The sequence below is a fragment of the Phacochoerus africanus genome, chromosome 8, assembly GCF_016906955.1.
Source record: "Phacochoerus africanus isolate WHEZ1 chromosome 8, ROS_Pafr_v1, whole genome shotgun sequence".
NCBI lineage: Eukaryota > Metazoa > Chordata > Mammalia > Artiodactyla > Suidae > Phacochoerus > Phacochoerus africanus.
The window spans coordinates 2,978,693-3,048,229 of NC_062551.1; the positions used below are offsets into that span (position 1 = coordinate 2,978,693).

Below are 69,537 nucleotides of genomic sequence, written 5' to 3' on the forward strand. Positions count from 1 at the left end.
CCGTGTGGGTACCAATGCTGTGCCCCTCTCCCCACCCCGCGCTCAGGGCATCACAGCAGTACTGAAAGCAGCCCAAGGGGGCGTATTTACACCACGGCAATTAGCGAGCACCATTTTGTTTCTCTGCAGAGCCAGTTAGACTTCTCCCAGCTTGTATTCCCTTTAAAAGGCCCGACTTTCTCTGAAGCATCTGATCTTTCAAATTCCTTATTTTTTCACTTTATTAAGTGATTTTTTAACAACCCATTGCATTACTTTATCCCCCCACCCCAAGTAGTTCACTCACACGTGTGCTGCCATGTGCATCCTGAGCCTTGATTCATCTGCCAGGGACTGGCTTTTCCAGTTTACAAAGCAGACGACTGAGAGGGAGAGATGAGGGGTGGAGGGGAAGGGGGTTTTGACCACTCTGTGTGACCCTCCACTGGCGGCGACATGTCATTCAGCGTTGGACCAAAGCTGCAGCGTGTGTAAGGCCAGGACGGTGACTCTGGGTGATGATGGCGTGGTCCGCATAGGTTCACCTAAGGCGTGTGCCACCTGTGGGCCATGGGGGTGGCTGGGGCACCCTGGGGGGAGCCGACGGGGGCAAGGGGTATGGGGCAACTCTCACCACTTTCCACTCAGTCTTGCTCTGAACTGAAAGCTGCTCGAAAATTGCACTCAGTTTTCTCAAAAGTGCAATTTTTTCCCCCATCATGCAATGATGGGGGAAAAAAGCCCCATCATTGCATGATGTCTGGAGGTCCTCCCAGACCTAAGGGTCCACGGGTTCTGTCTCCTGACTTTAACAAGCACCAGTGAAAGCAGGATTTCCTCGCACTGGTTGTGGCGGAGGCTGCGGCTTGCACAGGTGCCGGCCCCTCGCCGTCAGATGCTTCCCTGTGTGGTCAGGGTTTGGGGAAGATGAGCGAGGGGTGGCTCGGCTCCCCCCAGGGCCGTGGTTTCTCCGTGTCTTTAGCCACCTGCCCCGGGATCACCAGCCGAGTTGACTGAATGCAGATGCCCAGGCCCGGCTGAGCCCTCTGTCTGGGGCGAGCCCCAGGAATAAGTGCCTGACCAAGATCTCTGCTCGCCGTGGACATAGCACGGCCCGGTGGGCCAGGTGGGGCCGGCCGGAGAGCAGCAGGACAGTGGCACTTGGGCTGTTTCCCTGCCAACTGGAGTGAAAACGCCGGCTCCTGGCTCAGGCAGCCCTGGGGCCGAATCCCCACGGCGCCCCCGTCTTGGAGCCCCGAGTCCTCAGCTCTCAGATGGCGCTCTTCCCCCTCCCCAGGACACCCCACTTTCCACGTGAGCCCTCAGAGTGGGGTGCGCTCCTGGGAGCACCCCCACCTGCCCTCCTGAGGTCCTCTCACAGTCACCTTGAGTCTCATGTGGCCTGAACATGACTTAGGGTGGGCGTTTCACCGACCCCTGCGACAGAGGTGGCGCCCGGGGCCCGGAGGCTGTCCCAGACCAGACTGGCTGCTGGCCAGGAGGGAACGGCTTCCCTTTTCCAAGGGGCCCGAGAGTGACCCCGGCCCCCCGGGCCCCTCGCCCCACCCGGCTGCCTCCCATGGGAACCAAATGCGGCGCCCTCTGGAGCCACCTCTCCGGCTCTCACAGTGTCCGTCGTGCCCAGGCACCGGACACAGCCCGCAGGCTTCTCCATTCATCTCTCTCTTTAACCTCGACGGCCCTGGGACAGCTCCCCAACCCCTGTGCCCATGATGGAAGTGAGAACACGCATCCTGGGGTGTAGACGCCACGTTCCCAGGGCCCCCCAGGCCTGAAAGCCAAGGTCAGGCCCTTCACCGTCCCCCGTGGTGGTTTAGCTCCCAGGTCCTGGGGGGGCCAAGTCCATCAACAGGCTCGTGAAAGTAAGCCCCAAGACACGGCTTCCCAAGGGAAACTCCAGGGAACGAGCAACCAGCAGGCTCCAGGGGTCCCGGGCGTGAAGGGTGGCCCCGGTTTTCACCCATCAGCGGGAAGCTGAGGTGGTGCTGAGAAGCCATCAGCCCCCCGCAGCACCCTCAGCTCCGTGAAACCTCTGTCCCGCCTGGAAAGTCCACACGACAACGCCCAGACTCAGAGGGGGGCCGCCCGGCTCACACACACAGCGAGGTGGTGACACAGTCAGTCTGGGGACACAGGCTCGCGTTGTCCTCTGCTCACCCCTGAGTCACCAGCAGCAGGGGCCGTCCGGCCAGACCCCTGTGACGGGAGGAAGGTTCTGTCCTGAGAAATTGTCTTCAAACATGCAGGCACACACGCCGATTCTCTTCGCGTGGGTCACCGTGGGATGGAGGCCCAGAGCTGTGATGCCTGAGTCAGGGTGGGGGGAGAGTGGGCAGGCCACCGGGCCGCAGGGCTCCGGCATCTGGGGTGGGCTCGTCGTCTGTGGGGAGGGAGTGGCTCCGTCCGTGCTTGGTGCCTGAAATCCCTAGGACCCAGGGGTCACACGGGGCCTAAAGTGTCCCTTCTAAGGGTAGAGGCCCTTTCTGCCATCAGACCTACCCCAGCCCCTACCACACTGACACCCAGAACGGGACCCCCACAGCCCACGCTGCCTCTGGAGCCGGGCACCTTCACAGGGGCCCTTAACGGGGGCTGGGAAATGGCCACACCGTCTGTAAACAAACCGGAAATCCGTGTCAGAAGACCTGGAACATTCGTTCGGCGAGCTGTCCTGTGCACCAGGCCCCTGCAGGACGCTGGAGACAGGATATGCTGCAGCAGACATGGTCCACCCGGCACGAACGGTCTAGACTGAGGCGCCACTGGCATTCGGGGTCGTGGTGACAAACGCCCCCAAGAACAGTAAGGCCAGACCCCGGCAGAGAAGGTGAGGCCAGCCCTGTCTGAGGAGGCGACATTTGGGCAGAGCCCTGGATGGAGCACAGGAGCCGCGGGAACGGCGGGCACAAGTGTGTTCTAGGAGCGGCAGTGCCCAAGCCCTGAGGTAGGACCACGAGGGACACGCTTGTGGACAGCAGGGAGCCCGTGTGGCTGCAGAGGGATGAGGGGTGCACGGGGCGTGGCCTGGAGAAGTGACCGGGGACCGGATCATCGTGGCCACCCCGCAGTGCCACTCCCAGACATTATCCTAAGAGAACAATCAGAAAGAAGCACAGACACACCCGCAGGCATTTGCAGCATCGTCCCGGAGGATCAGAAGTTTCCAAACCACCCTCGCGGGGCGAGTGTAACAGAGCACGGCCCGGCCGCCCCAGGGGTGCCCACAAACTCTTCAGACAGTGGGCAAGGTGTGGCAGCAGTGAGGAGGGCATGCATGATATAATATGCTTTTTTAAAAAAAAATCACAGTTCCAAATATATTCTGGCACCAGAAAGACGACCAGGAGTTGTTGGGTTAGTGGGGGCCTGGGGGAGGGGATGGGGGAACAGTTCTTTTTTCAAATTTTATATAATGCGGTTGCTGTATTATTTTTATAATTTAAAAAAAAAAATAAGAGGGAAAACGTGTCCCAACCAAACCAAGGCTGGGGCGGGAGCAGGGGTTGGGGGGGGCAACAAAAAGCCTGGTTTCCCTTCCTCCTGATACCAACCCCCCCACAGACATTTCGGGTTTTCTCACCACGGCCGCCTGGAGCCCAGCCAGCCTGGGGACGCTGCGCTCAGCCCCACGGGGCCACCTGGAGCCTTGGGAATGGGGAACCTGGCCCCGAGGAGCCGCCGTGCCCAGAGTGTCCGTGGGTGTTCTGTCTGGATCGGGCGTGGGGGTGTTCTAACAGGAAAGCTGGGGAGACCGCACCCCCAGATACCTCCCTGGCTCCTCCTGAAGCCCCAGCACTTGCGCCTCGGGTGAGTCGCGGGGCTCTTCTCCCAACCTAATGGAGGCCGTGTCCTCTCCCTCATGACGTGTTCTCAGTCCCAGGCAAGGCCAGGCCCGGGGTTAACCAGACCCCAGCCCACTCTTGTGGTTGCCGCCCAGGCCTGCAAGCCAGTCAGAGGCTGGCTGGCCCCGGGTGGCCGCCCGCTGCCCTGGGCAAGGGGGCACGAGGCCCTGAGGGACCACAGAGAGCCTGGCTCCCACCTGCTTCACCCACTGTCCCCTCTCCCAACCTGCTCCCTGCCCCAGTGTCAGACAGCCCACCAGTCCTGTTGCTGAAAGGCTGCTGCTGCTCCCTGGACTCGAAGCGTCCCGCCCGCCCAGCTCTGGGCCTGGCTGAGCCCTTGACACTCAGCTCTGATGTCCCCTCCTCCAAGCAGCCCTCCGAGACCTCACCACCTCCCAGGGTGGATCAGGGCCCTGGCCTGGCCTCCCCTGTCCCTCCAGCCTCTCTACCTGCCCCCTCCCCACCCCCACCTGTGCGAGTGCCCAGGGCCCCTGCTGAGAAAGCCGTGGAGTCAGGGACCAGGGCTCCATGAGCCCTGCCCTGCCCAGGTCCCCCCTGGGGCCTGCAGAAAAGACAGGGCTTCCTCTGCCAGCTTCACGCACTGACTTCCACGTGGCGGGAGTCCGGCTTCTTTTTTGGCCAATGGAAATAGGATATAAATTGTATCCTCCTGATACTAAAAAACAAACCCAAAAAAATGCTCATTGCAAAAATAAATTCAGAGCACATGAAAAATACAAAGACAAAACCCAGAATGGGACTCATTTTTACACCCACCCATAGAAGGATCTGGAAACATCAAAGAGAACTTTAAATAGGGGTGCTCAGCCATGCTGCCCATTTGAATCCCCTTGCCAGCTGTTCGTGTGGGTTTTTGAGGGCCACACCCATGGCATGTGGAGGTTCCCAGGCTAGGGGTCCAATCGGAGCCACGGCCACAGCAACACAGGATCCAAGGCGTGTCTGCGACCTACACCACAGCTCACGGCCATGCCAGATCCTTAACCCACTAAGCGAGGTCAGGGATCAAACCTGCATCCTCATGGATGCTAGCCGGATTCGCTTCTGCTGCACCACAGCAGGAACTCCTCGGCCAGCTTTTTAAAGCACAGATGCCCAGGCCCCCTGCAGATGAGGGGAGCACCGGGTGAGGCTGAGCCTGGGGGGACTTCGCAGCCTCCGATTCCAGGGGTCCAGGGAGGCAGCGGGGGCCTTGCCAACAGGGTCCCAGGTGCATGGTCCCAAACAGAAGTGCCCGGGAGCCTGAGCTGCCACCGAAAGGGTTTGCTTTCCAGCTCCTGCAGAGCCTCTCCACGTGGCCTGGGCAGGCAGGCCCGTGTCCCAGCCAACCCACGGAGGTCCGCCTGGCTCTGAGGGGCCTTCGGGCCCTGAGATTCTGCCTCAGTGACCATGTCTCTGGTCCCTCCCATGTCAGGGGCACAGAGAGGCCACCTCCCTCAAGATCTAGTTCTCTGATTTCAGCTGCTCCCTTCAGATCTTACACGGCCCCCTGATGCTGTGAATATTGACTCTGTACCCTTCACCCCCAAACCCGCCCCATCTCTCCAGACCCACAGATGGAGAAGCGGCCGTCAGAGAGGCCAGGGCTTCTAATGAGCGAATCTCCAAAACTACAACCAAGGGGCCTCAGGAACCATTCCGCTTGGGGCTCCCGAGTCTGAACGGTTTCTCATTTTCGCCTTCCTCCTCGCTCCCAGCTGGTGTCACCTCCACAGGCAGTGGGCCCATGAGCAGGGTCTGGGTGGGGAGGGTGTGCTGAGGTTTTGGGTCAAAGCCCATCTGTGACTCGAGGGGCTGAGAAGGCGACGGGGTGGGGAGCGAGGGGGCCCCCTCCCGCCTTGTGTGTGGTTTCCGCATCTGCTCAGGCACGGGAATCGGGGTGGGGGGCGGGGGGTGGCTGCGTCCTGGAGCATCAGGATGCAGAACTCCGGAGCCCCGAAGAGGGGCAGAGGAGAGGGCCAGGCCCCTGGCTCTGGGACCTCGCCGGGGCCCTCGTGTGCGCCGAGGCCACAGGCCGGTGGCCATTCTGAGCCCCGTGTCTGCACCTCTGCAGTGGGGGTCGTGAGAAGAGCCGGGGTGGTAGGCCGTGGTCTCCTAGATGTCCCACCCCGCTCCCAGGTCCTGCGGGTGTCCGATTACTTGGCAGAGGGGATTTGCCCTGGAAGACGAGTCCAGCTCACTCATCAGCTGACTTAGAGATGGAGAACAAAGCCCGGGGCAGGATCCACGTGGGGCCCGCGGGAGTCACTGAGCTTGAAGAGAGGGAGGGGCAGTGAAGCCGAGGGTTCAGGCTGGCGCAGGGGATGGAGGAGGAGCGTGAGCCGAGGCCCTCAGCGCCTCCAGGACCAGGAAGGGCGGGCAGGGGGTTCTTCCTGGCACCTTCAGGAGGCACACGGCCCCGCCAGCACCTTGCCCCGGCCCAGAGAAGCCCCTGTCGGGCATCAGATCTCCGCAACTGTAAGATCGCATGTTTGCAGCCGCCCAGCTGGTGCCCACTGGCTCTGGCAGCCAGAGGAAACGATTTCACGCGCCGTGCGGGGCTGCAGGCGGTAAAGGGATGTTTGTACACACACCCTCAGCGAACGCGAGCCATTCTCATCCCGCAGGACAGGGAGCCCGCGCTTGGGGCCGACCGACTCCCCCGTGCCCCCCACCCCCGGGACCCCTGCCCCCCAGGACCCCCACCGCCCCCCAGGCTGCAGGAGCCCTGGGCACAGCCGGCGAGTGCACCTTCTAGAGGGCCCCCGGCCGCCTCGGACAGACCATCAGAACAGCCTGTTCTTGCTCGCTGGGCAGAGCCGTGGGTTTAAGGGGAGGGAGGTCACGTCAGACTTTCCTCGAGCACCGGTCTGCTGCCCTCCCGGGCGGCGCGGGAGCCACATCTGCCCAGGTGGCTCGCAGGCTGCCCCGCAGACCCCACCTGCCCGGTTAAGAACAGTGACAACGGTGCCAGTCACAGTGGGTGGGGCGCTGGGCCAACCCCCCACCCGTGGCGTCTACTAGGTCCTCAAACACGTGGGCGTTGGGGGTGCTGATATTCGCCCACTTTACAGATGAGCAAACAGGGGTTCAGGAGCAGGGACCCACGGTCAGGCACCCACGGTCAGGCACCCACGGTCTCGCAGCTATGGAGGGAGGGACCCCGGACTGGACGTCGTAACTGACCCACATCGCCAACTTCCAACTTCCTCCTCGCCCAGCACCCCCGTGGCAGGGGTGGGCTGCAGTGGAAAGCTCACAGTGCTTTATTGGGTTTTTGGTGGGTTTTTGTCTTTTGGCTGTGCCTACGGCATGTGCAGGGATCACACCTGTGCCGCGGCAATGACGACGCCAAGTCCTTCATTGCTAGACCACCAGGGAACTCCCTCATGCCGATGTATAGACCTGGGGCGGGGGGAGAAAACTGTCTTCCATCACTGATTATAGAACACGTCTTGGTCTACGGCTTGCTTTGAAGACACACAAAGCCTAATCACAATGAGTATCTCCGCAAATAAATGCCACATGTTTTCATAAGGATGCTTCGTGTACAATGCAGTGGAGGTGTGTTTAGCTGGAGGACTAGGTGTTTCGGAGCATGCCAAGGCCCCTCTCCCAAGCCCCCTGGAGCACCTGCCATGGAAGAACTGGGTTTATCCCTTGCTACATCCGGGGGGGGGGGACCTCCCCGTGGGGAACCGCGGGGTGGAAGGGTGTTCGCGAGAGGCTGCCGTGGGTCTGGGCTTCGGGCGGAGGTTTGGGGAGGATCTGAGGAAGTGGGGTTCACTCTGTATTGGGTGCTGTCGGAAACGGGGGCAGTTCTGTGACAGGGATCTGACACACAGGGCCCGGGGCGGGGGGGGGGCAGCACCAGCGCGAGGCTGCGGTGGGTGTAAAGCAGGAACCCCTCACTGGGAACAAGCGGAGGCACGGTTTGCTGTTGTGTGGGTGCCCTCCTCAGTTGCCCATGACCTTGTCTGAGGTCAGCGTGTGGGGGGTGGTTTATGTCCATCAGGAGGACAGCATGGTCCAGCTGGGAGCCAGGCCAGTGCCTGGGTGTCGGGCAGGGGGCGGGGGGCTTCTGCTTCCTCACAACTAGTAAGAGGGAACCCTTCTTCAAATATGCCCCCAATTCCTGCTTTTCACATCGGCCTCCCCTCTGTGCAGGCTCTGGGTTGTCGGGGGGTGGTCTTAGACACTTTTCGGCTCGATACCTCAGCTGGCTTGTTCACGGAGTTAAGCCATGTTTCCCAAAGCGTGTCCCATGTGACACTAGGTTCAGGGGAGTCATGGAATAAAAAGCATCCCTGGATGATGGGGTTTGGAATGCATTGGGCTCTTTGCTGCAGGACTTATCAGAGCTTTGAATATGCTCCCGCGCGGTGTGAAATGCCCAGAAAGAACTAGGGTGCTCTGAAACTTTGATTGACTGTGAAAACTCTTGGGGTTTTGTTTTGTTTTATTTCCCCAGAGCCATGACCTATAGAACAGGGATTACAAAATGCTGAAAAAAAGGGGGGGTTCTAAAAGAATGGAGTCCAAGTGCAAGGACACGGGCTTCTCGGGAGATGGGGGGCTCACAAGGACTTCCCACCCTGCTCTTTCTCACACACGTATACATGACTGCCATTCAGAAGGACCAGAAGCTGATGTGATTAACAGAGCACAAATCTGTTGGCCGAGCATCTAACAGAATTCAGCGTGGCGTCAGATCATTTGGGAGGTTCTGTGTGGGGAGAAGCAATGTTAAACCCTCTGCGAGCCCCGCGAGGTCTGCTCTCCCCCAACCCGCCCCGGTGGCCTCAGGTGACCCTCCTGCTAAAACCGGACTTGGCCAGTCCATCGCGGAGCCCGGCTCCTCACGGGCGGCTCCATCTCCACCTCCCCCACGGCGGTCGGGGCACGGTCCCTGCTCAGCCTCACGGCCCCTTTCCTTGTTCTTTTCTGGCACCTTCCACGCTGTGATTTTCGTGGGTTCCTCTCTGCATCTGATCGTGTCCGTTCCATCCCCAGAGAAGGGGCCATGTCCGTTTTGCTCACTGCTGCAGCCACGAGGCCTTGTACCAGGCTGGGCACACATGAGGTGCGCGACACTCTCGCGTTGAGGGACCACAGGATGTGAGGCCTCCGCAGTGTACTGTCACACGGAAAAGGGTCTCTGAGGCTCGAAAACGTTGGAAGCCGCAGCTCAGAAGGATGCACAAAAGGATGAAGGGTTAAAAAAACACCCCAACCGTAGGTGAGGGTGGCGGGCAGGGGTGTGGGTTTCCTGGAGGAGGGAGCGCCGAGGACGCTCTAAAACTGACTGTGGTGAGGGTTACACAACCTGTGAGGACACCCAAGGCCCCTGAAGGGTGCCCTTCAGCAGAGCGGGTCGAAGCCCATGTGAGCTGCGTCTCAAAGCTGGTCCCCCCAAAATGGGTGCCTCGCGGTGGAAAAGCGGGACAGCGTTCTCGGCCCTCGTATGAAAACGTTTCCGTCCGTTTACAAACTGTCCCGCACGGTCGCGTCGGGTCCCTGTGTCTCGAGCGGGCAAGGTTTGAGGGACCCTGTCCCCCGCACGCTCATTCAGTGGACGCTGCACTTGCTCTCCTCCCGAGCCATCCCCATCTCTATGACAAGCCCCTGAGGACTGCTCGGTCCTGCCAGCCTCCCTGGGAAACAGGCCCATTACCTGAGCCACTGTACAGATGGGGAAACAGAGGCCCATTCGGGGGAGCAGCTCCAGGACCCCACCAAAGAGTGGGGACGCCGGGCTCCTGGTCCCTGAATGCAGGCGTGCATGTTGGCACAGGGCACGGGTCCAGAGACCAGCCTGGGGCACAACGGGGCAGGGCGGTGTTCTTTTCCAGGGGCTCTAATTCCGTCTCTGGCACATGTTTTGCCCACAGCACCTGGGCTGCCTCCTGCCCAGAGGGGCCGCAGAAACCTCAGCAGCCGTGTCGCAACTGTGTGGCCCCGCCACCCGGCCATGCCAGCAGCTGCCCAGGAAGAGGCAGGTGTTGCCAAGGGTCGGGCTGCCCCGGCAATGCCCGGAGGGAATGCCAGGGCCCCGGGACCCCTCCCAACACGGGCAAGGAGGTGAGATCCTGAAACCAAACGTCCCCCAGCAGTTCCCCTTCCCCCGCAGCGAAACGAGGGACTTCCACCAAGGACGCGCTCCGGGGGGCGTCGCTTGTTCCCTCGGGCGGGACGCGGAGCCCTGGATTCAGGAAGTTGCAGGGCGTCTTCAGTTTGCAACTTCGCGTTTTCGCTTTTCTTATCAGAAAGGTGCCTGACTAATCCCGCGAGCCGGGCACCTTGTCACTATGGAACTACCTTGGTCTTCACGGCCTCGAAACTTCGCTCGTTTCTCCTGTGAGCGCGTCAAGGTAGGGGCCTGAGCCGAAACGAAATTCAGAATGAGAAGAGCTGAAATAGAAAGGAGAAGAGTGGGAGCCAGAGCGGGAGCCGGTCACGCACTCCAGAGCCCAGGCCATCCCCCACCCCATCTCTGCCAACAGGCGGGGGTCCCACTCCCAGCAGCCGGCGGGGGACGCAGAGACCTGGCTCCACCACGGGCCACGGCCCCACGCAGCATCACGCCTCTCCCCGAAGCCTCATTTTCCACGTCGGAAAGACAGGCGACAGTAACACCCGCCCACCAGGTGTGGCCCACAGCCACACGTGGGTCCTGTGAATTCTATAGCCATGACTAGGGTTTTATTCCATCCATCGAACAGTATGAGCCAGCATTTCCCTGTTCCACCCCGTCATGCCCCAGGATCATGCTGAACATTGCCCGGTTTCCTTACAGAATCTTTCCACCCCCCAGTGACAAGGGCTGACGACTCCTGATTTTAAAAAGTGAGCAGCCCAGCATGGATCTCGGTTTATGGGCCTTAAACAACTCGGGGTCCTCATTCAGATGAAGAAAACAAAAATAAATTGAATTTTTAAAATTAAGTAAGAGAATACAGAATTTGGCACACGGCCTAGTAAAGGACCCACACGAGAAAACAGGGCTAGAATGTCAGCGGTGTGAGCCCCGTGGTAGCCCTGCTGCTGAGCCAGGAGCCCCCTCCACCCCCATGCCCCCACCCCGGGGGGGAGCCCCGCGCCTGGACCTTGGCCTCTTCACACAGAGAAAGCGCGTGTCACCCTGGCACAGCTGCGAGGGGGGAGAAGAAGGGCAGGCGTGGAGCACGGAGATGCCAAGGGAAGCCGAGGGCAGGGAGGGGGCTGGGGGGGACAGGTGGGAGGGAGGCAGGGAGGAGGAGGCCGTGTGGGTGGGGGCAGCAGGGGCCTCGGAAGGTACCACCACTGATGGTTATGTAGAGATGGGAGGTGGCCAGTGACCCCTTAAGAGCCAGGCTTGGCTCTTGTGTGGATGATGGAGCAGGAGCAGGCAGCCTGGAGACCCGCTGGGGGGCTGTCACGACCTAATTTGTTTAGGGCAAATGTAAACAGCCATGTGGGCCAGTGGCTGCCCTATTGAACAGCACGGCACTAAGTCCTCATGGGCTTCAGGCTGGGGGTGGTGATGTGACCAGATCCGTGTGGCTCGTGGCCAGCTGTCCGCCGGAAACTAGTTACCCCACCAGGGTGATAATCCAGGCAGGAGATGGTGGGGCCCTGGAGGGAGCCAGGGGGCAAGGGAGACCCAGGTTTCTACTCAGCAGCTGTCCTTGGAGGAGACACAGAAGCCAAGAGGGGGGTGGCTTTGGGAGCGAGTGCAGTGGCCCAAATAACAAATTCGAGGGGAGATAATCTGGTTTTCATTAGACGGTTCGGGAATCTATCGTGTCGGTGCTAAAAATATGGATCTGGACACCAGTCAATGGTGGAGGCTGCGTCACCCTCGGAGATGGCAGATGAAGTGGCAGTTTTCTACCTGGCCACCCCGGTGATGACACCAGCAAGAGGCTCACATGGCCTTGACATATGACCGTCAGGAGAGCAACAGCCACAGGTGTCCCGCTCTATGTCTGCCAGGCCTGCCCCAGGCTCGCTGCCTGCCTCTCGTCCTTGCTGCCCCCCTGCAGGTCCAGGGCTGAAGCTGCCACTTTGCTAGAGGAAGCTTCTCTCTTTGCACAGTAGGCTCAGGATTTAAAAATAAAGAAAAATAAAGCTGGGTTCAAAATTAGCACAAGACTCGCTACAAAGAACACAAGACACACGGCTTCCTGTGTGTTTTTTCTCTTCAGCTTTTTTTAAGACTTCCAGAAAAGTTTCCTCTGCGAAGCTGAGACCAAAAGGGTAAAAAATGCAAATGTGACGGTCTAGCCTTGAACCATCAGCTGTATGTGCCCAGCCTGGGGCACCACGCAGGGGCTGAGGACAGAGGAATCCAGGCCTAAAGTCTCAGAAGCTCCAAACAGCAGTGGCCTGAAATAATGCGAGGTCACCAAGACTGTGGGCGCCTCTCGGGGAAGGGGCAACGCCTCTGACTCCGTGTCCCAAGCCTGGCACCATGCCTGGCTCAGGGATGGAAAAGGGATGATGGATGGACAGAAGCTGGGTGACGGATGAGGGCGGGTGACGAATGAGGGAGTGAACAAACCGTAGCGCTGAAAACACCGTAACCTGATGGCTAACAGAGCCGATCTAAGACGAAATGCAGCCCAGCGCCTCCGAGAGCAGACTTAGGATTCCCACGGACCCCGATGAGAGCCCACGCTCCACCCTCGCTGGCCCTCCCTGCTCTTTGGACCACTTATTCCTGTTATTGTGAGGCTTTTACTCTTTTAGGGGACGGGTCCGATTCCAGCGTACCAAGACCTTCCTGCCGAGAGGCCCTGGTCGGAGTCCCTTTGTGACCTCTCCTCTCCCAGACACGAGTCAGCAAGGCCGCTGAACAAAGACATCTTGGAGGCAAACCATCCTTCCCTCTCGTGCACCAGTCAACACGGATGGTTTATTCGGAAGGGACACCTGCTCCTCCAGCTGAAGAGGATATTCCCTGACTTGGGCCTCCTCGCCTTCAGAGCCCTGCCGCTGCCTGGGCACCCACCTATCCTAGACGGTGAGGAGAAAATGCTCAGCCATGTGACCCAAGCTCACCAATCAGCTGATAAATCCTCACCTCCCAGCCTCCCTTGCAGCATGGGGCAGGGTGTAAATGCAGCCATGTGACACAGGGTCACCAGTCAGATGTTAGGCCTCACTTCCCAGCCTCCCTTGCAGTGTGTGTGTGTGGAGGGGGGGAAAGGGAATGAAGCCATGTGACTCAGGCTCACAAATCAGATGCTAATCCTCACCTCCCAGCCTCCCTTTGGTGAGGTGGGGGAGAGGAAATGTAGCCATGTGACCCAGGCTCACCAATCAGATGTTAGGCCTCACTTCCCAGCCTCCCTTGCAGCATGGAGGTGAGGGGATGCAAACATGTGACCCAGGCTCACCAATCGGATGCTAGGCCTCACTTCCCAGCCTCCCTTTGGTGTGGTGGGGGGGAATGAAGCCATGTGACCCAGGCTCACCAATCAGATATTTGCCTCACTTCCCAGCCTCCCTTGCAGCATGGGGGGGGGGGGAATGCAGCCATGTGACCCAGGCTCACCAATCAGATGTTAGGCCTCACTTCCCAGCCTCCCTTTGGTGTGGTGGGGGGGGGGGGAATGAAGCCATGTGACCCATGCTCACCAATCAGATATTTGCCTCACTTCCCAGCCTTCCTTGCAGCTCAGAGGGTAGGGTGGAAGCATGCAGCCATGTGACCTAGACTCACCAACCAGATGCTAGTCCTCACTTCCCAGCTGCCCTTTAGAGGGGCGGGATAATGCAGCCCATTGACCTAGGCTCACCAATCAGATGCTAGGCCTCACTTCCCAGCCTCCTTTGCAAAGGTCATAGCCATGTGACCCTGGCTCACCAACCAGATGTTAGGCCTCACTTCCCAGCCTCCCTTGCAGCATGGGGGGTTGTGTAAATGCAGACATGTGACACAGGGTGACCAATCAGATGTTAGGCCTCACTTCCCAGCCTCCCTCTGGAGGGGAGGAGGCATGCAGCCCAGTGACCTAGGTTCACCAATCAGATGCTAATCTTCACTTCCCAGCCTCCTTTGCAAAGGTCATAGCCATGTGACCCAGGCTCACCAATCAGATGTTAGGCCTCACTTCCCAGCCTCCCTTGCAGCAAGGGGGGGGGGGTGTAAATGCAGCCATGTGACACAGGGTGACCAATCAGATGTTAGGCCTCACTTCCCAGCCTCCCTTGCAGCATGGGGGGGTGGGGGGGGGTAAATGCAGCCATGTGACACAGGGTGACCAATCAGATGTTAGGCCTCACTTCCCAGCCTCCCTTGCAGCATTGGGGGGGGTGGGGGGGGGGTAAATGCAGCCATGTGACACAGGGTGACCAATCAGATGTTAGGCCTCACTTCCCAGCCTCCCTCTGGAGGGGAGGGGCATGCAGCCCAGTGACCTAGGTTCACCAATCAGATGCTAGTCTTCACTTCCCAGCCTCCTTTGCAAAGGTCATAGCCATGTGACCCAGGCTCACCAATCAGATGTTAGGCCTCACTTCCCAGCCTCCCTTGCAGCAAGGGGGGGGGGTGTAAATGCAGCCATGTGACACAGGGTGACCAATCAGATGTTAGGCCTCACTTCCCAGCCTCCCTTGCAGCATGGGGGGGGTGGGGGGGGTGTAAATGCAGCCATGTGACACAGGGTGACCAATCAGATGTTAGGCCTCACTTCCCAGCCTCCCTTGCAGCATGGGGGGGGGGGGTAAATGCAGCCATGTGACACAGGGTGACCAATCAGATGTTAGGCCTCACTTCCCAGCCTTCCTTGCAGCATGGGGGGGGTGTGTAAATGCAGACATGTGACACAGGGTGACCAATCAGATGTTAGGCCTCACTTCCCAGCCTCCCTTGCAGCATGGGGGGGTGGGGGGGTAAATGCAGCCATGTGACACAGGGTGACCAATCAGATGTTAGGCCTCACTTCCCAGCCTCCCTCTGGATGGGAGGGGCATGCAGCCCAGTGACCTAGGTTCACCAATCAAATGCTAGTCTTCACTTCCCAGCCTCCTTTGCAAAGGTCATAGCCATGTGACCCAGGCTCACCAATCAGATGCTGCCACATGTGGGTCTGATTAAAGAACAGGAGACATTAAGGAGGCGCCGCGGCTTCCTGGCGTCCTCTCCACAAGCTCTTTTTTTGGCGTAACTGAAGGGCTGACGCTTCTGCCTGCTTCCCGCGTATAGGGACCTGCTGTGTCTCCCACGGGGGACATGCACGCGGGGGCCCTGCTCTTGGAGAGCGCGGGGCTGCGGCCGTGCAGGGCTGTGACGCCGTCCTCGGAGGACCCGCGGCCCCCACGCCGGCTGCTCAGGGAGGGCTGGGGAAGGCGAGGCCCAGCTGTCGCTGCTCCTGGTCATCCGCCGCCATGGGAACCACGCAGCCCGCCAGCGCGGACTGGGGTACGACGCCCATCGCAGAGGTGCAGCTTCCAGGCACATGAACTTTGGAGCATCCGCGGCAGAGACGGCGCTCCGGGTAAGTGGCATGACGCTCCGGACGTTTTCTAGCTCGTGACACTTCGAGGGCGCCTGCTTTTGCGTGCGATTCGATTCTTCGCTTACACGCCCGCTGCGCTGGGGCGTGGGCCGCGCAGGAGGGGCCCGTTGTACCGCTGAGCGCAGAGGCCGCAGGGCCCTCCTGCTTTTCCAGCGGGTAAAGAAGGGAGGTTGAGGCCAGGAGGAGGAGAAGCCAGAGACGCCCTCTAGGATGCTCTGAGCAGCGAGGAGCAGAAAACCCCGGGCTCAAGGGAGCATCTGGCCTTGAAAGTCAAAAGTACTAAACTGAGGCGGCCTGGGACTGGTGCTCCTCACCGCCCCCTCCCAAGGTGTCAGCGTCACCCACAGGCTGGCAGCCGTTGGGGCAGCAATTCCAGCCCCTGCCCAGACACAGCCACATGCCGAGGAAGGGGGGACCGTGTCCCCCCCTTAAGAGCAAAGAGACTCCCCCAGAAAGTCTTTTCTTGGCACCCATCACCATTATTCAGTTCCAGGTCCTCCCCGGCACCCTCACTGCCAAGGGCAGTGGGTGACACCCGTGTCTTGGAGACGGGGGTTTACAGCTGAGTCGGAGGAGGGGCCCCGCTCCCTGAATCCCCTGGAGGAGGAGATGCTTGAACAAAATCCGGTCTCCGTGAGCGAGGAGGACGTGCAGAGTTGGATGTCACCCCCACACAGCAGTGCCCCCATCACCTGCCCGCCTCAGGCGAATTCTGGTCTGTCCCTCACCCCTGGGCAATTTCCCTCCTTATACGTCACTGAGGCGCAGTTTCCTCATCTGGTTAATGGGACTTGAGGTCTTGTGAGGCTGTCGAGGTTCTCAGCACCCGTGGGTCCCTTTCCTGATCTGGAAGCTGCCCTGTTTCACTGGTTCCCACACACTCTCGGCCTTTGTGCCCCCGGGGTACGTAGTGAGCCACGGCCGGCTGTCTGTCCCCGCCAGGCTCAGAGAGCTGGCTCCCATCTGGCCCTCTGGTCCGTGAAATGCCCCTTAGTCCCCATCGAGCAAGACTCTCAGGGTTGTTGGCTCTGCCGGATAAACTGTTCAGGGAGAAAGCCGGCAAGTCAGAGGACGAGCTTGAGGGGACCTGGAGCGGGTTGTGGCTTCGGCGTCACGGCTCCCCGGCTCCCGCGTTCACTCGTCACTGGCAGAATGGACTTTTTGGAAGTCCACAGGCCATCTTTTCGTTTGACCGACGGTTTCCTTTGCTGTGCAAAAGCTTATTAAGTGTGGCTGGCTCCCATTTGTTCATTTTTGCCTTTATTGCTGTTGTCTTGGGAGAGTGATCTAGAAAGCGTCGGTCTGACTCCTGTCAGGGACTGTCTTAGGCCCTTTCTAGGAGTTTGTGGTGTCTTGTTTTTAAGTCCTTGTGCCATTTTGAATGTAGTTTTCTGTGCGGGGCAAGGAGGTGTTCAGACGTCACTGATTTACACGTGGTTGCTCAGCTGTCCCAGCACCGCTTGCTGAAGAGACCACTCACTTGGCTGGTTGTTCAGCCAACCTCCCTTAAGCACCCACCGTGTGCCAGGGAGTAAACGGGACCCCTTCCTGGCTGCTGTTAGGTCGAGTCTGTATGGGAAGCACAGACTTTTTTTTGGTTGTAGTTATTTTAACACCTTTGGCATTTTTGAAGCATTCCTACCTGAAATGAAACAGAAATTGTAAGCCTCATTTAGAAAATAATTCCTTTCCTCCCACACAAGCTGAGACGCGGCGTCAGATGATACTGTTCAGATTTTCCAATTGCAAATCACCTTTCGGTCAAGCGCGAGAACTCGCTGGAATAGAGGAAAATGTGTTAGGGCTGCGCCATCGGTGGTTTTGAGTGGAAATATCATCTTGCCTGTCGTATCATCATGGTTGAATTTCACACTAGAGAAAGGAAGCACCGACTTTAACCTCAAAACGAGGAAGGCCGTAATAGTCACACCTCAAAAGAAAAACAGCGCCTCTCTGCAGCCAGGAGCCCCAGGTCGCCGCGGGCCAGCCTGGAAACACAGCAGAAATCTGTCCCCAAGCACAGAGTCTCCCAGACCGGTGGACAGCCTGACCCAGCATGCCTGAGGGCCTGGCTTTCGGGGAACTGAGCTGAGGAGCTGGGAGTGCGGGCAGATGCCAGTGAAGCCGGGCTGGCAGGAGCGAGTCAGGAGGAAGTGGCTTTGCGAGTTGTCGACCTCACAGCAGGCTGAGCAGCAGAAACTGAACCACACCGGGTACAGAGCTATTTTCAACCTTGGGGTTTTCACCCCCTGTCCCCAGTGTGCTGGGCAGTGTGGCTCACGTATGTCACTGTCAGGGCCCTGGACTCGGGACCGAGGGGCAGGGCGGGTCTGAGAAGCAGAGGTTGGGGCTGCGGCGGCGCAGCCCCTCCCAGAGCCTTGGCCGCGGGACGCCCGCTCTCCGGGCCTCAGTCTCCTGCTCGCTAAGGTTCTGGATTAGTTTCCCCTGTCGCAGATGACCCCGAACTTAGTGGCTTGAAACAGCACACGCCTGTGCTCCCCAGTTCTGCAGGTCAGTAGGGGCTGAAGTCAGGTGAGGGCCAGGCTGTGTCCTTCTGGAGGCTCCGGGGGAGAATTTGATCCCCAGCTTCTGGAGGCGCTGTTCTCCTTGGCTCGTCTTCACAGCGGACAGGTCGCACCGTTCCATCTCTGACGCTGGCCGTCCTGCTTCCCCTTGTGAGGAGCCTTGTGACGCCACGGGGCCCACCCAGGCCATCCAGGCCGTCTCCCCATCTCGGGGTCTCTCACGTCTTCCCACCTGCCAGGTCCCTTTTGCTGAGGGTCACCAGGATATGGACCTGTTGGGGACATTAGCCAAAGCTTCGCACAAGCTCCTTCCAAGCTGCCACTTACAAGGTGGCTGATGTTCAGAGAGCACCCCCTCCCCGGGTTACCCCAGCGCCCCATCTATTCCACCAGCAGCCCCCCGACGATGAGCCCACCCGCATCTCCCGTCCACAGAGCAGGAAAGTGAGGCCTGGCGTCGGGGATGGTCTTTGATCTGCCGCCTTCCTGGGGGAAGTCAGCAGCAGAGCCTGAGCCATTGACCGCGTCCACAAGCGCTGTCCTGGTGTCCCACAGAACTGCGCTCGCGTGGTTGAATCAGCAGGGATCCGAGGGTTAAAAAGCAAACGGAGCCACGGCCCCCTGCTCACTGGTTCACTGCTGCTGGGGCTGCGGGGCGCACGGCCACATTGGAGGGCAGTTTTGTCACAAGCAGACGTGTCTTCAGCCTGTGCCCCAAGCATTCACACGGAGGAGCTGAGAAGGGACTTCCACGCACACTCGGCCCGGGCGTCATGGCTGCTTTATTGACAGTAGCTGGGCGGGACAGGAACCCGAGTGGCTAGGGGGCACGGAGGTCGTGAGACACCACCAGCTTCACCACAGTGAGACGTGAGCTCTTGAAGGAGGACAGCCCAGCAGGAAAGCCACCCCTGTCACCACGGCGACCCAGCCGCTGGCGTCCTCACCAGTCCCCACACTGCACGCTCACGTGCCTTGACCTTTGGCCCCAGCTATGCCCTCTCCCTCCTGGCCATCCTGACGTCTTGTTCGTTACATCCTGGGCCCGTGTCCCCTGAGAGTGGGCCGGGGGCCCCTCTGGCCATGGGCGTCTCTCCACTCAGCGCTGGTCCACGGTGCTGTCAGTTTCCTTTCTCTAGACCTGAGCCGGGGAGGGGGCCAAGCAGTGACGTGCCCCCGCTGGCTCTGCACCCTAGCACCGAGCCTGGCTCCCTGAGCCCTCAGTGGGCAGCTGGCCGGCCCTGGGTCCTCACGTGGGTTCTCCACCCTGTCCTTTCTGTTCCCACCGCCCCACGCAGCCCAGGGGCCTCCTGCACACACACCTGGCCCTGTGACACCAGCCCTATGGAAGTGACCAGCAGCAGCCCTGCTCCCAGAGCCTTGAGTGGCCCATCATCTCAGCTCCACAGCATCCCTAGGAGAGGGGAGGGTTACAGCCAAATCCGCTCTGCCATGAGGAGGCAGAGGCGCGGGAGGGCCGCCGGGGGGGGGGGGGGGAGCTGGCACACACTCGGAGCCAAGAGGGTCACAGCCAGGTCCACACGCCTCAGCTGGGTGCCTCCTGCGTCCTTGACCTCAGCCTCGACCTCAGCCTCCACCTCCGAGGGTGCCATTGTCCAGCGGCGAATCTAACGCACAGACACGTTAAGGCTGTTCCCGCTGCGGCTCCAACCCCAGGCCTTGCCTGAGACCCTCTGCGCACCCACGTGCTGCAGCCCCCGCCCCACCCCAGCTCTTCTAGAACCCCCTTCTCTCCTTTGTCCTGACATCACATGTTTTTATGCCCCGTCTGAGATGTGGGAACAAAGACAAAGCCAGGCTGGATGGCGGAGCTGCCTGGAGGCCCCAGACCTGGGTGGGCTGCCACGCGCACACATGCTGAGGGGCCCGGGCTGGGCTCAGAGGCGCCAGGGCCACCAAGACTTGGAAGAGGAGCCAGAACAAACCCCAGAGGAGCAGCCGCACGTGTCCCTGGTGGGGTCCCTCTGCACCCCACGTGGAACCTGAGTCATTTTGTGACTTCAGACCTTCTGTTGGTTTCACCCACAGCTTGTCTATCAGAAGGGCCCACCTGGGGTGAGCGGGGGTCCGAGGAGCTATTCAGAGCCTTTGCCATCCCGCCAGGCGCTAGGACAAGCCTGCGCTCCCACCAAAAACCAGGGTGAGAGGCAGCCCTTGTCCTAGCAGCCAGGAGCTCAGGCTCAGACCCTTCACTGAAGTCCTTCTTCAGTAATCACACCGGGGAGCCCAGAGCCCTCCGCCATCAGAGATGCAAGGTGACAGCAGACCAGAGGGCGCGGCACCACCTGAGTGACCCAGCAAGATCGACTCACGGTGCCAGAGGGACGTGGGGCACCGGGCACCTCGCGCTCCGACAGGAAAGAGGCCACGCCCACCACACACCTGCCACCCGGAAGTCTGGGAGGAGGTGGGTACCACGCTGCACCCTGGACCCCCCAGGACGGCCAAGCCAAGACACCCAGCGCCCCACCGCGCGCGTGGAGGAGGGGGACAGGCAGGACGACGTCAGGCACGGACGCAACAGCGGAGCCAAACCACCACGACGGGGACGCTCCCGAGTGGGGGCGGGGGGTGGGGAGCGAAGCCGAACCCTCGGAACGTGTGGGGCGGTTCTGGAAAATCCCGACACGCAGGTGCTTAGCGGCTGCTTGGGAGTAAAGGTGTCAGGGAGAGCGGGAGGCGGTGGCCCTGCACGTCAGGCCAGTGCTGCGGGGGAGGGGCGGGCGCTCAGGATGCGTCTCCCGCTCACTGTGCAGCATCCCAGGCCCTTCGACAAAATCTAACTCACTGCGGCTTCGCACTCATTTGCCCGACAAGGAGACCGCGGGCCCGGAGAGGTGGGCAGCGGTCTGGGGACGGCGCCAGGGCGCCGCCGCGCAGAGATGCGGGGAAGTGATCCCCGCTCACAGCACAATCAGGAAACGAAAGGCGAGGCGAGGGAATTACCTTGAGTTTCAGGACGGCTGCGTCTCGAACCTTCGCCAGAGACTTCTGGAAAACAGGCTCGTCTTGAGTAAAACCCTGAGCCTGGCTGGCCGGGCAGGGGGTCTGCTGTTTGCCCTCTGGCTGCCCTCAGGCCCTGGTTTCCCTCCAGAGACCTCCAGGCCCCAGCACAGGCCGCCTCCCCTCGGGCCACCCTGTCCTCCTCCTCTGTCAGGTCCACCCAGCCCTGCGCAGCCGTCCACCTCCATCCTCTGAGCCCCAGTGCGTGTCCCGTCCTGGCACGTTCAGCCCAGTTCCCGCAGGGCCGTGAGCGCACGCTCGTCCATCAGGGCCTCTGTTCTGAGTGCTGGTTGTGCTGCAGGTTTCAGAGTGAGCAGGACAGACACGGCCCCTCCTTCGCGAAGCCTGATGGAAGCTTCCTCCCTCCGACCTCCTGCTGGGGCTCCCACTGGCCGAGCGCCGCTGGAGGCCAGAGGGTGGGGACCCGGGCAGTGGTCGGGGACCCGGGCAGTGGTCCGTGGCCCGGGCAGTGGTCCGTGGCCGTCAGCCTTCTGGAGAGCGAGCGGGGTGGGCCCTGGGGCCCATGCCGGATGTCCCTGTGATGCACTGGGAACCCTGCGGGCCCAGGTGGATCCCCACGCAGTTGAACACCCCCCACCCTGAGGACAGGCCCTTTGGAAAATCTCAGCTCCGTCTGTTCCATTCCACACCTGCCAAGCAGGGCCCCCGGTCTCTGCCCACGTCACCTGCCCACGAGTGACCTCCGTGAGTCCTCACCGCCACTCCGGGGAGGTCAGGGCAACGAACCTCTCAGCGTCCGCATGAAGGCGGGGTGATGGGTAATTTATAGCCGAGGATACTGAAATTCAGGGATGGGGCCCCGTGGCCCCAGGGTCTCACAGCTAATCAGCAACAGAGTCAGGTCTAGCTGACGTCACAGCTCGTGCAGGTGCCCCAGTCTGGACCTGGCTCCGAACTCAGGGCTTCTCCCCACCTGCCTCCCCCTTTCTCCTTCTCTCTAAACTCCACCCCCGCCCCTCCTGGACCACAGAGCCTGCCACCCAGCGGTCAGCTCCCAGGGGTCCCTGCCTCCATCCTGTGGCCCTGTCTGGCTCAGTGATGCAATAGCCCCGGCCAGCCTTGCAGTTGAAATGTTCTGGAATGTACAGTAGACCAGGCCATCTGCTTCCTCCAGACTCTGCCTTCTGCCTCCATCGGGACCCAGCGCAAATATGCAGGGACCCAAAGCAACAGTCACTTTATTTCTGGGCCCAGGGTTTCTAACTGGCCCGATTGCTCAACGCGGGTTTCACCCAGGAGCCCGAGGAGGTCAGGAGCCGGGGCTGTGCGGAGGCTGCAGGAAGGGAAATGCTGAGGGGAGACACAGCACTTCAGTCGGCTGAATGCACCGTGATTTCCCCCTGAAAGCTCTGCAAGAAAATGGCCCGAGTCCCTCCCTCTTGTGTTTCTCCGAGAGATTTTTATTTCCAAGATTCTCTGTTCTTTCGAACACACTCCGGCCCTCACGCTGTGACACGGAGGTGAAGGCTGGGTGACTGCGTACCGGATGCTCGGCGTGTGTGCCGTCCGGCTGGAGCCATTCAGAAGCCAGGAGCCACAGGGCTCCGCCTCAGAGACGCCCTCCTGATGGAACAGAGTTCTGCGAATGAAGTTCCAAACGGGCTCAGGTGCCCTGGTTTCATGTGTGGAGAACCGGGAGCTAGGTCCTTGCCCAGAGGGGTGCCCCCATCGCACGAGAGAGGGGCCGCCTTCAGGAGGTCAGTGACCTGTCAGTGCTCCCAGGTTGGAGTGCGGGCAAGTCTCCCTGCCTGGGATTCAAGGGGTCAAGGCAGAAAGGGGTCAGGGGCAGAAGGTTGGTTTTTTTTAAAGTCGGTGGGATGGGAGTTCCTGTCATGGCGCAGCGGAAACAAATCCGGCTAGGAACCGTGAGGTTGCGGGTTCGATCTCTGGCCTCGCCCAGCAGGTTAAGGATCTGGTGTCACTGTGAGCTGTGGTGTAGGTCGCAGACATGGCTCCGAGCTGGCGTTGCCGTGGCTGTGGTGTAGGCCGGTGGCTACAGCTCTGGTTAGACCCCTAGCCTGGGAACCTCCATGTGCCACAGGGGCAGCCCTCAAAAGACAAAAAAAAAAAAAAAAAGGTGGGATCTCTGCTGAAGCTGGACAACCCGTGACTGCTTTGACCAGCAGAGAGTGGCAGCAGTGATGCCAAATGGGGCCTGAGGCTGGGTCGTCAGATGCCATTCAGCTTCCCCTTTGTCCCCTGGGCTGCCCTGGGGCCACCATGTCAGGAAGCCCAAGCTGCCCGGAGAGACCACATTCCAAGTGACAGCCCCAGCGTGCCCAGCCCTCTGGCCATCTCCACCCACACAGGACGTGGGTGGAAAGCCTCAGAGGCTGCCACCCCCGGCCCTCAAGCCACCCCCAGCAAAGACCGCCGACGTGCTCAGCACCGTGGCACCCGGCCTTAATGCTACCACCAAATCTGTGAGCACAGTCAAATGCTCCTGAAACCACCAAGACTGCGGGTAGTTTGTTACACGGAGACGTGTGGAGCTGTCCGCATCCTGAGCTGACCCTGTCCTGAGCTGACTCCGTCTAGACCGAAAGGGGCCCAACCAGCACTTTCCTCTCGATGCCCGAGATTGTTCACCTCGGACGAGGCAGCACGTCCTCGACACGCTGCAGGCGTCATGTGAGAGCAAATACATCGAAGCCACACTGGGTTAAACGAGTTTCCCGCCGTGAGCCCGAACTCGTCAAATGCCCACGTCCGTGCACACATCCAAGAGGAAGATGCAGGACGTGAGGGGGTGAGACGTTTGCCACTTCTCTTCCACTTTTGGTAAAGAAGCCAGACTTTCCCCTGAGAAACTACCTCCTCAACTCTCAGCTCACTGAACTGTAGGTCATGCTCCACAGAGAATTTCTAAATGCTTCTGAGTAGCTGAGTTGCAAAACTTTCTGTCCTGGCGCATCGGAATCACCCGTGTGACTGGTTTCCTTCTGGTTCCCACAGTTGCTCCCGCAGCACAGAGGCCCTGCCTGGCGGGTCCCCCTGGGGTGGATTCGCCCGGGTTCCCTGGTCCCAGCAGGTCCCAGGGCTCAGCAGCGGGCTCCGCCTGGACGCTACCACGGAAGGGAATGACCATGCATCCCAGAGGGGTTTTGTAAAGTTCCTTGGCTACGTGGCAGTCACTCACAAAGCAATTGTCAAACTGTCTTAATCGTGTTGATGTTTTTAAGATACAGAGCGTGAAGGCCGCTTGCTTTCTGGACTCTTCTCATCAGCTCAGTCCCAAGACCCCAGCAGCTAATTGTTCAGAAGGGTGAGCATCTCAAAACTTAACTCACAGCCAGGACCCAGCCACGCGTTCTAGAAGCCCCAGTTCAGACTGAGGCGTCTGGTCAGTGAATTCCCTCCCCTGGCAGCGAACGCCGTCCTGGGCTCCCCTGCCTCGGAGGTCGCTGCAGGAACTGGCGCGGGAAGGGCCGTCTGCATCCGGCTTTGAACTTGGGGGAGAAGAGACTTTATCCGGGCTCCACACCTGGCCCTGACTCCACCGCACAGGATGAAAAAGAACTTGCTGGTAGACACAACCCCGAGAGCCATGCGATGCTGGCGGCCAGCCAGCTGAAGTCATGAGGCAGGAGCTGTCCTGCAGGACGCAGAGGCCCCATCAGTGTCCCTGCCTGGAAACTGAGTGAGAACCATCCAGTCTGCCGGGCTCGCCTGAGGCTGGAGGGAGACGGCCGCTGCCTGGCAGACAGTGTGTCTCTGTGGGCCTGGCCACGTCTCTGCCACCCACCCATCCATCTGTCCAGGGAGAGTCAATGGGCAGGTCCCATGAAGGCATCTCCATGACGGCTGGACAGGGCCCCTCGTGTCCCCACTGGATCCCCAGGCGGCACCCCCATCACAGGTGGCCCTCCTCCACTTCGATGCCAGCAGCTTGCCGCGTGCTGTCCAGGGCCAGCCTTCACCCACGCAGCCCCGCACCCGCCAGTCAGCTCACAGAAAGCCAGGCGTGAGAAAACCCTCAGATTTTATAAAAACACGATGTGACCCCACCACGTTGTCCCCCAAGGTTCTGTGTGACCTGCACACCGCCATACCTTTCTGCTGCTGTTCTGGGCATGGGGAAAAGATAAGCAAAAAGTCCTTAAAAGCAAGTGCAGTGTTGGTTTGCAGTTTCCTGCTTTAAAGAACCTAGAAGCTGGAGTTCCCGTCATGGCGCAGCAGAAACAACCTGACTAGGAACCATGAGGACGCAGGTTCGATCCCTGGCCTTGCTCAGTGGGTTGAGGATCTGGTGTTTCTGTGAGCTGTGGTGTAGGTTGCAGATGCGGCTCCAATCTGACACTGTTGTGGCTGTGGTGTGGACCAGAGGCTATGGCTCTGATTCAACTCCTAGCCTGGGAACCTCCTTATGCTGCAGGTGCAGCCCTAAAAAAAAAAAAAAAAAGAAAGAACCTAAGAGCTGGTGAAAATGACAAAATATTTAATAGGCTTAAAAAATAAAAAATGGAATACATATCAGCTTTGAAAAAGAGCACTTTATTTTAATAAATGGTACATTTTTAAAACATACAAAAACATTCATCCAGCATATGAAAGGTATATTTATGCTAAAGACTAAAGCCTGTTTTTATCTGACAAAACTTCAGGAAAAAAACAGGTCTATTATTCTTAAAAACATCATGCTGGCTTCGGTGGCCCGAGAGGACAAGCCGTTTCTCCTGGAGGGTTCCGTGTTCTCGTGGGCGGTGCAGCGCGTTTGGGGAGGCGGTGCCGCAGTCCTGCTGACCCACCCAGCCCTCGCCTTCGCAGGAGTGCCAGTGGGAGGGAACCCTGGGCATTCCTGGGCTTCTCAGACTTCAAACCAGAGACGCTTAGAGCTGCAAGGCTGCGGCATCAGTTGAGCGGGGACAGTCCTGTCCCCAAACCCCAACTTATCTCCCTTCTCGAAAGGAACACTGGCAGAGGTCCGGTGCCTTCCTGCCCTGTCCTCGTGAGCGTCCGACGGTGGCGACCAGGCTGGGAGAGGAGGAGGAAGGGAGAAACGTCCTCCTCCCCGCCCTAGGGAGCGTGGGAGGGCAGCACGCAGCCCCGCCCCAGCACCCTCCCCAAACCTGCCCGATGTCTACACTGGCTGTGGAACTGACTTGGCCTGATGCACAAACTGCGCCGCCAAGAAGTGGGGCCCCTGCAGGCGCGCAGCACACGCAGTCCTGGCAGGCCCAGCATCCTGATCTAGCAGAACACAACGCGGGGGCTTCCTGGGTGTGTGTGTTCAATTCTAAAAACTTTCCTGACATATAGTTGACTTGCAAAGTTGTATTTCTGCTTGTACATCAAAGAGATTCAGTTACACACGCGCACGCATGCGCGCGCGCGCGCACACACACGCGAATATAAGCCTCCTTCCCCTCTGGTATTCCTGAATTTGTTTTCTACATCCAGGAGTCTGTTTCTCTTTTGTAAATAAGCTCGTTTGTATCTTTTTTTATTAGATTCCCCAAGTAACTGATTTCATATGTTGTCCTTCTCTGTCTGACGGACTCAGTATGATAATCTCTAGGTCCATCCATGTTGCTGAAAATGGCAATATTCCTTTTTATGATATTCCACTGTGTATAAACACCACGTCTTCTTTATCAGTTCCTCTGTCGATGGACACTTGGGTGGCTTCCATGTCTTGGCTGTTGCAAACAGTGCTGCTGTGAACACAACACAGGGGCGCATGTATCTTGGCGCGTGTATCTTTTCAAGCGATAGTTTTGTCTGGATATATGCCCAGGAGTGAAATTGCTGGATGATACGGAAACTCTCTTTTTAGTTTTCTGAGGAGCTTGCATACTATTTTCCATCGTGGCTGCACCAATTTACATTCCCACCAACAGTGTAGGAGGGTTCTCTGGTCTCCACACCCTCTCTAGCGTTTATTGTGTGTAGATTTTTTTTAATTCAATGAATTTTATTACAGTTTTACAACCATCATCACAACCTAATTGCAAAAGGTTTCCATGCCAAACCCCTAGCCCATCCCTCCCCCCAACCTGTCCCCTCTGGTGACCGTAAGTTTTCCTGTGAGTCTGTCTCTGTTATGCAAATAAGTCCATTTGTATCCTTTTTTTAGAGTCCACAAATAAATGATACAACATGATGTTTGTCTCTCACGGTCTGACTTCACTTAGCATAATCATTTCTGGGTCCATCCATGTTGCTGCAAATGCCATTATTTCTTTCCTTTTAATGGCTGAGTAATACTCCATTGTGTGAATGGACCACATCTTCTTGATCCACTCCCCTGTCAATGGACATTTAGGTTGCTTCCATGTCTTGGCTATTGTATTTAGTGCTGCAGTGAACACTGGAGTTCATGTATCTTTTTGAGTCATGCTTTTCTCTGGATAGATGCCCAGGAGTGGGATTGCTGGATCAAATGGTAATTCTATTTTTAGTTTTCCGAGGAACCTCCATACTGTTTTCCACAGTGGTTGCACCAATTTACATTCCCACCCACAGTGTAATAGGGCTCCCATTTCTCCACATCCTCTCCAGCTCTCACTGTTTGTAGACTGATGATGGCCATTCTGGCAGGTGTGAGGTGGTACCTCAGAGGGGTTTCGATTTGCACTTCTCCAGTAAGTAGTGATGTTGAGCATCTTTCCATGGGTTCTTTGGCCATCTCTGTATGTCTTCTTTGGAGAACTGTCTGTTTAGATCTTCTGCCCATTTTTTTGATGGGGTTGTTTGGTTTTTTGGTGTCGAGCTACAGGAGGTGTTTTTACATTTTGGCGATTAAGCCCTTGTCATTCACTTCATTTGCAAGTATTTTCTCCCATTCTGTGGGTTCTCTTTTCATTTTGTTTATCGTTTCCTTTGCTGTGCAAAAACTTTTTCTGTCTTTTTGTCTTTTTAGGGCCACATCTGAGGCATATGGAGCTTCCCAGGCTAGGGGTCAAATCAGTGCCATAGCTGCCAGCCTACACCACAGCCACAGCAACTCAGGATCCTTAAGCCACTGAGCGAGGCCAGGGATCAAAGCCACATCCTCATGGATACTAGTCGGGTTCATTAACTACTGAGCAATGATGGAAACTCCCTGTGCAAAAACTTTTAAGTTTAATTAGGTCCCATTTGTTCATTTTTTTTTTTTTTACTGTCATTTCTCTAGGAGGTGGATCTGAGGAGATACTGCTGTGGTTTATGTCAGAGAGCACTCAGCCTATGTTTTCCTCTAAGGGTTTTATAGTGTCCACTCTTAGGTCTTTAATCCATTTTGAGTTTATTTCTGTGTAGGGTGTTAGACGAGTTCTAATTTCATTCTTTTCCATGTAGCTGTCCAGTTTTCCCAGCACCACTTATCGAAGGGGCTGCCTTTTCTCCATTGCATAGTCTTGCCTCCCTTGTCATAGATTAGTTGACCATAGGTGCGTGGGTTTATTTCTTGGCTTTCTGTCCTGTTCCACTGATCTATATTTGTTTTTATGCCAGTGCTATACTGTTTTGATGACTGTAACTTTGTCATATAGTCTGAAGCCAGGGAGCCTGATTCCTCCAGCTCTGTTTTCCTTTCTCAGAATTGCTTTGGCTTGCTCATAGACCTTTTCTTTTCTTTATTTTTTTTAGGGCCACACCCACAGCATATGGAAGGCTAGGGGTCAAATCCGAGCTACGGCTGCTGGCCTGCACCACAGCCACAGCAACGCCAGATCCGAGCCGCATCTGCAACCTACACCACAGCTCATGGCACTGCTGGATCCTTAACCCACTGAGGAAGGCCAGGGATGGAACCCATGTCCTCATGGGTCCTAGTCAGGTTTGTTACTGCTGAGCCACAACAGGAACCCCTTTAGACTTTTCGGTGATGGTCATTCTGACCGGTATGAGACAGTACCTTATGGAAGTTTTGATTTGCATTTTTCTGTAATAATTAGCAGTGTTGAGCATCTTTTCGTGTGCCCGTTGGCCATCTCTGTGTCCTCTTTGGAGAAATGTCCATTTGGGTCTTCTGCCCATTTTCAGTTGTTGTCATTGAGTTTTATGAGCTGCTGGTAGATTTTGGAAACTAAGCCCTCGTTGGTCACATGATTCGCAGATCTTTTTCTCGCGGTCGGTAGGTTATCTTTTTCCTGTGTTCATGGTTTCCTTTGCTGGGCAAAGGCTTCTAGTTTGATTTGGTCCCATATGGTTTTCTCGGCTTTTATTGCCCTGGGAGACTGACCTAAAGAAAGACTGGTGCGGTGTATGTCAGAGAATGTTTTGCCTTTGTTCCTCGCTAGGAATTTTATGGTGTCGTGTCTCATGTTTACGGCTTGAAGCCGTTGTGAGTTTACTCTTGTGCATGGTGTGAGGGCAGGTTCCAGCTTCACTGATTTACATGCCGCTGTCCAGCTTTCTCACCACCACTCGCTGGAGAGCCTGTCTTTTCCCCCAGGCATATTCTTGCCTCCTTCGCCAGAGATGAATTGACCATGGGTGTGTGGGCTTTTCTTCTGGGCTGCTCGGTTATGTCCATCTGCATGTCTGTTTTTGTGCCAGTACCACGCTCTTTCAGTTACTGCAGCTTTGTGGTACTGTCTGAAGCCTGGGAGGGTTTTTTGTCTTTTCCCTCGGGATTGCTTTGGCGATTCCAGCTCTTTTGCAGTTGCATTTAAATGTTAGGATTGTTTGTTCTAGTTCTGTGAAAAATGTAGGGGCAATTTGATAAGGACCGCATTCTATATGGAGATTGCTTTGGGTGGTGTGGCTGTTTGCACACTACTCTTTTCTTCCAATCCAAGAGCACGGCGTGTCTTTCCGCACCTTGGAATCATCTTCCGTTTCCTCTTCTGCTGTTTTGTGGTTCTCAGGATGTAGTCTCTCACCTCCTTGGTCAGGGTGGTTCCTAAGTATTTGGGGGGATGCTGTTTTTAAAAGCCATGGTTGGTTTACATGTCCTTCCTGCTCTTTCGCTATTAAGGAAATACAGCCGAGGTCTGTACATGCATTTTGTATCCTGCTACCTTGCTGAATTGGTTTATCAGTTCTCGCCATTTGTGTGTGGAGGCTTTAGGGTTTTCTGTGTGTAATATCCTGTCATCTGCACATAGTGACAATTACCTCTTCCCTCCCACTCCCTCTCTTATCTGTTGATGTAGTCTGATTGCTGTGGCTGAGACTTCAACACTATATTGAAGAGAAGTGGTGAGAGTGGGCATTCTTGTCTGCTTCCAGATTTTAGCAGAAAGGCTCCGCTTTTCCCTTTTGAGTATTATATGGACTCTGGGTTTGTTGTAGTTTTATTGTGTCGAGGTATATTCTCCCTATACCCACCTCTGTAAGGGTTTCTGTCATGAATGGATGCTGAATTTTATCCAATGTGTTCTTGCACCTACTGAGAGGATCATGTGGTTTTTGTCTTTTGCTGCTGTGGTACAATTTTTTTTTTTTTTTAGAAAAATGTTCCAGTGCTTTTTCATCACAAAAGCGACTTTTAAGACGCCCGTGGCAATGCATCGAGCTGCACCTTGAAAGGTCGGTGAGATGCCATGAACCAGGGAGCCAAGCCGATGTGTACAGGCCTCTGCCTGGCTCCTGCCTTGTGTCACAATTCAGGGAAACCATGTGGACACGTCTGGGGACAGCAGATGCTTGCTATTTGCTATGCTCGTCAGTAGTATGAGTTCATCCTGGGCTAAAAACTGGGACTTCGCCGTGGGTTTCCCGCCATGTTGAAGGGTAGCATTTGCTGTGGCCTGGGGTTATCTTTGTTTGGTTTTGCTTTTCATTTTATGTACATTTTACCACCAATCTTTTTTAATTTTCGTTTCTCAATTTTATTGAAATGTAGTTGATTTACAGGGTTGTGTTATTTCTGCCTGTAGCCCAGAGCTTCAGTTCTACGTCCGTATATTCTTTGATATTCTTTCCACGCGGTTTATCCAGGAGGCTGACAAGAGTTCCCTCTGCTGCACAGTGGGACCTCGCTGATCTAATTCCGACGGAGCCGTGTGTGTGTGTGTGTGTGTGCACGCTCATCCTAAACTCCTCATTTATCCCTGCCACCTCCCTTCCCCTTTGGTAACCAGCAGTTCGCTTTCTATGTCTGAGTCTGTTTTGCTTTGGTAAATTCAGTTCATTTGCGTCATTTTGTATTTTAAGCGATAGCCTATCCTCTCTGTCTCTCTGACCTACTTAATATGAGTCTCTGTCTGTAGAGCCATCCAGGTTGCTGGAAGTGGCAGTATTGCATTCTTTTCATGGCTGAGTAATATTCCACTGGCTGTATGCCCCTCTGTTGATGGACATCTGGCCTGTGTCCCTGTCTAGGCTGTCATGACTAGTGCTGAAGTGAACACAGGGGGTGACTGACTGTGTCTTCCCAAGTGACAGTTCTGTCTGGTGGATACATGCCCAGGAGTGGGACTGCGGGATCATTATTTGGAAACGCTTGGTTTTTTTGAGGCGCCTCCAGACTGTTTAGACGGCCACCAGCCCGTGAACAAGGAGGCCAAATCGAAGGCACAGGCAAAACGCTTGACCAATTCTCAGTTCCTTTGGGATCTGGTGGATTTCCATCTTGCCCATTTTATTAAAAAGATCAAGGCATTTTACAATAGGACAATTAATTTAACATACGGCAATTAAAACCAGTCAAAACTATTTAGAAATAAGAAGAGACAGACGTATCAGGATTACTTAATTACAGGAATGAAAAAATAAACCTAGCTCTACAGTTTCTGGCCACCAAGGCCCTACAGGAGGGTTTCACGGTCTGAAGATGGAAACACACCAGGGTCCCTGGTGACGTCAGGGCGCTGCTGGCCCCGAATTCCAATTCCACGGCGTGCGCTCTCACCGGTTGGAAGGCTGGTATCCGGGTCTTTTCAAATCTTATTCATATGCCTAAAAGTCAAAGGACAGTTCCCACGGAAGCAAGCACAGGAAATCCTTACTAGTCAAATGGAAAGCCGCATCTTTGGAAGTTCCGAGTGCCCCCAAGTGCTGGAGGCGTCGGAGGACTGAGCAGAACCAGGAAGAAATGCCGCGGTCCCACCGCACATGCCGCCCCGCTGTGCGCGTCCACGGCTTGCTCCAAGCAGGGAAGGGGCCCCGCTCTGCCTTCCTGCCAGTCCTCCGAGCGCCCTTACTGCAGGGAGAGCAGAGGGAAGCCTTCCGCCCCGTCCGCGGGCTCCACATCCGCAGTACCGGAATGCCAGGTGCGGCCGGGGTGGGGCTCCCGAGAGAGACACTTAAACTGTGATCTGCTGGTTTTCTCGGAAGAGCGGTCTCTGGTATGAAGCGCAGATATCGGGAAACATCCGGAAGACCTGGTCTGGCTGGGCCTCCTCGGGCACCTGCATCACGGAGCTGGCGCTGCAGCTCCTGCCGGCTTCTTCCACCAGCTGCCGGACGTAGAGCTGCTCCACCTAGAGGGACGCACACAAGGTCAGAGCCAGAGGGGGAGGGCGCCGGGGCGCTGGCTAGCACCCCGGTCCAGGGCTATCCAGGGCTACCCCTCTGAACCGCCGCATGAATGAACTCAGAATTTGCAGCTGCAAAGCAAGAGCACGCAGTAGGCCTGCAAGACTCCCACGCAGACTCTCCCAGTATTGTTCCCAGCTCCTAGCAAGGGTCCAGAATCTCACCATTAGAGTTTCAGTTCTTGAACTGGAGTAAAACCAGGCAGGCACAGCCCTAATCTGTCACCTAGACCTTAAGACAACTGAACAGGTGGACTCTGTTGGAAAAGGAAGGTCTGATTTTTGAAAACCAGACCAAACCGAAAAAAGGAGTGGAAACACAGGCCGTGAGAGTCCTGGAACATAAGATGGTTCAGAGGGGCAAAGACCCCTCTCTGCACGTGAAGGTTCTGCCCGGGCCTGCCCCTGCACACAGGCGGAGCCGCCAGTCCCCCCACCCGCTCCCCAGCCCGAGTCATAGACGGGGCTGCAGTGTGCAGGCGCCAAGCTCTGGCCGACCCTACCTGCACGAGGATGAGCTTGGAGCGCAGGGGCGTCATATCTGGGAACTCTTCTCCGAAGCACAGGACCACCCGGCTGTCGGGGAGCCGGCCCTGGCTGTTATAGAACTGCTGCAGCTCTGCAGGGACACAGGGAGGGGTGGCATTTGCACCTGCCGGCCTCACGACGCTCTCCTCCCGGGGGGGGGGGGCTCCCTGGGGCCCTGGCACCTGAGCTCTCCCACCCTCCCAAGGCCCCCGCCCCGGGGAGCCCCCAGAAGCGCTCCGGCCGCTGCTGTCCCAGAGAGGGGAGCAGAGCTTCGGGGCACAAGGCACCACCCCCTGGCTGGAGGGTGACCGGCCTCCCCCGTTCGGCCCCTGCAGGAGGATCTCGCGGGGCGGGACCCTAACCACACGCCCACCGCGTGCCATCTGTGTGCCATCTGTGTGTGGGCGGGTCTCCCTGCCTGGGGACCCAGCATGCAGACGCGGCGCTGTGGGCTCGAGGTGGGGCCTGAGACTCTGTGTCTCACTGGCTCCCAGGGCCTGGGACGGCCCCCACCACCGCTGCCAGGCGCCAAGTTCCTCCTGGGACCTCGGCCAGCTGTGCGAGGAAGGAGCCACCCTGCCCCGCACTCTACCCCCCCGGGGTCAGGCAGGGAGGCCCGGTGGTCCCACCAGCGTGCGTGTGGGGCAGGCTGCAGGGCCGGGGCCGCGGGAGGGGCACCGACCTCGGAAGAACTGGCTGGTGTCGAAGACCTTGACCACCTCGTCGCGCTCCAGCTTGTTGGGCCCGGCCCGGCCCGGCGCCACGTTGCCGCTGTAGAAGACGCGGCCCTGGCACAGCCGCTTGACCAGCACGCCCTGGCGGCTGCTGTGCAGGATGACACCGCGCTCCAGGTGCCCAAACAGCTTCCGCGTCACCTGCCTCTGCCGCTCGCTGGGGATGGCGTCGGCCGGCGGGAAGCGCACCAGCTCCAGGCCCTCGGGCCCGTACAGCTTGCCGCTGGGCAGGCCGGGCGGGCCCAGGGCCAGGCGGCAGCCCTCGGGGCAGCTGGTGGTGGTCTGGCCCACGAGCTTGCCCCCGTAGTAGAAGCTGATGACCATCTGGGAGAAGGCTGCGGGGAAGACGGGGGTCAGTCAGGTGCTGCCCCGGAGCGCCCGGCCTCGCGTGCTCCCGCACGGGGCCAGCCCGGGACCTCTGCGGCACTCTGGGCCGTGACGCGCCCCTTCCAGAAAGAGCGTTTTTATCAGCATGAATAGACTCCCTAAGGAAGCCCACGCTTCCAAACATGAACGGCGCCGGCCGTGCCCGCCCTGCTACCTAAGGCCTGCGTCTGCTGTGGACTGAAGGGCAAAGGACGCCGGCACCAGCTCATCTCTTAGGAAGGCAGCTGCGTCTCACGGCACGGCTGGGACACCGCTGCTCCTGACTGTACAGCGTCCAGTGTTTACTGTACACGTACAGAAAGGTACATGTGTGTACACACACACGCACACACACACAGGGTGTTACCTCCGCTGTTACAACGCGGCCTGCTGCCTCGCTCGTGCTGGAAAGCCATGCTGGGGCCGACGTCCAGCTTAGTGAGCACAAAGATGTCATCTTTCTCCTGACAGAGTCAGTCTCCTCTGGATTCCCCAGATTTCAAACCAAGACTCTCCCGAAAACCCTGCATCCAAACCTGTCCTTAAAAAACACTCCAGGGAGTTCCCATGGTGGCTCAGTGGTTAACAAATCCGACTAGGAACCATGAGGTTGCGGGTTCGGTCCCTGCCCCTGCTCAGTGGGTTGACGATCCGGCGTTGCCGTGAGCTGTGGTGTAGGTTGCAGACGCGGCTCGGATCCCGCGTTGCTGTGGCTCTGGCGTAGGCCGGTGGCTACAGCTCCGATTTGACCCCTAGCCTGGGAACCTCCATATGCCGCAGGAGCAGCCCAAGAAATAGCAACAACAACAAAGACAAAAAAAAAAAACAACAACACTCCAGTTGAGGCAGTGTTTACCCGAATGTGCCACACGTAAGAGGGTCAGGGGGCGGGGGGTGAAATCTAAGACGTGAGACAGAGACCGGATGCTGTGGATCATCCAGGTATGAAAGTGGCTTTGAAGCCGGGGCACCTCTGAGCTTGGGCTGGGGGTACCAAGGACAGCAGCAAAGCCCATGACACTCCCAGGGGGACTTGCACGTTCACACTTCCAGAACTACACGTGCTGTCCCTCAGCCTGGTGAGTTCGGCACCTCCCGAGGGTCCCAGACCCGTCGGGGCCACCGATGGAGCCATGCGAGCCATAGCTGCCCCACTCCCTGCGCCCCCTGGAGCCGCGCAGCACCCCCACCTGCACGCGCCCCTGCCTCCTGGGCCCGTGCTGTCCCTGCCTCCCTCCTGCACCCATGCTCCGGGCCCCACCCTCTCTCGGGCAGAGTTCAGCAGCCTTCTAGAACCACCGGGGCTTCAGGGGCTCTAGCCCGACTCGTTACACTTGACTGAAGAACTGAGGCCCCGGCGGCCACCCAGCCCCGTCTGGTGGCACCCGCTCGCCACCCTCCCCATGGGCCACGTCTGAAGCATCCACAGCGCCTGGAACTCCACACACTCCACCCCTTCTCTCAGCAACTGGGAACTCGTCCCAAATGACGGAAATGCCCCAGACTGACCCGGTCCCCACCGAGGCCTGGTCTCACCCTGCACCCCTCGGCCATGTGATCGGGCTGGTTGCACGGGCGGCCAAGGCAGGGGTCCCAGAGACAGCGGGCAGGGCTGTGCCAGTGACCCAGGGGGCCCAGCAGAGAAGTGGCCCAGGTCAGTGCTCCTGCACGTCTGAGACCGCACTGCAGCCCCATCCTGCTCCCCTTTCAGTCCCGCATCCACCAGGATGGCCCCGCTGGGCTACACAGCAAAGACGCCGGGAGCACAGACCCTGGAGGCTGGCCACCTGACACGTGACCCCAGCTGGGCGACCTGGGCCGGTGGCTTCGCCACCCTGGGCCTCGGCTCCCGGTCAGCGACGTGGAGACGGCAGGGCCCTGGGTGGCTTGAAGCCACCTGAGCCCGCGTTTGCGTGTGGCACCTGTAGGCGCCATATAAACAGCTGTCAGATGGGCTGGGATGACAGGACAGAGAGGGGTGAGGCGCGGGCGAGACCCCTGAAGCCACGTGCCTGGTCTCATAACCACACCTGATGCCTGGACCTACAAGCACCTCTCGCCACACAGAGACCCTGGGAGGTGGAGGCTGTGAATAAGGACACCTCCCTGCAGGGAAAGAAACCGCCCTGAGACACCCCTGCCAGGTGGGGCCTGCACGCGCCCCTCTCGCTGCAGCCTGGCTCTGCGTCTGCATGGAGCCGGAGCCGCACTAAGCCACGCAGCGAGTGCTTGACCTGGAGGACACGGTCAAGGGCACAGCCCGGCAGCTGGTGTGCAGCCCACCTGTCACCCCACCTTCCATGGGGGAGGGCTTCTCAGAAACACCCAGACCTCTGGCTTCTCTAGAGAAGATGGGCCCGTGAGTCTGCGAGTCCCCGGGAGGGCGCCCCTCTGCCTCACCCGCCACTGCTCCACGTCCCTGCGGGTTGAGAACCAGGGACTCCTGACACCACCACGGTTACACAGTGGGTGTGCGGACTGAGCCGAGGTGCCCAAGTTCCCGGCTTCTGCGAGAAGGTTTTGGACCTTTTTTGGATGAAGCAGTGGCCAGGAGGTGCCTGGCGCACTGGGTGCTGAGACAGCTCGGGGACTTCCTCCTCCTGGGGCCATCTCCTCACCCGGAGGCGGCGGCCTTGTGCCCAGCTCTTCTCCCGCCCCCAGAGGGCAGGGTCAGCAGAGTCCCCCGGCCACTAACCAGGTCACAGGCCCGACCCCATGACCCGGGGCCGTGCAGAGCCGGCTGCCCAGCGTAGGCCTCGAGAACAAGCTTGCGCCGAGGCCTGGGTCTGAGCCTGCCCCCCGCCCCCGCCCCCACCCCGCTTCCCAGCAGAGTGACCTTGGGCGAGCCGTGTAACCACTAAGCCAGCTTCCTCCCTTGCGAGGCCAGGTCCCCGCGTCCCCAGCGGGCAGGGCTGCCAGGCAGTGGGAGAGCTCTGAAAACAGCGGGGAGGGGGGGTTCTCTCTGGGGGAGACCTGCCTCCACCACCCCAAATACACCAGCCCCATGAGGGCCTTGGCGAGACGCTGCTCCCTGAGCTGCGCTTCCTTCTCTGCGCCTGGAGGCGCTAGACCCTGGGCCCTGACGTCCTGCGGTCCCTCTTCTCACAAAACATGGCAGCTGTTGGGAAGACACTGCCTTCATCCACCCAGAAGATGCCACCACGGAGCCTCCGGGGCCACAGTCCCAGTCCCCGGCATAACTAGGCAACAACGCGGCCAGCTCTGTGGCCCCAGGTCTCCGAGGCTGTGCCGTGGGCCCGTCATGGCACCTACTTAGAGCAGGCGGTGAACGGGGAGGGGCCATCAGAGGCTCAGCGCAGATCCCGGCCCCCAGCTAGTGTTGAGCAAGATCAGCCCCCGTGGTCACCGCCACCGCGAGCAAGACCACCCCCACCATCGGTGTCGGCGTCGCCGTGCGCCGGGCTGTGAGAGCTCAGGGAAACGGGGGGCAGTGGCTCCGACCCATCTCGTCCCTCCCCGAAGCTGCAGTGATGCCACGGACGACCCCACGCGGCTCTGACCAGGCGGCTGTCCCCCCCAACGCCGCTTCGCCGATGAGGAGCCCGAGGGTCCTCGGGGTTCAGGGACTCCCCCTGCGGTCACCCCGGAGGGCAGAGCGAGGCCTTGGGCGTTTCTCCCCCGGCTCTTGCGTGGTGACGCCTACAGGGAGCTCTCTGGGTCTAGCTGTTGGTCTGACCCAAGAAGAGACGCACGAAGGCCGGCCACCTGCCTGCTCCAAACCACACGGCCCAAGAGCAATGGGCTCATCCACAGCCCTCGTACCCACACGGGCCCCTCACGCGTGTCTTGGAAGGGAGCCCCCACCCTGCCCCGCCCCACGCACCCGTACCTGAGTGGTGAGCATCGTAGGCCGGGTACCCGGGCACCAGTGGCAGGCCTGTGGGAAGAGGAAAGGCAGCTTCAGCCGCCAGAGCAGCGGTGCGGGAACCAGCCCAGGGTTCCTCCCGCAGCCCCGCGAGCTTCCACCACAGCCCTGCCAGTACAGCCACCGTGTTTCATAAACCAGACTCAGCCCCCAGCGCCAAGGGCAGGAGACGTCCTCTGAGCTGGGGGACTTCTGACCACGTGTCCGCGTGACACTGTGGGGCCAAGGGCTTGCTCCCAAAATGCCTCTGGAGGGCACCCCACTCAGGCCCTGTCTTGAGGGGAGTCCGGGGCCCGGCAAGTGTTCCTGGATGGGCCGTGGTGGCCCCAGGAGTCAAGGCGACACTGTTTCCCTGCAGCCTGACCGGCTCAGAGGCTGCTGGGCCAGCTGTCACCTCCCGGTCTCCCACAGGGGTCAGCGGGGAAGGGGGCGACAGAGGAAGCCGAGGGGCCGAAGCCCAAGGTGGGCACAGTGTTTCAAGGAGCAGGAGGGGGCCCATGAGAAGCTAATGAAAGCGCAAAGGCCTCATTCCGTCCTCACGACCCCTGGGGGCAGGTCCCACTGTCTCCATTTCACAGTTAAGTAAACTGAGGCTCCACGTGGGATGCACAGCCAGGGTTCCGAGCTCGCCCCATCTCGGATGCCCTGGGCTATCCTTGGCTGTCAGGGGTTCTTGATGTCCTAAAAGACTGACCGAACAGACCTGGGACACACACAGGCCACAAGGGCCTCTTGCCTCTGCTCCTGGAAGTGGGCCCCGCCCTTCCGCCGGCTTCCCAGGAGCCCAGTGGGGGTGGGGGGGGGCGGGCACGACCTTCTCCGGAAAGGACACTGTGCCTTCCAGGGGCAGGAGCGAGCAAGCAGGACAGAGGCAGGGCCAGGCCCTGCCCTCGGGCCCAGCTCCCTCCCATAAAGAAGGGGTCGCGGCAGCCCCCCACCCCGTCCTCACCTGCGCTGGGCTGCGGCAGCCCCCAGTCGGGGAGGAGCTGACTCCGGCAGGCCTCCGGCGGGGAGGGGCTCCTCTTGACCACGCCCATGTAGTCATCCACGGAGGGCTGTGGGGGGGGGGTGAGAGGGGCAGCCGTCACCGGGCTTCCAGAGGCCCGATGGGGTTGGCAAAGCCCTCACTGAAGCCGCACGGTCACCCCGTGGCAGGGGACGCAGCCACGTCTCCCTCCGCATCTTGAGAGATGCAGGCAATGCCGCCACCAGGCTGAGCGCTCAGACCGCGGGCCCAGAGCCCCTCCTGAAGGTCCTGGCCCGTGACACGGAACGGCCCTGTCACAGAGCCCCACGGCCGGGCCACCCGGACGCCCCGGCAGCGTGAGCAAATTCTGGGAGCGGGTGACGTGGACAAAGTGCCCCGCTCCACACCCACATCGGGAGGCTCCACCTCACACCCGCCCCTTCAAGAAGCCTGGTCAGCCCGCTTAGATGTCTGGAGGCCTGCGTGCCCCATGAGCCCGCAGTGCCAGTCCAGCTGTCGCGCTCTCTGAGCTGAGTTGGCGGAAACGCCTTGCATGGACGACAGGACCTCGGGGCAAAGAATCTGGGAATTCACTGGCTCTGCTGCCGGAGCCTCGGGGGCTCACAGCAGCCTCAAGCAGGAGGGCCGGGCAGCCTGGAGGAGGGGACGTTTGCTGTCCGTGTCCTCTGACTCCAGGCTGCCCCAGAGGCTGCCGCTGCCGCCACGAGGGCACTGAGCGTTTCCCAGCACCCACGTCACCTTCTGCAAACACTGTGTGGAGTCACTTCAGCTAAACAGCGTCGGCCTCTTGCAGCATCCATAGCCAGACAGCTGAAGTTCGTATGCAAAAACCCATGTCTTTGGCCTAAGGAGACCCCGTTAGGTGTTACTCCGACCCTGTGAACTGCGAGTCTAACTACAAGTCTAATGAGCTCGGCTGTGGGGCTTTCCAACCCGTCAGGGACTAAAGCTGCACCTCACACGACAGCGACAGCGGCCCGCCAGCCCCGGTACGCGAGTCCGAGTCGGAAGGACAGCCCCGAGCAGCAAGTTCGCTTTTTTTTTCATTGCAGCCTAAAAAGGCAAGGGGAGGGAGTTCCCATTGTGGCTCAGAGGGTGAAGAACCCAAAGTAGCATCCCTGAAGATGCAGGTTCGATCCCTGGCCTTGCTCAGTCGGTTAAGAGTCTGGCGTCGCTGTGGCTGGGGTGTGGGCCGGCAGCTGCAGCTCCGATTCGATCCCTGGCCTGGGACCCTCCCTGTGCCGCGGGTGTGCCCCTGAAAAGCAAAAGCAAAAGGCTCGGGATCGTAGCACGCTGTTCAAAACGTTTAAATAGGAGCAGGTTAGACCTTCGGGGAACTCCGCTAACAGAGCAGGCAGGTCCGCCCCAGCCCTCGGGGTGACGGCGGGCACTGGGGCACAGGGGGCTGCCCAGCAGGCGGAGGCTGTCTCGAGGGGCCTCACAGCCCATCCCTGTGGGGTGGAGGCTGGGCAAGCCGAGCCCCGGCTGCCCGGGCAGGGCGTTGAGAAGGGTGCCACTCTCCCAGGGACCCGCCTGGCTCCCTCCCTCACCTCCTTGATGAGCTCCTCGATCTCCGAGCGCCCGCACTCCATCTCTGTGGCTTCGCTCAGGCAGCCAGGGGCCACCACGCCCAGTTTGCCTGCGGAAAATGGGAGAAGGGCATGACCATGACAAAGGGCACCGAGGCATCCCGGTCGTCACGGAGGCTGGAGACGGCGGCTTTTAAAGGCTCAGCCGAAGGAAAAAGATGTCGACAACGCGTCTTCACTGGTTGGGAAAGGCCTACACTTTGTTTTCCCAGCCTGCTCGGTCCTCTGATGAGCAGCGCCGAGAGAGAAGTGGCCGCTGCTGCGTCCAGCACTCCGGGGACAGAGGTGGGACGTGGCCGCTTCCTTGTGTCGGCTGAGATCTGAGGTGCACTATCAGATGAACTTCACACCCCGCCGAGCTGCGAGTTACAAACTGGGGCATTTGAAGACACACACAGATTTCCTGGCAAAAATATGTTTGCAGGTTGGAGTCTTTTTTTAAAGCACATGGGCAGGAAACCTCTTTTCAGCCTTTCCAAATATACACGTGTGCAACTGTGCATGCACGCAGCTCGCCACAGAGACACGCGGATGCCCAGCTTGGAAGCTGCTGGCAGCAGAACCACCTAAAGGCACAAAAGTGTGCCCACAACAAGCCTTCCAGACCAGGCTAGTCTCTCCCCTGCTCCAGCCTCTTCTGGGCCAGAAGGGCCTTATCTGTTGATCTGTGGGAGCCTTACTCTGACCCACAGACACTTGTCTGCTGGATTCATCAGGCCAGTGATCTGGAGCTGACGCACCCTTTATCCAGACTGTACTGGGAAGAGACCTCGCTCAGAGGCTGCTGATGGGGGAAGTAGGGGCAGGTGGGCACCCCCAGGGTAGCCGGGAAACCGCTGAAGTTCAGAGAAGAGCGCCCACCTGACTATGCAAATGCAGGGCCTGGCTGCCCTGAGAAGCACTGCTTCTGTAACGCCCACCCCTGCAGGTGACACTGCAGCCCTCCGCGCTATAAACAAGCCGGGTCACCTGCCCGTCCAAGGCTGGCTGATCCGGCGGGCGGGGGACTAAGAGAAACTCCCCTCCTCCTCCAAGCCACAGTTCACTTTATGGTGATGCACCCCCATCCCGAACCAGCAGTCAAGTGAGATGGAAACGGGGCATCCCAGAGCACCCTGTAGGAGGTGCCCCCAAGGGGCCTCTGATTCTCCAGGGAGAAGGTTGTTTGCCTTACTGCTGACGACAGATCAGGCTTCAGGGAGGTGTTAATTCACCGACAGTTGGGCCACACGTGATTGACAGACTAGATCACCCCAACCACGGCTGTGTTGCTGGCGGGACACTGACAGGCGGGCCTCGGCCTCTGCCTTTTGCTGACCAGGGGCCCCAGCGCTGCCTCTCTGTTAAGCACTCTTTGTCATCAGGCTGGTGCCCTTGTTAAGGAGTTTAAAAACTGTCTAGCCCAGGCTCACCAGATTTTGTCAGGGTCACGATTTTAACTTTAAAAATTCTACTGTCAACATGGTTAAGCTCCTTCGGAAACGCAGAATCTCTGCTCGGCTTGAGGCAGTTTTTGAGCGGTCTCTATCTTTCCAGAATTACCAGACGAAGGAAGCTTCCAAGGAGCAAGGATGCTGTGTCAGTGCTCCGACTGCTACATTAACAGCAGAGAAAATCCGGGTGCCAAAAGGACGTTTTAAACCAGGTTTTCTCTCCCGGGCTGACTCTGATCTGTAGCAGCTGCAGAGCCAGCACTTTGAGAAGACAGAGGCCAGACCTGAGCGCAGCACATCCTGATTGATTAGTGCTGTCTGGCCAGGGCACGGGCAGCAGGACCAGGAGACGGGAGGCCGCTTTTTAAGACTTTCATCTCTTCTCCATGCCTTTCCTGGGATTTTCCAGCAGGGGGAGACTTCAGGAATGACCACCTCCTGGGGTTCCCGACCGTGATCAGAACCTAGAGCCTAGAAGCCTGTCCCCCGCTCCAGCGATGACGCCAGGGGTGCAGCAGCATCACCCACCCAGTCGGGATCTCGGCCCTCGACCCCATCAGCCAGGCTTCCCTGCCCGCCTCCTCTTCTCCCAGGCTGCTCTGGGAGCTGCTGGAAACCAGGAGCCCCCCGTCCTGCTGCAGAGGAGCCTTGCTCCTGGCGAGGCCTCACCACACGCTCACCTGACAGGGAGCAGCAGAGCCAGCTGCCAGCCCCTCTCCCTCAGCGGGGCTGCTGCTCCGTCGGCAGGTGGTGGGTGAGGTCCGGGGAAGGCGGTCCGGACCTCTGCCCCCCCAAAGGAGAGAGCCAAGTGTTTAGATGGCTCAGCCTCGTGGCTGGCAGCCGGGACCCCAGACCCAGGCTCTCTGGTGGGGGTGCATGCCAGGCAGCCTCCATCAGGCTGAGGGCCCATAAAGAAGAGAGAGTTAGGGAGTTCCCACTGGGACACGGGGTTAAGGACCCAGCGTTGCTGCAGCTGTGGTGTAGGCCACAGCTCCAGCCCAGATACAGTCCCTGGCCCAGGAACTTCCGTCTGCCGTGAATGCAGCCAGAAAAGAAAAGAAGAGAAGAAAGAAAAAAGTAGTTACATTTTTGCTCTTCCTCGGGGACAATGCGGTAAACTTTATATGGTTCAGAGATGTCCAGCTGGGACCGGTCTGTCACTTCCTCAAAATCCGGGCTCTTGTTCAAAGCACAGCGTAGCCTCGTCTTCCACGTGGCTGGTTCGGCCTTGTCCCCTTCCTTAAACTTCCCCTTAAAGACGGCCCAGGCCTGAAGGAAGAAAAAGCAAACACATGAAATACACAGCCGGCCCCTGGGCCACGGACACCAAGGGCCAGGGTCAGAGCTGCTCCCCCTTGTCCCCTGAAAGTCGTCTGTGGCCAATGACTCTGGCCCGGGAATTTCAGGGCTGAGAGACCCTGGTCAGACCACCTTCTTGGACAGAGGGGACAAGACCCAGGCGGAAGAGGGCCTCCCCGCCCCAGGAAGGGACTCGAGCCCAGACCCAAGGCCACACACACGCGTCTTGGATGTGCCTCTTGCAAATCCCCCCCGGACCAGCGAGCCAGGAGAAGCCTGAGGTCAAGCACCGCAAAGAGGAAGTCGCACACAGTTTCACTAGAATGTTCAAAACGAACCATTTGTTGCTTTTTCAAGCCAACCTCTAGCTAAAATTTAGCATAAAAAGGGAACATTTGCAAAAAGCCTGAATGGGGTCATGGGCGACCCTGCCACTTTGAACAGAAATTTTGTTTTGCATTTTGGCATTTGCTCTAACCCTCCCCACCCCCACCCCACCCTGGGTATGCTTAAAATGCATGCAAGTGTATTCCCTCTGGTTTTTCCCAGCTGTTTTCTGACCTCTCCAAACTTTAGACTCGGAACTAGGATCAGAACTTCAACGCTGGAAACTTGAAGTCAAAATGTAAAACGAGGCAGGAGTTTTAAAAAAAGAAAAAATCAGACCTGTGACCAGGCAGTTTTTATGTTTCAAGGCTGGAATACAGACACGCACCAACTAGGAGGCCACTGCTGTCAGGTGTGAACGACCGCTGCTGTTGGGCAACTCCGGACAGGTCTTCCGGCCTCAAATAAGAGAGCTCTGGCTCAGCCCCCCTCGGAAAGGGCAGTTCTGAGAGCCACCTCCCCCACGGTGGCCGAGTCTGGGATTGAACACCAGCTGTTCTGACTTCCAGCCCAAGGAATGCCCACGGCCGGCAGCAGGCCCCCGTGCCCAGCCTCACGCACACACCCGCTGGGCCGGCTCGCTCCAAGTGCAGAGCCCTGGGCCTCGGCCCCCCACGCCTCCCTGGGTGGGGGCGGCGAGGTCTGGAGAGGGCATCTGCAGCCAGCTCCAATGCCAGCTCCCAGTGCCCCCTCTTCGCCGCCGCCCTGAGCTCAGAGGCTGCCTCTCCGGCCGAGGAAGGGAAACCCAACGGTCCCGTCTGAGCGTGAGTGGAACAGCACGCCAACCCGCCGGCGTCTGAGCATGTTTGTGAGTAAATGGTCTGCAGTCCTTTTGGTCATTTTTCTTCATGTATCAACCGCATCACAGAGCACACGCACGCACGGACAAGGGAACTCTGCACACAGTCAACAGGGATTTCAGGTTTGCGTTAAAATGTGAAATCTGAGGTTCTCTACCCGGCACTGCCCTCGCCGGGATCGGGTCCCTGTGGGGGCACCGTCCTGTGCAGGGTGGGACATGCACCTACAAGATACCAGCAGCATCCCACTCCCTGGCGTGACAACCCCCAACATCCCCAGACCTGCCAGGCGCCCCCCAGGGGAGTAAGGTCACCACCCCACACTTGGGAGCCGCTGGGCGGGTTAACCCACATTCCAGATGGAAGTGGGAGAGCGTGGACTTGGGGCACACGAGGACCAGCTGGTGTCCACCCAGAGCTGCACAGCCCAGGGGGTACCGCCGTGGTCCCTGCTCTAGTCAAAGCTCACACCCCGTAAAGAAAGCAGGACACCCACAAAGCAGGGCCGGGCCTGTGGGCAGGGCGTGCGCCAGGCTGCTGACCTCAGGCCCCCCACGGCCAGCCTGCCCGGAGCCCTCCCAGGCCCCCAACTGTCCACTCAGCTGTGTGCCCTCTCCAGGCTCCGCAAGAGCAAACGCTGGACAGGACAGAGTGATGCAGGCCGGCTGGGAACCCGGTGGCACCTGTGCCCCCGCCCGCCCGCGGCTCTGTGCCCGTCCGTGGCTGGCATGAAACCCAGGCCCACCCTGCCCTTCCCCGCTTCTCATCGGGAGCTTTACAAATCGGTTTTTCCCTCGAAGGCCTACGGAATTTGAACAGGCTGTTGCTGGGTTCTAATTGGTTCGGTCTGTCATAAAGTTAACAAACCAACCCTCGCCTAACCAGATCCCCCTGAGCTTTAGGAAACGGAGGCAGAATACCTCCCGACTAAATACGAGCTGGTCTCAGGGCCTCATCGGTGTACTCGGGGGACCCCAAGAGGCTCCCGCAGACAACGAAGGACTCCCCGGTATAAGCGGCTTCTTAGGATCCATCGCTAAGGCAGAGGAGCAGGCTCGTATTTTTTCCTTAACGCAGACATTTGTGAAAGGTTTTCTTGGAACACTGGAAACAAAAGGTTCTCTACTGAACCAGAAAATCCCCAAGACGGCCCAGGGCCTGGCGGCTGCTTCTTCCGACAGCAGAGCTGCGCCGGGGAGCCGCCGGAGACGGCGCCTCGCAGCTGGAAGGGGGCACAGCCGCCGTGGACGTCCCACCCGCCCGGCTCTGGGTGGGCGCCCAGCCTGCCTCCCGCCCCCATTCCTGCCGAGATTGTAGACTCACTTCTGATTGCCACACTGAGCGACTGCGTAATCAACGGAAACACTGGGAATCTTGCACATTTTCTCAACGCTGTTGAAACGGCCATGAAGACCATTGCATAAGATGCATAAATCTGGGGCTCTATGTCCTTGCTCCCAGAGCGAAGCGGAGCAGGCTGAAGGGAGGCCGGCGGGCCTTGCGCGGGGCTGTGCAGCTCCTATCTGGCCCCCTCTGCTCGCCTCCTGAACAGGCTCTGCCGCTGGTCCGCCTGCAGCTGTGCCCTGAGCACCCCGTGCCTCTGCCGCCCCTGTGCATCCTGGCGGTGGTCAGGCCCTGGCAGGGTTCTCAGTGGGGAGGGAAGAGGGTGCCCGCTGGGGGGCATCTGACATTGTCACACTGCAGCAAGGGATGCAACTGGGTGGAGCCATCATCCTCCTGGCTGCACAGGACGGCCTCACACAGGAGTGACCCGGCCCAGGTGCCCAGGTGCTGAGGACTGAAGCCAAGTCGGACCTACTGGTGCTCTGCTCAGAGGCCAGGGTGTAATCTGTCAGCTAGGGTTTTCTGTTGGGGACACTCATCCCTGGCTAAGAGTTGGCTGCTACACTGGGGTCGTGCGGGCCTTGGTCCCCCTCACTCATGACGTCTGGGGTCTGGTTCTGGCCCCCCAGACTCAGCCTCCCCTCCCTGACTCTGGCCCCCAAATGCCCACAGAACAAGCACACACAGCAGCAGGTGGAGCACGTCTCGTGTGTCAGTTTGCAAACGTGGAGGCCCGGGTGCACCTTGGCCTTGGGCTCCGCATCTCCCACAGGGTGGGGCCTGCACCTCTGGAGCCTTAGAGAAGCTCAGAGGGCACTCTGATGACCCACAGGAAAGTGTGATAACCCACAGGGGAGTCTGCTGACTTAGCTGGACAGCAGAGCTGGGAGCTCTTGGACAAGTCACCTCTCTGGCCTCTACAGGACAAGGACAGGAACAGCACCTAGGGCATGGGACTGTGGGAGAGGAAGCCGTAAACCTCGTGGGGCCGGGCCTGGCACAGTGCAAAGTCACAGCCGGCACTGGCCGTCACAGTGCGTGTGGCGGAACTAGAGAGCGTGTCTCCCCACGCTTGGGGTGCTTGCCGTCCTCAAGGGAAGTGAGACTATTTTGAGACACCTGCCGCAGGTCCAGGATATCCACGTGACCTGAACCCGGAAGCAGTGTCAGATGCTCTCTCATCTGAGCCGACCCCTCGCTACCAAGCAGGAGGAGGAACTCGAGAGGATGAAAAATGAAGCCCTTCCCAGAATTCTAAATGGAATTGAGGCGGCAGCCAGGGGAGGAGGCCTCTGTCTCGGGCCCTCAAAGACGTTTCTTCCTTTCCGTGTCTGCTACGCCTCGTGTAAGAGGCCCGGCAGCGCAGGGGAAGGAAGCGCCCTTGGCTTTTTCCTTGTGGGAAGAAGGCCAACAAAACAGAACTGACCTCTGTGGTGACTAAATCACAGACAGATGTGACATCACCTTAGTCTGGTTTGGGTGGCACCTGTGCCCCTCGACCGACTTCAAAGAAACGAGTCCTTTGCAGGCAGGTGAGGGAGGCATCAGCCGGGAGCCCCCGGCTGCGCGGGGGCGGGGGCCGGGTCTCTACCTTGAAGATGGAGGCGTCCACCTCCTGGTTGTAGTCCTGCTTGCCCGCGTGTTTCCAAGGGATCCGGAACATGCTCTTCTGGTCGTTCTCCCAGATCAGCCCCGGGTACATGGCGCTGTCGATCTGCTCTATCAGCCACTGCCGCAGCCGCCGGCCGCCGTTCCGGTCGCACATCCTCGGGAAGGAGAAAACATCCTGTGAGTGTCGTGACACACGCAGTCTCACGACTCACAGCGCCCCACGTACGCCAGAGCCAAGGACCGCTCCCAGGACAGAGGTGCTGCTTCAGGGGGGAAACGCCGAAGGTCCAGGAACTCCCGGCCACCTGCCGTGAGAAGACAATGCCTGCTTCCAGGACCTCCAACCCCAAATGGAAACCGAAAGCTCCCTGGGAAGTCTGCAGCTGTGTGGCAGCCAGCTGCGTGGTCCCCTGCTGCGGGGCAGGGGGTGGGGGGGGGATGCTCTCGCCAGCTCTCACCCTGTGCTGTTTCAGACAAACAGCCGCGTGTGAGCGCGTGGGTCGTCATCCGTTTTTACACCAGCTGGGGAAGCGCTTGTACCTCTCCAGGTCCCGCCAGTGAGCAGGCCATCCCTCTGGAGCCAAATCCATCACGAACGCCCCGCTGGACCAGCGTGCGCAAGCATGGCCTGAGAGGCTCCGGGAAGCAGGAGACCCTCGAGGCTCTCCCTTCTTGACGGCGCCCTCACAGCTGGTCTGGGACTGGGCCAGAGATGGGGCGGCACCCCGGCCTCTCGCGGCTGGTGGCCTGGATCGCGGGCGGACAGGCCGGGGGAGCCATCCGCACGGGGCCTCGCTTGAGGCATACACGGCACCTAAGGCGGTGCCTGGACCTTGGGTGCGCCTCCCTTAGAAACACGTGCTGCTGCCCTTCTCCCAGCCGTCTTCCTCGGGGACTCAGGACCCGCTGGGGGACGGGGGACACGGGGAGGGAACCAACCGCAGCGACAGCGCAGACAGAGCCCGCGCTTCCAGAAGCCGCCAGGCATCCTAGGGGAGGACATCCCTGCCGGAGCCGGCGGCCTTCCCAACAGCCCCGAGCAGGAAGGGCAGCCCTGCCTGTCGACTCCCAGCCTGTTTACGAGAACAGGGTGGAAATCCCCTCGGCAGTTGGACAGACGCCCACCCAAAAAAAGAGCACTTCAGTTCTTCCGATTAAAACGGGACCTCTTCGGGCAGACACGTTGGAAACAATCGGCAGTGACAAGACGCCATGTCCCCAAGGAGGACATGGTCCCATCCAGAGCCAGCCTGGTCCATAAAGCAAGAAGCCTGTGGTGTGCACACTCCAGCCGCCCTGCGGACGGCCACGCAGTGGGCAAAGGGGTCTAGGTCCGGGGCGGGGGGGCAGGAGGTGCGGGCCCCTGAGTGCCAACCATGACTTTTTCATCCAATGCCCCCAGCTGCCCATTGGCAGATTTAAAAGGACTCAAATCTGTGAGATGGGAGTCGGACTCAACTTGGAAACTGTGGCCTCCAGCAAAGGCTCTTCTCTAGCCCCTGGGAGAGTCACCTGACGGCTCTGTGAGGGCCTCCTCGTCTGCAAAGCGGATGGGTCTCAGAGCCCCCGAATTCTAAAGCGGTCCCTCGTGGGCATAAACACGAGGGACAGACTGGGGAGGAGCACCAGTGAGACAGAGGAAACGGCATCACCACGCACCCCTAGAGAGTCACCCAGTGGAGCGGACAGTCCTACAGAGCCTAGGGAGTGAGCCGCGCGAGCCCGCAGCACAGAAGGCTGGCGTCGGCCCGGAGCCGTCAAGTGCGATGTCCCTGCTGGGCCCCTGAGCACAGCACTCACAGCCCAGAGTCTGTGCTCCAGGAGCCTTCTGAAAGGAAGAGCGAATTTTGTTTGCAGGGGATTTTTCTAGAAAGCCGGTCAACACCTTCCCATCAAGATTTCCGATGGGTCATAACCCCCAAATGGTGAAGGACAATTATCTTGGTGATTTATAAGAAAAAGAAAAAGGAAAGTAAGAGAGGGCACTCAGAGAGAGAGGAAGAGTGAGTCACAGAACACGAAAATACTCCAGAAATCATCTAACCCAGCCCCCTTTGCCCAAGAGGGAGAACTGAGGCCCAGAGAGGCCCCCCGACCCCCAGCAGCGCCTCACTGTGCGGAAAAAGCCGGAGGGAGGCCGTCTAGCACGTGGACAGCTCACCTCAACTGCCACTGACGGCCCCGCCACGAGTCTGAGCACCAAAAGCCTGAGAGCCTCCTGCAGTGTGATCCATCAACCAACGTCCTGAACGCTCGCAAATTAATTTCACCAAATGCCGAGCCAAGAAAAATTTATAAGGCCGGTCACATGTTTATAACTTCCTCTTCCTTGATTTTTAGGTAATAATTCTCTTTATAGGTCAGCTCCTATCTGGAGCTAATCTGCATCCCTATAAACGGACCAGGGGTCAGGCTCCGCAGGCAGGAGGTGATAAGAGACTGCCCCGGGCCCACCCAACCCAATTCCAGGAAGGGCCTGAGAGTGGCTACAGGTGCGGGACTGGCCTTCGCCCACGCTTCTCAGAGCACCTGGGCGTTTGCCCTGGACTTGGTCAGACCAAAGGCAGAAAAGCCATTTCTCCCTCTGGCCCCAATCTTGCTGAAACGCCTAAACCTCTCCCAGTTCTCTTCAGGGCCGAAGCTGCCTTAATCCAAAGGACACACTGAGAACTGTCATTTAAGGGCTGGCACCTAACTTAGGTCCCCCCTTTAAAGAGTGTGTTACTTCCCCCCCATGTCTGGGGATCGTTTCAAAACTCTGGAAAACTCAGTCTCCATTCGTAAAGCACTCACGGCTCTGGTGGGAGGGGAGCGCACCTCACCCTGGAGAATTCTGCCCTTTGCCTTGGCTGGGCCCACCTTTCACCAAGAGGCTCTTTTGGCTGTGACCCGGCCCACGGGACTGTCTTGCCAGGGACAGCTGAGCTACGATGGTAGCAGAGGACCTCCAACCCCACTCAGAAATCTTTACTGTCATCAACCTGAATAAAAAACGCGTCCGCCTCGCTGATACACAGTCTAACCCCGGGAGCGGCTGGTCACGGCGCGGTTCCACCGTTTTGACTCCAGCCCTGCTCCATGAGCAGGATTTGAGCGGAAAAGGAGCAAGTCTTATAACAAGGGGGTCATTATTTCCCTTCATAGTATGGACCATTCTAAAGTTTCCCTTGCAAACTAGATTTTTAAGAAAGATGGGATTACTTTAAAGTATCAGCCAGTCTCTGGGAGCAGCCACAGAATGACCTACGGCGTGGACGCTGGGTTCGGATTCAGAAGGAGGAGGAGGGGAAAAAACAGGCCGGCGGCGGCGAACCCCCCGGGCGGAGACCGCACAAACGCGGCACACCTGCGCCGCCGGCCCGGCTCCACACCTGAGTCCCCGGCAGGGGCAACTACGCCCGCCGCCGCCCGCGACCCCCGCCCGCCGCCGACCTGGGCCGCTGTCTGCGTCCCGGGCTCCAGCCCCCAGCCCGCCGTCTACCTCCGCCGCCGCCCGCCGTCCGCGCCCAAGGCTCGAGCCCCCAGCCCGCCGCCTACCTGAGCCGCCGCCTGCCGTCCGGTCCCGGCCCGCGTTCCCACACTCACCGCCGCGCTCCGGCGTTTCAGCGGCGGCCACGGGCGCCCGCGCGAATTTAAGGCCGGGGGCGGGGCGGGCGCGCGGAGCGACGGCCTCCCTGGCCAATGGGCGTGGGAGGGCCGCCGGGGCCACCCAATGGGGGTGGTGCGCCGGGCCCGCCTTCTTCGAAGCGCTCCGCTTTCCGAGAAATCACTTTGCGCGGAGGCGTCGGCGGCCGGCCGGTCCGGGCGTCTTCCGGGGTCTGCTCTGAGGGTCCACGGGAGTGCCCTCAGGAATTCCCAAGGGCCTCGGGGGCGTCCGCCGGCCCAGGTCAAGGTCAGGGCGCGTGGTGGGTGCCAGATGGCGGGGGCCGGAGGTGGAGGTCAGATAGCGCAGGTCAAAGTGGGGGCGCAGAGGTCCTCGATGCTGCAGATGGCTACAGGACCCCGCAGAGTCCCCCGGGGCTCCCACCCAGGCCTGGGCGGACCGTCGTCTAGCTAGTGTGCCGAAGTCCCTGGTGCTGTGTGGGAGGCATCCCCCCGTCCCGACGAAGCCCTTAGCAACGTGGCCAGGCAGTAGCAACTGTGCACCTGAAATGTGGTTTCGGAAAGAACCCGCCACTTACAAATCTGGCCCTCGGTGACCAGTCACCTGCAATTGGCCAGGAGTGTGGAAAACAACAACAACAAAAAAGCCAGCTGAAGACGTGTCTGAAACCACTGCCCTCTGAAGTTGAGAAATAAAAGCAGCAGTGTTTAGCTGTTAATGCTAGAATGTCCAGTTAGGGAAATTTTCGTCATAAATTCTTTTCCCCAGAAAACATGACTTGTGTTGAGGAAAGTTCCCCTTATGTCTGCATTCAGCATCCATGTTACCTGACACTTCATGGAAAGAGAGGAGTGGAGTCCAGGGGCAAAGCTAAGGACAGAAATGAGAAAGGAAGTCCAGGAAACAGCAGGAATGGGACATGTTTTCCCCTGTTCTCTTCCGGGGGATCCTCAGACTAGAGAAAAGGGAGAGTCTTCATTGCCTTTTATGCCTAATATACACAAGCCGCAGTGTTTACCCGGCCAGTTCAATCCTTGGGCTTCTTCTCAAGGACCTAGGAAAAGATCAGGGGCTGAAAAAGAAATGCTGTGAACCTCAAAATGCAAAAAAAAAAAAAATGCACTGCAAATTTGAAGTAAACATGTATTCAACAAAGATCAGGTCAACTTGATAAGTATGATATAATTATTGATCAACACATCATTATATCTGAAAACCACATGTAAATTAGCAGTCATTTGCTAAGAATTTCCTATTACCACCATGGCCAGGAAGTCACAGCAGTCATAAATAAATTCCCCATCTCCGAATAATTCCAAATGAAAACTCTCTTTACGCTTAAATTCTTTGAGTATTTAGATAATGGGGGCGTATTTTAATATGTTTGTTACGATGTGGGATGAGCATCCGGAACTCAGAGTGCCGAAGGCCTTCGAAGGTCTTGTAACAGCCTGTGTGCTTGTTTATGCGCCTATCTTTTCACAGATGTGCCCCTTACGCCTACACAGATTTACTTACCTACACTCGCCGTCCACGGCACACGGATGTATGCGCAGATCTCCACTCGACACTCCCCTTGAGCCAAAAGACAGGAGCAGCAGTATAGAGAAGTCAGCGGTGGAAGGGCCCCAGCATATACTGTTGGCAGTAGGTGTCACTATATACATGGCACGAATCGTTCACGATACCCTGGCTGGCATTAAAGCTGCTCCTGCAACCCCGTATTTTCCCTGTGGTGACGCCTCGCTGCCTAGGATCGATTTCCAGACCTAGCAGCTTAGCCCCACTCTTGTGCCATGAGCACTTGTTGAGCACCTCTTAGGCGCTAGAGGTGGTGCCGAGGACAGGAGAGCCAGCGAACAGAGGACCCAGTCTCAGGCCTGGGTTAATTCTGTGCTGCCCTTGCTCCCAGTTCTGGGGCGTGGGGGTTAACAGGCAAAACCTGCGACCCTCATTCCAAACACGACCACAGCTGAATTCACCTGCCATCAGTCACCTGTGTTTACCTGCCATCAGTCACCTGTGTTTAACTAGGATGCGTTGCGTTTTCTCGTGCTTCTCTGAGACTGGGGGCTCATGACTGAGGACACAGGAGCCACTCACAGCAGCTTTTAGAGGGGGGTGGGAGAACCCGGGCACGGTGGGATGCGAGTCCGGCCAGGAGAAGCCTCTCTTCCAGCTGGGGGCCTCGGGGGCCGACACGCCTCACGGGAACACCTGCTCCGCCCAGCCCATGAGGTTGCCAAAGTGTAGGAGTGGAAGCTCTTTTCCCTCTCCTAGGCTCTAAGCTTCCCGATTTCCTCTGCTCTCCGCGGGGCCTGCCGGCTCCTGCTCTGCTGGCAGCCACGCGCGTCTCAGCATGCCCCCAGTTTTCCCCTCTGCCCAAGGTTGACTGCAGTGCCCTCCAAGGACAGCTCTGGGCAGAGGGCAGGGAAATTTAGGAAATTTTTCCTGACTGCATGTTTCCACGAGACTAATAGATGACAAGGGGAATGGAAGTGACCCCCTCCGATACGACTCTAAATCGAATTTTCTCCTTGAGACCACATCCACCCCGTGACACTGCTGGATGGCAACACCGAATCAGGGAAATGCGAGGTCACTGCAAGCAATGGGGCGAGGGCTGAAACTGCGAAGGAGCAAACCAAAGAAAACCAGAGAGATAGGCTCACGAAACAGGAAGTAATGAGAGGTCTATCAGTCAGCAGATGGGTGATCTGGCTGATAAGAAAGGCTTTGAAGAATATCAGCACCCTGGGGTCACGGCAGCCAGTAGGCAGAGATCCAGAGCAGATGAAATAGGACATTTGCCACGAAATAAGCCAAGAGGCAGGGAAACATTAGAGCTGAGGCTGGGGGTGGCGGGTAGGCAAAGACAGAGCCTCCCTGAAACAGGACAGAAAAAGTACTAATCAGGAGTTCCCGTCGTGGCACAACGGTTCATGAATCCGACTAGGAACCATGAGGTTGCGGGTTCAATCCCCGGCCTCACTCAGTGGGTTAAGGATCTGGTGATGCCATGAGCTGTGGTGTAGGTCGCAGATACGGCTCGGATCCCGTGTGGCTGTGGCTCTGGCATAGGCTGGCAGCAACAGCTCTGATTAGACCCCCAGCCTGGGAACCTCCGTGTGCCGCAGATGCGGCCCTAAAAGGACAAAAGACAGAAAAAAAGAAAAGTACTAATCAGAAAAGAAAAGCTAGAGATTGGGCTTCATTCAGTGCAAGAACTTGTATCCATTACAAGACAGCATTCAGAGGCAGCAACAAGCCAGGACTGGGAGCAGACACTCACCAGGTAACCAAGCAGGACCCTGGGGGCCCTTCCAGAACAGACCCCCCACCCATGCCCTCTGCCTGCCTTCTGTCTGCACTTAATCAGGAGTTCCTGTCGTGGTGCAGCGGAAACGAATCTGACAAGGAACCGTGAGGTTGCAGATTCGATCCCTGGCCTCGATCGGTGGGTTGAGGATCCGGTGTTGCCGTGAGCTGTGGTGTAGGTGGTAGACGTGGCTCGGATCTGGTGTTGTTGTGGCTGTGGTGTAGGCCAGCAGCTGTAGCTCGGATTCGACCCCTAAGAACCTCCATATGCCGCAGGTGCAGCCCTAAAAAGACAAAAACAAAAGTAATAAAAAAATTTTTTTAAACAAATTTAATCAGAGAAGTGAGAGGATGCAGAAAGAAAGGAAAATGGTCAAGCAAGACCAAGTAACGCTTTAGCCACTCAACAAAGTCAAGAATCTTTAGTTCCTCCTCAAGGACTTGAATGTTCTCCGCCTTGTCTTTCTTGCTGTTTTGCAGAAGCTGAAGCCCCACCAGGTGGAAGAAGTTAACTGCGTGCTGCCCACCAGCACAGAGACCCCGGACCGGTGGGACCCAGAAGGTGGATGATGCTGACGCCCAGTGACCTCACCACCAGCCACTCAGAAGAGTGTCCGCGAGCTGATCACGCCCTGCTCCTTGAAAACCGTGACTCCTGGCTCCCCCTCCAGGGTGGGACACAGTTTTGAGGGCACTCGCCCGCTGTGGCCCCCTTGCCTGACAAAGCAATAAAGCTCTTCTCCGCTTCACCCAAAACTCTGTCTCCGTGTTTCTGTTCTGTGCTGACGAACAGAGGCCGAGTCTCCACAACAAAGAACACATACTTCCAAGAAGGGGCTTAGACCCGGACATAGAAAGAAATACTGGGAATCAATTAGAAAAGACTCCATCCTAAATTCTCAGGCAGAGGCAGTTTATTGCATGGATCTCTGGAGATACTTTAAGTGAGAAAACGCAGCAGGAACCACGGCTACTCCAGACAGGCACTTGGCTCCGAGGGGAGTTGTTGCCGTATTTGATTATCCGCTTGGTTGTTACGAAAGAGGTCTCACTGGTGGTTGCTGATGTGATAGTATATTAGCCATGCTGCTGGCTCCAGTGCTTTTTTCTTTCCTTTTCTGGCCACACCGGCAGCATACAGAAGTTTCCGGGCCAGGGATGGAATCCCAGCCACAGCTGCGGCAACACCAGATCCTTAACACCGGTGCCGGGCCGGGGCTCGAACGGGTGGCTCTGCAGGGACCCAAGCCGCCTCAGTTGGATACTTAACCCCCTGTGCCAGAGTGGAAACTCCTCCAGGGCTTTTTTATGACCCAAGATTTCATACCCTTGCCGCCTGGGCAAGGGCTGAGCCTTTTAAAAGAAACAGGACCTAACTGCACAAAGCCGATCCGTTTTGAGAGGCCGTCGATATCCTTGAAGGGTTTTCTGTGGGTTCGAAACAAATGGTGCATTGGAATTGTCCCTCTTCCAAGAGTATTAAGTCTGCTGAACTTGTGAAGCCATGTCCGGGCTCTGGTTTTATATACTTGTGTCTATCAATAAATATTGTGATACTTGAATTAAAAAAGAAAATAGAAAGATGGACCCATCACTGCACTAATCAAATAGCCAAAAAGCACATAAAAAGATGGTCAAAATTATTAGTCAGGAAAGTACAGACGGAAAGCCATAAGACATCATTCCATACCCACCAGAACGGCTAACATGCAAAAGATTAGAGCTTTTGTCCACTGCTGGTACAACCACTTTGGAAAACGTAGATGAAATCCGTGCCTATCCTAAGCCTGGAGATCTAGCCCTGAAAATATCCCCAAGAGAAACGCGGGCGTGAGGACCCTGACAAGACACGTGCAGGGACCTTCATTGCGACTCGGTTCCAATAACTCCAAATGTTGGACTGGAAACAGCCCAAACGGCGATGAGCTGGGCACCAGGTACACCGACAGTGGTACATGCGTGCGATGAAACGTCAGGTGACAACGAGAAAGGACAAAGCATCGCTGCCCTCGAGGCAAGGATGCAGCTCCCAGACGGTACCCCCAGTGGAAGGAGCCGAGGCAAAGAGAGTGTATGAAGCTCAAGAAGAGACAGAACTAAGGGGACAGGGGGCAGAGAGGGGTGAACGGGAAGGGACCAGGATGACACCCCGGGGAGACTTCCCGGGCCTGGAACGTTCCACGTCTAGAAATGGGGGGCTGCACACATATGGAAAACACGTCCCGCTGTACCCCGAAAGTTCATACAAACATCGCTGCAGTAGCAACTGACAGAGGTGTCGACTCTGATTCCTGCTAAAGCTTCGCTGGGAGCCGAGACCGGTTCCGTGTCTGGGCAGCCCCGGGCCCGGGGGGCAGGAACGTATGTGACTCGCCCACGAAAACCATTTAGTGCCCGAAAGTTGGCAGTTGCTCCTGGCGGGTAAGGCAAAGATGTATTCATGAGTTTACCCGACAGAGAACAAACGGCTACCGGTTACAAGGCAAGTAAGCATGTAGGGGTGTGTGTGTGTGCATCTGTGTGTCTGTGTGTCTCTGCATGTGTGTGTACACACGCCCAGGCAAATATATATACGTGCAAAAAAGGTCATTTTTTTCATCTAAGAGGCTCCCTTCCAGGAAGCGAGCGTTCCTGAAGATGGTGAATTGGAGCTGACAGGAGGGCCGTGGGAAGAGAAATATTCAGAAACTGGGAAGACTTGTCTGCCCTGAAGGTGTGACCTTTAACCCCTCTGCTCCAGTGCAGTTTCCCTCTGAGCCGAATCAATTGCTCTGTTTGTTCAAGGTGGGTCAGGAAGCTCATTTAGAGCTGCTAATATGGCCCCCAATCTATGTCTTTCCTCCGGGAGGATGAAAGATCTGGGGCAAGTCGGTTTGTTTATATCCTAAAATCCATTCCTTTTAAAGACGTTTTCATTCATTTATTGGATGATTATAAAATTCCTGCCGAGGGCCATGTTATCTACTTCATAACCAAACTCCACGGGTGTGGCGACCCGAGCACATAAAACAGCAACATAAAGAAAAAGAAAAACAGCATCAAAAACCTATGATGGGGAGTTCCCGTCGTGGCGCAGTGGTTAACAAATCCAACTAGGAACCGTGAGGTTGTGGGTTCGATCCCTGGCCTCGGTCAGTGGGTTAAGGGTCCGGTGTTGCTGTGAGCTGTGGCGTAGGTCACAGACGAGGCTCGGATCTGGCGTTGCTGTGGCTGCGGTGGAGGCTGGCAGCTGCAGTTACAATTAGACCCCTAGCCTGGGAACCTCCATATGCCGCAGGGGCAGCCCTAAAAAGCCAAAAAAAAAAAAAAAAAACTATGCTAAATTGTTGCCTTTCATATGTAAACTTTCCTCGTATTGATGGCTAATGAAAAAGCTTGAAATAGTCCTGGAAAATTACAGCTCTTCAGAGTAAAAGGATGCTAATCACAGACGAAAAGCATCTGTAGCATTTAGGGTTACTGCTGGGAGACACTGGTTTACCAAAACTGTAAACTCTGACATACACCATAGATGGGTGTTTTTAACTTTTTTCTTTTTTTTTTTCTTTTTAGGGCCGCACCCTCAGCATATGGAAGTTCCCAGGCTAGGGGTCAAATCCAAGCTATCACCGCCAGCCCACAGCAACGCTGGATCCTTAACCCACTGAGCAAGGCCAGGGATCGAACCTGCGTCCTCATGGATCCTGGTCAGGTTCATTGACTGCTGAGCCAGGAAAGGAACTCCAGAGTGGTTTTAACTTTCGATCCGCATACATTAAGTGGGGCGCTTTGTACATCCAGGGTGGGGTCTAGGAATCGCATGCTTAAATAGTCCAAATGCGATTCTCTGTCTCCTTCTCTGAGTTACCTCTGCAGACACGCAACAAATGGATCTCTAACAAGTGGACGCCTCAGTCTTGGGGGAGGGGGGGAGAAACACAACTATTTATCATGAAAGAGAATCACAAATTTTAAGGATTCTAAGAAATCTTTAAAACAGTGTGCTTGGGAGTTCCCGTCGTGGCATAGTGGAAACGAATAAGACTAGGAACCATGAGGTTGCAGGTTCGATCCCTGGCCTTGCTCAGTGGGTTAAGGATCTGGCGTTGCCGTGAGCTGTGGTGTAGGTCGCAGATGCTGCCAGGATCCTGAGTTGCTGTGGCTGTGGTGTAGGCCGGGGGCCACAGCTCCAATTAGACCCCTAGCCTGGGAACCTCCAGCTGCCACAGGTGTGGTCCTATAACGCAAAATGCAAAGAAAAATAAAATAAAATAAAAAATAGCATGCTAGAACTCCATCTTTAGCCTAGTTCTGCGAGACAAGACTTGTGGCATGTGTGGCATTTCAGGGCTCTGTGGCACGAGGCGGTTGTGTGTCACTGGGCAGAATTTGCTCCCACGTTTCCCTCGGTCCTCTGAGCAGTGGGCTGGGCTTTAATCTTCTTTGCAAAAATGGGAGGAAGCGCCTGAGGAGGTGGGAAGCCGCCTGTAGCTAGAAGCATGAAAGGGACAGGTGCTTGATCACCTGCGAAAGGTTTTGGCAGGAAGTGCCGCTGGGTCACGGGGGAGGGTGCCTTCTTCGTCTTGCTAGTCGCGTCCCTTCCAGTTTTCAGATTCCACGATTCCTGTTCAACGTCACGACCACCCAGCGGGTCTTTGGGAAATAACTGCTGAACGGAGCAGTTCACCTCACGCCAGGTCGTAAGCTCTTGCGCTGTGAGCGCATGGTTGGCTGTGATGTGCCGCATAACTTCCAAGGAAGGAGTGATGCAGAGAAGAGATCAAGGGGCTCCAAGCCGAGGCATCGAGCAAGACCCTGCACCGAAGAACTGCACCGAAGAACTCCGAGCAGAGGACAAAGGGGAGGCGTTCCCGGGGTGGAACGAATCCAACTAGCATCCATGAGGACGCAGGTTCGATCCCTGGCCTCGCTCAGGTTAAGGGTCCGGCGTTGCCGTGACCTGTGGTATAGGTTGCAGGTGCGGCTCAGATCCTGTGTTGCTGTGGCTGTGGTGTAGGCCGGCGGCCACAGCTCCAATTTGACCCCTAGCCTGGGAACCTCCATATGCCAAAAAAAGAAAAAAGAAGGCGAAGGGGAAAGATTGGTTTGCTGTGCAGACCGTGGTGAGACCAGCCACTGCAGCTTCAACCTGCAGGTGTTTCTCTCACAAAATACTTGTTCTGCAATCTTCTCAATTGGTTCTCATAACAAAAGGCAGGATGGGTAAGACTGTCCCCAGTTGACAGATGGGAAAACTGAGGCTCAGGGAGGCCAAAGCCTCTCCACACCAAGCCCAACGCTCTTTCCAGCCTGGCACCTTGCTTTGCTCAGGGGATGGTGGTGCTGCCGCAGCGGAGGGGTGTAATTCACCCCTCTGTTTCCTCTTCTGGAAAATTAAAGGGCTGAACCCATCCGGCACTCCAGTTCTTCTAGATCTAAATGCCTCATTTCTCCAGCCAGAGTTGTGCTAAACTTAAAAAAAACACCACCCCAGGGACTTCCTGTTGTGGCTCAGCGAGTTAAGAATTCTACCAGTATATCCATGAGGATGCGGGTTGGATCCCTGGCCTCAGTGGATCTGGCGTGGCTGTGGCTGTGGTGTAGGCCGGTGGCTGCGTCTCCAATTCGACCCCTGGCCTGGGAACCTCCATATGCTACAGGTGCAGCACTAAAAGAAAAAGAAAAAAGAACCAACCAGGAACTCTGGGTGGGGGAGGCGCTGGCAAGAGGACACAAACGGCTGAACTTTCTTTACAAGTTAGTAATTTCCTGCTTCTTGTCGTGACCTCTCCATTGTCACCCCTGTCACCCACTCATGCAAATAAACGCTCCACTGCTTGTGAGTCAGGCTGGAGATGTGTGCAAACAACCCTTGCTGCCCGCCCTGCTCCTGGAACAAGGATAGAAGCTACGTTTGTGTGAGGGTCGCTGGGCACGAGGGTCGTGCCAGTTCACACCAAGCCTCAGGAGCCGTTTCGATGCTCTGGCCTCACTCAGCTCCGGGTCGCTGTGTTGCCCTAGGGGCGCCAAGGGTGTAGAATGACCCCTCTGAAAAATAATTTCCAGGGACTCTCTTTCAGGTTTCAGCGAAAGGAAAATCTGATTGTTTCATCCAAGGAGGCAGGATCCTGGAGTTCCCGTCGTGGCGCAGTGCTTAACGAATCCGACTAGGAACCATGAGGTCACAGGTTCGATCCCAGGCCTTGCTCAGTGGGTTCAGGATCCGGCATTGCCCTGAGCTGTGGTGTAGGTCGCAGACGAGGCTCGGATCCCGCGTTGCTATGGCTGTGGCGTAGGCCGGCGGCTACAGCTCCGATTAGACCCCTAGCCAGGAGCCTCCATATGCCGCGGGGCCAGCCCTAAAAGACAAAAAAACAAACAAACAAACAAACAAAAAGGCTGAAAGTGTACATGGTTGCTAGGGGCCAGGGAGTTTGGAAGAAAACGGGTAAAAGTGTTTCCTTTTATTTGTGCTCGCACAACTCTGCAAACAGACTACAGGCCACAGGATTGTACACTTTACTTTTTTTCAAGGCCACACGCATGGCACTTGGAGGTTCCCAGGCTAGGCGTCCAATCAGAGCTCCAGCCGCCGGCCTACGCCACAGCCACAGCCACACTAGATCTGAGCTGCATCTGCGGGCTACACCCCAGCCCACGGCAACGCCAGGTCCTTAACCCACTGAGCGAGGCCAGGGGTCAAATGTGAGTCCTCATGGATACGAGTCGGGTTCATTACCACTGAGCCACAGTGGGAACTCCTTAGACTGCACACTTTAAATGGGTGAACTGTCTGGTATGAGACTTCTAGCTCAGTAAAGCTGTTTTTAAATATTTTGGATCATCCCTAGAAGAGAAAAAAATCCCCAAACCCAGCAAGTTCTTGCAAGATGCTCACCTACAACAGGAAAGAGGAAAGTGCCGGAGAAAACAGGGAGGCAGGATCCCGGAGTCATTACATCAGCGAAGCCTCCAAGTCCAACAGGGCCGACCTCGGCCGAGAAAGGGAGAAACCGGGGCTGGAGCAGTGGCAGGGTAACTGCGAAGACGAGAGGGCACGGCCCCCGCAGGGCCAATGAGAAACCTCGCACACTCTCACTTGGAAGCACAAGGTGCAGACTCGCCACCTGCACTATCACGTCACTTGCATAAAGTTCGAAAGCCTGCACAACAGGATTGTGTGTTGTTCACAGGCACCACACGTACAAAAACAAGAGGAAAACATGTGTGGGACCGACAGCCTCTAAATTCACGCGAGCTGTTCCCTCTGAGGAGCAAGAGGTACACGGAGCTCCCTGGGAGAGCCCGGCAAGGCCCGGCTGGCTCTGCCACCGTTTGTGTAATAGACACAGGCCGCAGACGTGGACGTGGAGTCCGTTAAGGTGACACGAACTGTAGGTGGGTGTTCACGGAACCTGTTCTCCTCTCTGTGCCTCAAACCCAATCGCTTTTTCTTCCTTTTGTGTATTACTCAATGCATTTACTACATCTGTCGCTGTCCAATGATCATTACTATTCAATTTTAGAGCATCTCCAACCCACACCCCCGGCGCATCCCCCCACCCCCCAACCTAGTCGCTTTTGAGAAAAAGCGCTGGTATCTGTAGCTCCCCTGAACTGTTCCCATGAACACACGTGTTACCATGGAGACCCCCAGGTAAACTCTTGGAGGTGGGGGGGCAGTGGAACCAGGAGGGCAGGGCGCCTGCAGGTAGAGCCCAGGGAGGCACGTGCCTGGGAGTGGGCACCAGCCAGCAGCCAGAAGAACTTCAACTCAACCCAGGGTCCGACAAAGGGCCCATCCGGCGATGGCTCCAGGTTTCCAGAAATGAGAGGCAGGCGAGAACTGATGCACTCACGCTGAGTCACAGGGACGAGACAGAGAGCAGCCAACGGCAGGTCAAGGACAAGGAGAGCAGCCCGCCTCAGTCCTTGAGCCGGAACTGGCTTTTAAGCGCCCTGCTTGGAAAACGCACTCGCAGAGCGTGCTGAGTAAACAGACGCACAGAGGAACCGCACCTCCCGGCTCAGCCAGCCGGGCCCTGAGTGCAGAGGGCGGGACGCGGCACGAATCACTTGGAGTCCAGGCAAAGTGTACACGTGCTAGGGCCTCCACCTGGGTCAGCAGATGGGATTCAGAAGGGGAGAACGGTACCCAGACATGCACACTTGGACAACAGCTAAGATGCTCTTCCCAAGGCCGCTTGCCACAGCTTCTCGGCAGCAGGTGCAGCAAACAGCTTCCCGCAGTACCCAACGAACTCACGCAGAAGCCAATACATGGCAAGATGGGGAGTTCCCGTTGTGGCTCAGCAGTAAAGAACCGGACAAGTATCCGTGAGGACACGGGTTCATTCCTTGGCCTCACTCAGTGGGTTAAGGATCCGTAATTGCCCTGAGCTGTGGTGTAGGTCAGGAAGTGGCTCGGACTCGGTACTGCAGTGTCTGCAGTATAGGCTGGCAGCTGCAGCTCTGATTTGACCCCTAGCCTGGGAATCCCCATATGTCCCAGGTGCACCCCCCCAAAAAAAAGACAGGGGTTCCCATCGTGGATCAGTGGAAACGAATCTGACTAGCATCCATGAGGACACAGGTTCAATCCCTGGCCTCGCTCTGTGGGTTAAGGATCCGGTGTTGCCATGAGCTGTGTTGTAGGTTGCAGACACAGCTCAGATGCCCCATTACTGTGGCTGTGGTTTGGGCTGGCAGCACAGCTCCAATTTGACCCCTAGCCTGGGAACCTCCATATGCCGCGGGTGTTTCCCGCAAAAGAAAAAAAAAAAAAAAACAAGATGTAGCAAGATGAAAAGAGTTCACCAACCAGGAGCAACAGAGGAGGAAACCCAGGGTCCCTAACGTGAAGGAAGCAGGGCTCACCCCCCGCATGGGATTCAGTCCAAGCAGGAACCCTCAAGAAAGGCTTCTCCGTGGGCAAAGCGGCATTTGAAATGGGTCTTAAAGGCCAAGGAAGGCTTGTCACAGGTCTGGGAAGAAAAGACCAAAGCAGGAGAAAAGAATCCAGCCAGGGACCCCTGGGCGGGGGTGGGAGTGGCGGAAAGCCTGGTTTTATTTCTTGGAACCGATGGTCCCTCCTGGTGGAAGGGCAGTGTCAGCACGGACCTGCTGAGCGTGCCGGGGGACAGCAGGGTCCCAGGGGGCAGTATCCAAGATACAGATGGGACAGTAAGGGACATGCTGGGGAGGGGACAGGAGCCACGCCCAGAAGAGCTTTCTGGGCCAGAACTGGAGGGACGGGCTGGGCGGGGCTGGGACACAGACGGAGGCGCCCCTTAGGAAGGTCCTTAGGAAGGTCCCCACGACCACAGGCAGCCTCTGCGGCATCTTCCTCTCGGGCCGTCGACAGGATAAAAGAACGCATGGTGTCATCCAGAAAAGTTTTCTGTGGGTGGTGGGTCTCTGTCTGTGACCATGACCCTGGGGGTTTCCAGGGTGCCAGTTCTCCTTCCTGGCGGCCCTTCCTCCTGCCGTCCAGCGGGACAGCTCCTCATCCCAACCCAGCAGACTCTATGCAGAAAATAGTCATCTTATATACCCTTCATTTCCGAAACGTGATTTTAGCTCTGGGCTCCTTCACACCGGACAAATTCCACGCCAGAAAAAAAAATTGAAAGTGCTTTGCCTCTGCGATAGCCAAGCCTCTCAAATGTCACTTGGGTCACCCCGTGAATGAGCGGCACCCTATAAAACGGTGTGTTTTTATGGCATGTGGCTTCTAACCCCCTAAAGAGAAATGAAGAGAACCCAGCATCAAAGAGCAGCCGTGCATCTGGGAGGGGAACCATGTCAAGCCCAGTGTGATGGTCACCTTTAGCAACTGTGCTGATCGAGAAATTCTATGTGAACGTTCAAACCAAAATCACCCCGGTTTAGTCTACCTAAGCCACTGAAAGACATGGTTTTCACCCAAGGTTTTCCACTTCTCTCTTCTGGTTTTGACTGGAGGAAATTTAAAAATTATGTCATCCTGAGGCACTGAGGTCACCTGTCTCCCCGCTGTGTCGTTGTCATCGGCCAAGGACGACGAAGGAAAAAGAGAAGAGAAAATGCGAGGGACCTCGGGGCAGAGGAGGTGGTCAGGCAGCCTCGAGGAGGTGACATTTAAGTGAGGCCCAGAGCAGAGGAGTCCGTCACATGAGCTGGAGCGGAGTGGGCATCCCGGGCCCTGAAGTCAGGTGGGTGACAGTGGTTTGGAAACTACAAGGCTCCCAGCCAGCTCCGGCCAGAAGAGGCTGCCAGCATCTCGGGACAAGTGGAGGGGGCGTGGGCGTCGCACTGGAGACTGAATGACATGACGCATGGGCCCAGAGCTGGGCGGCGCTGTCCCGAGCCCTGTGGGAATTTCCTCCTGCCTAAGAGCATTTCGTAAGTTTCGCGCTGTCGGATGCAGGTGTTGAACTCCTGTCCAGTGCCTTCCTGATTAGATCATTTTGGGGAGTAAAGGGTCACTCCTCACCTTAACTTAATCCTGTTCAGAAACGCTTCGAAGGGACGCAATGCTTTGTTCTTTTCAACCTGCAAGCCAGGAATGCAGGCAAGTCAGAGCAGCAAAAACCATGAAAAAGTGCAACTTGGACAGGAAAGATTAGCAATCCTCTAAGGAGCTCACGGCGTTCTTGCCCTTTCTAGGGAGTTGAATGGCAGCCCCTCCAAAGAGATCTGGCCACGTGCTAAGGCCCAGGACCTGGGGATAGGAATTGATTTGGTGAGGGTTTTTTGGTTTTCTTTTTGTTCTTGGGGTTTTTTTTTTGTTTTTTTGTTTTTTGTTTTGTTTTGTTTTGCTTCTTAGGGCCACACCTGCAGCATATGGAAGTTCCCAGGCTAGGGATTGAATAGGCACTGTAGCCACCAGTCTATGCCAGAGCCACAGCCACGCCAGAGCCAAGCCACGTCTTCAACCTACACCACAGCTCATGGCAACCCCGGATCGTTAACCCACTGAGCGAGGCCAGGGACCGAACCCGCATCCTCATGGATCCTAGTCGGGTTCATGAATTGATTTGGAAAGGGGGTCTTTGCAGCCGTGATTAAGGATCTCAGGGTGAGATGGTCCTGGATTTAGGGTGTCCTTATAAGGAAAGAGGACACAGGCCATATGCAGACAGAGATGGGAGTGACGCCACCCCAATCCAAGGACCACCCAGGGTTCCCCGCAGCGGCCAGAGGCCAGGATGGGAGCGTGTAAGAGACGCCCCTTCGGGCTCGCTCACCCGGATTCAGACTCCAGCTCCCAGATCTGTGAGGAAATCCATCTCTGGTGTTTTAAGCCCCTCATTTTTTGGCAATTGGTTCCAGCAGCCACAGGACCATTCTGGTGAGGCCTGCTGGGCCCCGGGGCAAGAACAGCGTTTCTGATGAGATGCTGCTGTAGAGCCCAGGGAACTATGTCCACTCACGTGCGATGGAACACGATGGAAGATAACAGGAGAGAGAGTGTGAGTCTAGGAGCGAGCCTGGGTCGCTTTGCTGTATAGCAGAAATTGACAGAACGATGTAAATCAAATACAATAACAACATGTTTAAAAGAGCGATGTTTCTGAAATGCATCTAATAAAACGGCAAGGACGGAAAAACACCAACTGCATGAGGGTGTCTCTCCAGGGACCCCCGTGGGGCCCGGACGAAGGACTGGGAGAAACCGCCATGGCTCTTGCTGGAGAACCCCTGGGTGCTGATCCCTATCTGGTAACAGAAGACACCCCAGGAACCCTGAAAACTGAACCACTTCCCTTAAGAACAGCCACAGGCCAAGAACCTGTCACTGGTGACCAGGTAGGCATTCTGGGATACGGTGGTGTCCCAGGGCTTCCTCATTCGGACGAAAACGTGAGGCCTTTCCTACTGCACAGCACAGGGAACTAGATCCAGTCTCATGATAGAACAGGATGGAACGTAACATGAGAAAAAGAATGTATATACATGTTCATTCCCACTGAGCCACAATGGGAACGCCTATTTTATTTTATTTTATTTATTTTTTATCTTTTTAGGACCACACCCATGACACATGGAGGTTCCCAGGCTAGGGAGTCAAATTGGAGGTGTAGCTGCCGACTTACACCACAGCCACAGCAACGCAAGATCCAAGCCGCATCTGCACACTACACCACAGCTCACGGCAACGCCAGATCCTTAACCCATTGAGCGAGGCCAGGGACCGAACGTGCATCCTCATGGCTACTAACGGGATTCATTTCCACTGAGCCAATAATGGGGACTCCTTTTTTTGCTTTTTTTTTTTAGGGCCACACATGCAGCATATGGAGTTTCCCTGGCTAGGAAGCGTCGAATCGGAGCTACAGGTGCCAGCCTACACCACAGTCACAGCAACACAGGATCAAGCTGTGTCTGCAACCCACACCACAGCTCCCAACCACACCAGGTCCTTAACCCACTGAGCAAGGCCAAGGATCGAACCCACAACCTCATGGTTCCTAGTCAGATTTGTTCCTGCCATGCCACGATGGGAACTCCATATCAACTATACTTTTTAAAAAATTATTTTTTTTCATTTTTGGCCACCCTGTGGCATGAGGAGTTCCCAGGCCAGAGATCAGGCCCAAGCCATAGTCATGACCCAAGGGCAGCTGTGGCAACGCTGGATCCTTAACTACGGTGCTAGACCAGGTATTGAACCCACGTCCCAGCGCTCCCATGACACGGCCGGTCCGACTGCAGCGCAGCAAGAACTCCTAATGTAAAATTTTTTTAATAAAAATAAAATGCGATGCCTCACTCCAGCGCCAAGTGAATAAGGTAGGGTAGGCGAGCCTGAAGGCCGACTTCCAACACCAACAAAAGATACGAAACGTTTCTGTTAGACGCCTTCTATTTAACGTCCTTGTAAGACGCAAAAGCACGCAGCACATGTATTTCAGGGAAGGGGTACGAGGCCCAGGCGGCCTCCAGAGCAGGCTCTGCTCAAACTCGAGCTGCGCCTTGAGCCCGTCCACACTGCCCACTGTGGGCAGTGCTTCTGCCTGCATGGGATCCAGTCCTCACAAGCAGGGGCCAAAAAAGCGCGGCGATGACCAACCTCTCAGCGAATATGGCTCTGCTTCCCCAACAGCCCAGACAATCTTGCCCGAAGCGCACCGCTGCCTTCGGAAACCCAAAAGGACCAAAAAGAGTGTCAGCATCAAATCCCAGTGCCCCCGATCGACATGCTTAGAGGGAGGACCCGTCGCCAGGTGGCCTCAGCCCAGCACTTGGGAAGACTGTCAGTGCAGAGAAGAGAACGCCCAGAACACTCTCTAGACTCGGCACTAGTTGAGACTGACGTGCGGGGTCTGCAGACGCTGTGTCTCCCTTCCCCCCCGCTCCTGGGAGACACCGCCTCGGAACACCCTTCAGCCTCACTGTGACATTCAGAGCAGGTGGCCAGGACAGCCTGTCAGTTCTGCCCCTCATGCTGTGTCCACGTCCACCGACGGGACCCACCCATGGCCCAGGGGTTCCCGTCTTAATCCCTGGACTATGCAGGTGTTGTGACAGCACACCCAGAATGTGCTCTGTTACCTGGAAAAGGGGAGTTTACAGGTGTGATTTTTTGTTTTGTTTTTGTCTTTTTGCCTTTTCTAGGGCTGCTTCCTGCGGCATATGGAGGGTCCAATTGGAGCTACAGCCACCAGCCTACACCACAGCCACAGCCACACTGGATCTGAGCCACATCTGTGACCTATACCACAGCTCACGGCAACGCTGGATCCTTAACCCACTGAGCAAGGCCAGGGATCGAACCTGCAACCTCATGGTTCTTAGTCGGATTCATTAACCACTGCGCCACGATGGGAACTCCCAGGTATGATTAAGGTTACTAATCAGTTGACCTTGAGTGAATCTCTGGGACATTATCTGCAGGTGTCTCATCTAATCACAAGACCCCTCGAAAAGCAGAGTTTTCTCCAGCTGGTAGCAGATGGGGCAGTGGGAGGGTCAAAGCATGAGGGGGGCACATGGAAAGCATGAGAAGGGATATTGGTGGTTTCTGGGAGCAAGGACTGGTCCCCGGATGGCATCCAGCAAGGAAACAGGGACCCTCAGTCCTACAGCCACAAGGACCCAAAGTCTGCCAACAGCCTAAGTGAGCTGGGAAGCAGAGGCTTCCCACTCCAGCCTCTCCTTGTTTGCTTGTTCATTTTAGGCTGCCTCGCAGCATATGGAGTTCCCGGCCTGGGGTCAGATCTGAGCCACAGTTATGGCAACACAGGATCCTTTAACGCACTGTGCCCAGCCAGGGATCAACCTGCATCCGAGCACTCCAGCGGTGCCGCCAATCCCATTGTGCCACAGCGGGCACTCCCCAGGCAAGCCTCTGAATGAGAACGCAGCCCAGCTGACCCCTTGCCTGCCACCCACGAGACCCTGGGCAGAGGACCCGTCTGGGTCCTTGTGAATTTCTCCCCGACACAACGGAGATGATGAAGGGGTGATGCTGAAAGCCACTACGTTCGTGGCAACTTGTTATACACAGCGGGCGGACACTGACACAAGGAACTTGCCATCAGGAGTTGCCAACTGCTTGGCCAACTGAGGCTGGTAAATCCACAGAGGGAGGGGGCAAGGGACAGTCCACAGAGCACCAGTCTCTGAGCCTGCCCTCCATGCCGAGCGGTCTACCCCCGCTGTATCCGATAGGGCAGCCACTAGCCATATGTGGACACCGAAATGGGGCTGGTATGAACTGAGATGCCCCACAAGTATACAGTACACCAGGCTTTGGAGACCCGGCACAGGAAAAATGAACGCAAACTCTCCCATTAATACTTTCTTTTCAAAGCCACACCTGAAACATACGGAATTTCCCAGGCTAGGGGTTGAACCGGAGCCACGACTGAGGCCTATGCCAGAGCCAAAGCCACACCAACTCCAAGCCACGTCTGTGATCTATGCCACAGTTTGCAGCAACACCAGATCCTTAACCTGATGAGCCACAGTGGGAACTCCACATTAATACTTTTTATATTCATTACATGTTGAATTAATAACATCAGGAATCTATTGGGATAAATGAGCTGTATTATAAAAAATTGATCTCACCTGTTTCTTTTTAGTTTTTTAAAATATATGCACCATTAAGGTGTATACTTTTATTTATTTTGCCGGGGTTTTTTTGTTTGTTTTGACTTTTTGGTTTTTCTTTTTGGCCATGCCTGTGGCCTGTGGAAGTTCCCAGGCCAGGGATCAAACTTGCATCACAGCAGTGGCCTGAGCCACAGCAGTGAGGATGCCAGGTCCTTAACCTGCTGTGCCTCTAGGGAACTCCTCTCAATAGTTTTTTAAAGTGACCTCTAGAAAGTGTTAAGTTAGGCCCGCGGGACTGTGCTGAT

General features: G+C 57.2%; 1 protein-coding gene and 1 long non-coding RNA gene across 5 annotated transcripts; one reads left to right on the top strand and one right to left on the bottom strand.

Annotated features, from left to right (window-relative positions):
* The first annotated feature begins 9,609 nt into the window (after positions 1-9,609).
* Positions 9,610-54,967, top strand: LOC125132560 (uncharacterized). Its single transcript, XR_007136276.1, has 5 exons — positions 9,610-9,923; positions 12,573-12,846; positions 15,034-15,325; positions 52,379-52,540; positions 54,692-54,967. It is a non-coding gene; the product is annotated as an uncharacterized LOC125132560 (long non-coding RNA).
* Positions 31,389-50,907, bottom strand: IRF8 (interferon regulatory factor 8). 4 transcript variants are annotated; one of them, XM_047789964.1, is made up of 9 exons: positions 50,827-50,907; positions 47,270-47,444; positions 42,934-43,117; positions 40,377-40,465; positions 38,788-38,893; positions 37,803-37,850; positions 33,535-33,921; positions 32,828-32,943; positions 31,389-32,270 (listed from the first exon to the last, which is right to left on the bottom strand). In XM_047789964.1, exons 2-9 carry the CDS (start codon positions 47,441-47,443, stop codon positions 32,094-32,096), a joined length of 1,281 nt encoding a protein of 426 aa, XP_047645920.1. In that variant the 5' UTR covers position 47,444; positions 50,827-50,907; the 3' UTR covers positions 31,389-32,093. The 4 variants fall into 4 exon arrangements, with proteins under 4 accessions (XP_047645920.1, XP_047645923.1, XP_047645922.1 ...); XM_047789967.1 differs by lacking the exon at positions 50,827-50,907 and adding an exon at positions 49,451-50,690; XM_047789966.1 differs by lacking the exon at positions 50,827-50,907 and having other exon boundaries at positions 47,270-50,690.
* Positions 54,968-69,537: the final 14,570 nt, after the last annotated feature.

Bases quoted from the DNA above. Each gene is read 5' to 3' on its own strand.
- IRF8 (XM_047789964.1), bottom strand. From the start codon at position 47,443: ATGTGCGACCGGAACGGCGGCCGGCGGCTGCGGCAGTGGCTGATAGAG. The intron at 43,118-47,269 runs GTAGAGACCCGG...TTCTTCCTTCAG, and splicing joins TGGACGCCTCCATCTTCAAG to GCCTGGGCCGTCTTTAAGGG. The intron at 32,944-33,534 runs GTCGGTGCCCCT...GTGTCCCTGCAG, and splicing joins CACCAGCCAGTTCTTCCGAG to AGCTGCAGCAGTTCTATAAC.